General features: G+C 31.9%; 5 protein-coding genes and 2 long non-coding RNA genes across 8 annotated transcripts; 4 read left to right on the top strand and 3 right to left on the bottom strand.

The window, feature by feature from the left end:
* The first annotated feature begins 9053 nt into the window (after nucleotides 1-9053).
* Nucleotides 9054-10426, top strand: LOC112784368 (dirigent protein 16-like). The gene is made up of 2 exons (XM_072229815.1): nucleotides 9054-9574; nucleotides 9878-10426. Exons 1-2 carry the CDS (start codon nucleotides 9572-9574, stop codon nucleotides 10256-10258), a joined length of 384 nt encoding a protein of 127 aa, XP_072085916.1. The 5' UTR covers nucleotides 9054-9571; the 3' UTR covers nucleotides 10259-10426.
* An 11673-nt stretch (nucleotides 10427-22099) lies between these two features.
* LOC112785447 (uncharacterized) lies at nucleotides 22100-27011 on the bottom strand. Its single transcript, XM_072230931.1, has 8 exons — nucleotides 26977-27011; nucleotides 26497-26789; nucleotides 26263-26404; nucleotides 25843-25958; nucleotides 25671-25762; nucleotides 25252-25312; nucleotides 23899-24194; nucleotides 22100-23319 (listed from the first exon to the last, which is right to left on the bottom strand). The coding sequence occupies exons 1-8, from the start codon at nucleotides 27009-27011 to the stop codon at nucleotides 23251-23253; spliced, it is 1104 nt and encodes a 367-aa protein (XP_072087032.1). The 3' UTR covers nucleotides 22100-23250.
* Nucleotides 22379-23846, top strand: LOC112782777 (dirigent protein 16). Its single transcript, XM_025825356.3, has one exon. It carries the CDS (start codon nucleotides 22379-22381, stop codon nucleotides 23141-23143), a length of 765 nt encoding a protein of 254 aa, XP_025681141.1. The 3' UTR covers nucleotides 23144-23846.
* Nucleotides 27012-31749: 4738 nt separating the features above from the next.
* LOC112783823 (uncharacterized) lies at nucleotides 31750-35603 on the bottom strand. Of its 2 annotated transcripts, none has more exons than XR_003193612.3 (4): nucleotides 34849-35603; nucleotides 34688-34756; nucleotides 34368-34572; nucleotides 31750-32049 (listed from the first exon to the last, which is right to left on the bottom strand). It is a non-coding gene; the product is annotated as an uncharacterized lncRNA (long non-coding RNA). The 2 variants fall into 2 exon arrangements; XR_003193614.3 differs by lacking the exon at nucleotides 31750-32049 and adding an exon at nucleotides 32442-32895.
* A 9919-nt stretch (nucleotides 35604-45522) lies between these two features.
* LOC112783643 (DNA N(6)-methyladenine demethylase ALKBH1A) lies at nucleotides 45523-48351 on the bottom strand. The gene is made up of 7 exons (XM_025826677.3): nucleotides 48156-48351; nucleotides 47883-48034; nucleotides 47112-47458; nucleotides 46423-46561; nucleotides 46239-46305; nucleotides 46013-46134; nucleotides 45523-45782 (listed from the first exon to the last, which is right to left on the bottom strand). The coding sequence occupies exons 1-7, from the start codon at nucleotides 48260-48262 to the stop codon at nucleotides 45643-45645; spliced, it is 1074 nt and encodes a 357-aa protein (XP_025682462.1). The 5' UTR covers nucleotides 48263-48351; the 3' UTR covers nucleotides 45523-45642.
* Nucleotides 48352-48449: 98 nt separating this feature from the next.
* LOC112783644 (uncharacterized) lies at nucleotides 48450-51874 on the top strand. Its single transcript, XM_025826678.3, has 5 exons — nucleotides 48450-48830; nucleotides 48945-49048; nucleotides 49299-49412; nucleotides 51078-51161; nucleotides 51583-51874. The coding sequence occupies exons 1-5, from the start codon at nucleotides 48602-48604 to the stop codon at nucleotides 51637-51639; spliced, it is 588 nt and encodes a 195-aa protein (XP_025682463.1). The 5' UTR covers nucleotides 48450-48601; the 3' UTR covers nucleotides 51640-51874.
* A 10634-nt stretch (nucleotides 51875-62508) lies between these two features.
* On the top strand, nucleotides 62509-63991 carry LOC140182594 (uncharacterized). The gene is made up of 2 exons (XR_011878507.1): nucleotides 62509-62631; nucleotides 63091-63991. It is a non-coding gene; the product is annotated as an uncharacterized lncRNA (long non-coding RNA).
* The last annotated feature ends 8098 nt before the right edge of the window (nucleotides 63992-72089 follow it).

Here is a 72089-nt window from a genome sequence, read left to right as displayed (position 1 = left end):
TTTTAATGTTCTGATTTCTTAGGTATATTATTAATTTTTTATGGTATTCTTATTATTTCTTATTTATATGAATTCTATTTTTTCTTTCATTTACTACAAAACAATATGATAAAACTCAATTAAAAAATAAGTGGAACAATATTAAGACAAAATGGTCAGTATAGTATAAATTTTTTGGCAAAAAATTGGATTTAAAATGAGATTATACTAAACACACTATTGATGCACCAAATGAATGGTGGAAGAGAAAACAATTGGTACATAGTAATTTATTATTAAGGAAAAAAAATTTAAGTTTATTTTTTATAACGAGTGTTGTGTTGATTAGCTGTACATATACAGAAAAATCTCTTATATAAAAAATTCAAAAATAAAAGACTTTCTTTTAAAGATGAGTTAACTATATTATTCAAAAATGTTATGGCCGATGACAAATTTGCTTGAGCTCCCTCATCTAGAATTTTACCTAGTGGCATAGAAGAATATGGTGATGGATATCGACCATACTTTGAGGAAGGTCATGTTAATATAGAAGAAGGTTCTGGAGATAGTGAAGAAGGTATAGATGCTAGTATAAGAATTAGTACTTAATTTCAACAAGTAAATCTTAGTTCTTTTAAAAAATAATAATAATCAAAAGAGTACGAAAAAAGAAAAGAGAGCTGTGGTTTGTGAAACAACAGAAAAGAAGAAGAAAAATTTTAAAACCCCTCCCTCAAAGCGATGCAATAAGTAGAATTGTTTCTGCATCTGAATCATACTCAACTATTATGTCCACATTTTTAGTACCTGGTGTATCTATTGGAGAAGTAATGGCTGAGATTCAGAAGATAGAAACTATCACTAGTGATCTCGATTTTTATAATCGTTGTTGTCAACTAATGATATTTAAGCTTGCTAGAAAAATGTTTGTATCCTTAAAATGATATTGTGTAAGGATTGTTGGATTGGCTCAAATATGCAGCTTATAATCTACTACCATTCATGCAAAATTAATTAAGTTATTATTGTACTTTATTTTAATTGGACCATGAATTTCTTGTTATGTTAGGATTAGCCAATAGAAAATTTTTGTGTTGCTTATGTGTTATTTTATAATAAATTGCTTGTGGTACTTAATTATTGTTCTTATTATATATAATTTATTTCTTATCTTGGTATTGTTATGTTCATAATAATTTATTTATATCTCTATCTAGGACTAAATTTTTGTTAATTAATTTGGAATGAACATGGAGTATTTGTTTGAAGATTATGAAAAAGAACAAAATGAAGAATCAAAATTACTTTTCATTATAGAAAAAGATACACATGAGATTAAAAATGTTATTGCGTTGATTGGTCAATATGCAGTCAATTATTTATGCAAAGAACCATGCAGGACTAGTGAACAAACGAATTATTTATGGGTACAAAAAATTCTATGTGACAATGGCATTCGTTGTTATGAAATATTTTGGATGGAAAAATATATTTTTTTTTTTAATTTTGTGCTGAATTAGTTGAACATGGATTAAAATACACAAGGCGGATGGGAGTTCAGAAAATGGTTGTAATGTTCTTAAATATGGTTGGTCATGGATTGGATAATAAGATGATACAAAGAAAGATTTTAATATTCTAAAGAGATAGTAAATAGACATTTTCATGAGATATTGGTTTCTTGCTTGAGATTGTTTATAAAATATATTAAGCTATTGGATCCTAAGTTTCAGAATATTCATAGCAAAATAAAAACGACCAACTGTATTGCCATTTTTTTAAAAATGCTATATGAGTAATTGATGGTACTCATATCTCATGTGCAATTAGCTCAAGTGATCGATCCAAATTTATTAGAAGAAAAGAATATCTAACACAAAATATAATAGTTATATGTGATTGGACATGTGCTTTATTTTTGCTTTACTTGGATGGAAAGACACTGTGCATGATGCTTGTATATTTGACAATGCTATTACAATTCCTACCATAAATTTTTCATATCCTCCTCCAGATTAATTTTTATCATATTCTTACAAATAAGCTATATTTACTTGGTTATCATATGATATGTAACTAATTTTATTGTTCATTACGTAAATATTATTTGGTAGATACCGGTTATCCAATACCAAAGGGATATATTGGTTCATCTAAAAGTGAGCACTATCATCTTGCATATTTTAGCCATTTTTCTGGATTTATAAATCATAAGAAGTGTTTAATTATTATCACTAAAGCTTAAGATGCACAATAGAAAGGACTTTTAGAGTGTAAAATAAAAGATTTGCTATCATGCGATACATACCTAAGTTCAAAATTGAAATTCAAGTGCACATAGTGTGTGTAACTATAGCTATTCATAATTTTATTAGAAGACACTTTGAAACAGATACTGAATTTAATCAATATGACACATGCAAATATTCTTGATGTGGAAGATAATAGTCATGTTGATGAAAATTCTGATAAACTTTAACTATTAGCTCTTTTGTAGAAATAGATCGTATTCGAGACTCAATTAAGGATCAAATTATTAATTACATGCAGTAGAAATAATGGTATTGTTATGTACTAATTTTGCATAAGATATTATTTTTTATGTATTTTATTAGTGTTTTATCTTTTAATTTAATATTTATTTACATTAACATATTAAACTATTAGTTTATTCATATATTTTTTATTTTTAGTATAAAATATATTTTACTAATTCTTATATATTACTTTAATTTAGTAAGTAAATATTAATTTTATTATAAAATTAATTAGCAAGATCTATTTAAATATCTAAATTAAAATGATAGAATAATATAAAAAAATTATTTAAGTTGATGTCTCTTTTAGTAATTTTTCATCTAAAAGTAATTTTAAGTAGTATAATTTAAACAATATTTATTTTATTATAATCCATTTTAATATAAAGATTGCCAAACATAAATCACGTCAACACAAACTTACTTTTCATCAAAATCAAATTTGTAAAATCAATTTTATGTAAACTCCCGTTTATAAAAGGAGAGTCTACAGTATTTGAATTCTCACTAGTATGGCTGAAACAGAAGAACATAATGACTGTAATGAGAATAATAGTAAGGAGGAGGTGGTGCTATTGGAGAAAGGGAATATCTCAAAGGGGGTTAACGCTTGTGCTAATGGTCTCATTGGCAAACTCTTTGCTAACAAACCTTTCTCTATAGGAACTATGGAGAATGCTCTACGGGCCATATAGAGTAAACTTGAAGTTTTTCATGTGAGTGATAAGGGTAGCAATAGATTCCAGTTCCTTTACTCTAAAGACCTAGATGTCATAAGGATTGAATGTAGATCTCCATGGTTGTTCAAAAATTATGTCCTCCATGTCAAGAGGTGGACTGAAGATTGTAGCCTTTATAAGAATCAAATTGTTAATTTCCCACTTTGGGTAGATCTTTGGCCTTATCGTGTTACTATTCAGAGAATGTCTATTCCTATTCCTCCTCTTACTTAAGGGGTATAAGAAAGTTTAGTCAAGGCGACCAACTAGGGTAAAGTGTTCATCCATATTTTCAACAGCACCGAGATATTGGCCTATGACCATGTTTACTTCATCTTCAAAAACAAGCATCCTGGCTCTCAAAGCCTTAGGCAACTCTGGATCCTTTCCTACCTCCTTACAAGAAAGAAACCAATGTATTCACTTAAGGTTGATCCCTCACATACGTTGACCCATAAATATGGCTTAGTGTAAAATTTCTTATTAGTCCTATCAAATAGATAAAACCTACATAACATAATAGCATGTCATCACGAGAACTACAAGCTAAAACCACTACTATCTTATTTCAGGAGGGACTAGGTTGTTAAGAATCGAGAAGAAGATCGGTTCTATTAAGGACATGTCATATTGATGAACATCCCAAATTAATTAGAAAACTATCAAACCCTATCATTACTAAAGATAAAGTCTAGATTTTCAAGTTAATCTGAAGAGATCGCTTCAATTAGAGATGAAATTGCCCGATCTTGCTTTTCTTTAATCCTAGGGGGCAATTTGTTGATCAAGATATTCTTTCGAAAGAATAAGCTAACTCGAAATGTTGGAGAGATATTAAGAAGGGAGCAGAAATCGAAGACACATGTACCAGTGTTAAATGGAAGTTGTCTGACGTGTACTTGATTTTGATACCTTGGTGAATCGGGAAGATAATTCGAATAGAGGATCGAATGGCGCTTTCGAAATGGGAAATCGAGCGGTTATACAAAGAAGGAAGTTGAAAGCTTTTCTCTGAGTTGGGAATTTATTGGTAACGTTCATTAGCAAAAGAGAAAACGGTTACCAAAGAATGCACATACAAGGCAGCACCATGCAATTAATGGTCGGTTATAGAAAGTAGATAATAAATACTAGCAAGTTCTAAGAAATAGGGGTTGGAACTTTTCTTCAAAAATACACTCAAGCACACTCACATCCCCAACGAATTTCTGAGTCTGCATTCGAGTTCGATTTCTGTAGGGTTCCTTCCATTGTCTTTAATTTCCATTTACACTTTCTGTAAAACTTTACTTTTCCTGTCCAATTTATCTTTCAAGCAATGTTTAATTTCTTTGTCCAATTTACATTTTAGTGTCTTTAATTTCTATGTCAAAAGTCCTTTGATTCAGTCGAAGGCATTTTACTGCTTTGTTTAAATTCAATCCAAACTATTTCGATTTCAGTCAATTTACTTTTCGAATCTTTTCTTTTACGCTTCTTTTATCCTTTTTGGCATTTTTTCGAACTTATTTTCTATTTTAATACTCGTCTAATTCGAGAACCTTTGATGCACTTATAGAACTGGTACCTGCAAAAAAAGAAGTAAATTTCGCTCCCAGACCATTATAATCGAACCACTATCGATTTGCTAAAAATTGACAAAACAGATATAATCAAATTTTAATGCACCATGATGACTAAGATTAATTTAGATTTATTACTAAACACGATCATTTTTGTTATAAAGTTATGTCATCTATTCTTACAAATGCAATTAATAACTTATCAACGTCTCATAAAGCTAAGTCTTTGCTAATCAAATCGGCCGCAACATTGAGGTTTATGTTGAGGACATAGTCACCAAAACAATGATGGGGGAGTAGTCATGTTATTGACCTTTTAATTAAAAATATTTGCATAGTTAAGAGAGTATCATATTCGACAAAGAAGTATGCATAAGGGACTAGGGAGAAAAGTTCCTAAGTTTTATGTTGACCAACCGAGGCATTAAAGCAAATCCTAACATGTGGCATGCTATATATGCTAAACATAAAAAGTCCTCCGCCCTTGAAGGATGTCTGACAATAGTTAACTGGACAACTAGCATCTTTGTCCCACTTTTACATCGGCTCACGCATTGCCTAGATAAGTTTTCTAGACTTCAAATAAGCAAAAAGAATTCTGTTGGAATCCGGATTGCAAGCATGCTTTTGCTGAGTTAATAGACATATTATCTACACCTACTATATATCCTCCTGCATCGTCTAGTGGTTGGGAGGCTTCTATATCTATATTTATCTGTCAATAATTATGTTGCTAGTTTCGTTTTAGTTAGAGAGGTAAATCGCATTCAACACCAGTATATTTCTTTAGCATGTCGAGCTTCGATATCTAAAACTGGAGAAGTTGGCACTTGCTTTAGTTTCAACATCCACTACAAGAAAAATACCCATTCAGCCACACTTTTTTTAGGCTATATTTGAAAAGCGTAGCTTATTCCTAAAAACTATTAACTAATGAATCATCATCATTCATATTTGTTTCTTCTTTTATTAGGAGAAAGTGACAAATATATGAGTTGTTGGATAATAATGCAGGTCATCAAAGGCACCTGATGTATCAAAGCTAGTTTTCGGAAGCAAATTGCCTATTCTAAGTGATGAAAAACTATCATTGAAGATATTGGTAAGTAGTGTCAATTAACCTATTTGGTCTTACGTGACTTGATTCACGAGATAATATTTAAATTGGATTATCAAAAATCACACATAAGTCGATATGGTTCATTAAACTGATTAAAAATTCAATACTTTCAATTTAGTTCTTGAAAGATATCACTATGAGTCAAGTTGGTAGGTTAATTTTACTACTATGTCACTAATGATCGCTGACACGTGCACTCTTTTCTTTAAAGGCATGTTAAGCATATCATCTAATTCACTTGTGGCAATGACTTCTCAGCTTTTCGAGGCAAAAAACGAGAGCGGGCCTTTACGAATAGAGGACGCCGGAATCAGTTGCGCTCAATGGGAGAAGCTAAGAATTTGCTTCAATATGTGTTCAATTCAGTCGCAGATGTTAGGTGCTCTATTTGACATCAATTTATTTTTTTCTCTTCTATCAGAAGATTAATAACTTTTATTAGAAGATACTTATGTAGGATACAGTATTTTGGTTTTTATAGTTTATTAGTAGTAAATTCTAAGTGGTCTAATGTATATTTTGATATGGGTATGCTTAATTTAGTGTGAGATGTATGAATACTCATTTATGATCATCCCAATATTTTTAGTTCATTATAAATATATTTTGTTAAAGGATAATTTTTATTATTTAAAGAATATTGTATGGTATTATTATGTATTTATTTTTATTTTATAATTTTTGATTAATTTAATTAAAAAAATAAGATTATATATAATCATATTACTAAATATTAGGTTTTAAAAAAAAGATTATTAGAATATATATATATATATAGAAAATAAAAAAAAACAATGAGAGACTTAAGGCTACACTTATATACAGTAGCTATAGTATACAAAAAAAAAAAAAAAAAAAAACGAGGGACCTAAGGCTATACTTATAAAAGTAGCCATGGTATACAATGTGGCTACGCTTTACAGGTGATGCAATAGCGTTGAAAAGCGTAGCCTATTCTGGTAAAAATGGAAACTGAAAAGCGTAGCCTTTGCTCCTGGACAGCATCACTTGAAAAGCGCACCATATTCTCAAACGCCAAAAACGTAGCCCTTGGTGCAGAAAAGCGTAGCCTTTGAGAATAGGCAACGGCCGAATAGGAATCACCCCAAAAAGCGTAGCCGTAGTCCAAAAAGCGTAGCCGTAGTCTAAGGCATCATTTTTTTTCACTTTTGGCTACACTTTTCAAGTGTACCTGAATGGGTGTTTTTCTTGTAGTGATCTAAAAATGTTAGAAATTTTTTTCTTAAGTCTTCTTAAGAATAAATATCATTATAGGATTAAGTTACAGAAAATATTTTGTAAAATACAAAGACCCATAATGTTTACACAGTAATAGTGTTGAGAAGTCTGTAAACTTAATAACTTAGCTCAAAATGCTATCTTGGTTTTGAGTTATTTCAAAAGATGTTATCAATTCAACATATATTATCCTCAAATTTACAAGAATGCAATCTAAACTATAGATGTACAAGAAAGCCCTAGATAAAAAACTATAAGTATAGACTTATGCAGTGAAGAGACAAATGAAAAGATATATAAGTAGATGCATATTTTCTGTTCATTATGGATTTGTTTGGAATAAGTACTGTTTTGATTCATATGGTTTAGTGTGAAAATTAAAATTATTTCTAATTTTTTTTAAAATCATCCTTAATATTAAAATTATTTTTAAAATTATCTCTTAAACAAAATCATCCTTAATGTTACAGCTTGTTAGAGAAAACATAGAGCAATATAATTTCTTTGTTGCTCTTCTTTAAATTTTTTCTTTTCTACAGCAGAAAATGTTGCTTGATTTTCTAGCATGATAAACTCTTCGTGAACAACATTCCACAAGTCTTGTAATTGTAGAAAGGTTTTTATTTGAGAATGCCAATTTTCATAATTATCTTCTGACAATATGGACATGGGAATATTGATGGTTGAGATAGTCATGTTATGGAAAAAATTTTATTTTTTGAGTGGGTTATAATGTGGTAGATATGTATAGTTGATAAGTTAGAAAGAAAGATTTTACGCCCAATAGATGATCGAATGTAGCTCTGATGCTACTGTTAGTTTTATGAAATAGTTTGATATTAGTTTAGTGTATTATGGACTTGAATATTGTAGTAAGGATAGTTTTGGTGAATAAGTAGTTTAAATAAATGGTTTGAGAAATTTAATAGTTATATTTTTTTATTGAGTTAAAAAGAGAGTACAAATGCTAGTGGAATTTGATATGTTTATTAGTTAATTACAATAAATTCTATGATGGCCTATTTATAAGCTCTATAAGTTGATTCTAGATAATTTCAAATTTTAAATATTTCTAGTACTTGATTTATTTAGTTAACTTCTAAACTTCTCTATCATAATATTTAGATATTTATTTTTATAGAACTAGATCATGAAAATTCTAAAAAGTTCTACAAATATATAGCATCGTTAATATCAACACTAATGCGATATTATTTAAACCTAGGATTGGCCTCTGTTTGACTCACTTAATCCTTCCAAAATCTAAGTTATGCCATTTTGAATCATTTAAATCCAAATAATGCATTAGTTAAAATAATATGATGAAAACACAAGTAGTGGCTAGTAGTTGATAGGATTTTATTTAGTGCAGGTCAGCGCCAATACTCAAATTCAAATAGCAACAAGATTTCCCTTCTGTAAGGTCCATGAAGTAATAAAGGAAAGAGTTAGAGATGACCCCTACAATTACTTTAATTTTCAAAAAAATATGTAAAGTTTTTTTAAGAATTTTTTTATTTCACAAGTATCCTATGTTGAATCAGAATTTGAGAAAAAAAATTGTAGTTCAAAGATATAAAATATACCGTCTAATCTAATAATTATATTAGTAATTATTTTTATGATTTGAATTTGTAATCTTGAAGTCATATAGAGATATTCTAAAACACTTTTCAGACATATAAATATATAATTTTATTCCTCAATATTTAACTATATGATATCAGCATTTAAAAGAAAAGAAAAGTTGATGATAGAGTTCACTATTCCTGAAAATTGAGTCTCGTTCAATTTGGTCAAGCTACAACTAATCTACTACTTAATTTAATATTAATTTCAAAACAACTTCATTACACCGATCCCATGTCTCACAAGTCAACTACTTTCGGCCCATGCACTCTTATGTCTTTATTTCCATACTATATAACTCCAAGCTAAGGAATCGAATTTTATTTCAATCATCCAGTCCAACATAATCCATTCTTCAATAACATAGAAAACATCTATATAGAATTATAGATCAGAGCCTCTTCATCCAAGGCAATATGTCCATGGGAGCATTATCTACACTATTATCCCTTGTAATGATGCTTATTTCTTTAACAATCATGGCAAGAATGCCAAATGCCAAATGCCACGGCTGCAGTTAACCCTGTTCAAGCCACAGGAAAAGAACCAATCCTCGAGTTGTTCATGCATGACATTCTTGGTGGAAGCAACCCAACAGCTAGACCAGTTACTGGGTTACTTGGGAACATTTACAGTGGCCAAGTTCCTTTTGCAACCCCAATAGGATTCAAAACCCCATAAGGTGGGACTCCCATTCCCAACGCCAACGGTGCTCTTCCCACTGTTAATGGCGTTTTTGGTACTCCCTCGGCACCGGCTTGGCTGGCACCACCTTTGCGGCAAATGGTAATGTTAGAGAGATAATAACTAAGTTAATTTATTTAACTTAATATCTATAATTTCATGCTTATAATATAAACGCAGCAAGTTTTGATCCGGAAATGAATATGCGCAATACGCTATATGTAAAGTATTAGGTGAAAAAAATTTACTCCGGTACGTAGATGAATTAATACACTAGTTACGTAGCTATGCTTATTACATCTAAAATTACATAATTATTCTAATGGAACAGTATTTATTAAATGCTAAATAAGATAATTTTAGATTGTTTAAATTTATTTGAGTCTTCCAAACGTTATCGGACAGTTACAGTTAGGACCTGATGGGTTGGGACTTGGTTTCGGCACAATAACTGTGATCGATGACGTTTTGACGGTGCAACCAGAGTTGGGATCGCAGATAGTTGGGAAGGCTCAGGGGGTTTATGTTGCAAGTTCAGCAGATGGGAGCCGGCAAATGATGGCATTCACAGCACTGTTTGAAGGAGGGGAGTACGGTGACAGCTTAAACTTGTACGGACTGTTCAAGATTGGGAGCGCCATGTCGAAGTTATCGGTGATCAGTGGGACTGGGAAGTTCAAGAATGCTAAGGGCTTTGCGGAGGTTAGGAGTCTCATACCACCAGGGCAGATTGCCACTAATGGTGCTGAGACATTGCTGAGGATCACTGTCCATTTGAAATACTAACAAAACTCATGTGGAATAAAGGGCAAAGTTGGCATTTTGTTATTTATTGATGATGATAGTAAGATTTAGTCATGTGTTTTTGTCAAATTCGAATGCAGATTGTATTATTTGAGTTGTTTCTTCTGAGATTGAATTAACGATCAATAAACATACATTCTTGGCTTTTAACCTTTTTGCTATCTTTAATTAAAACTTGTATGTAGGCCTTTCTCTAAGAATAAGATGTCACTCAATAATATATTAACAAGCAAAAACGAAGAGTAAATATATGCATCTATTTATAATAGATAAAACTTGACATAGTCATTATTCTAAAATGAGGTTTGGACATGTTCCAAGCCTATAATATAAGGAAAAGTATAGAGGAACAATATATATAGTGAACAATGTAAACAACTATCTAAAAAAAATAAAATTGACTTAAAATTTAAATTTTTAATTAATTAAATAATTATTATCAAATTTTAAAATTTAAAATATTAGAATTAGCAATTAAACACATTCACACTACATACGGTTATTCCAAATTCTACCATAATCGTAATTTCAACGTCCGCGCCAATCCCTCTCAGGTCCACAACCATATTCCACCGTCGTTGTCGGAGATAGTCGTTTAGATGTAGAAGAACACTGCCGCCCCCACCCCCGCCGCCGCACCAGCTTCTCTTCCATCTCCTCTTAGTACTGCCGTTTTGCATTCCACCAGCTTCTTTACCAGCATCGATCTCTCCATCAACGGTTATCATTGTCGTCGTCGAGCTCTTGACGCCGTCACTGCGTCGACCACCAGCCCCGCTTGGCGTCGTCATTCAGGTTGCCGCTGCCGGCTGCTGCCGCACGAGTGATGCCGTCGTGCGCATTTCCCATGTGCCACTGCGACTATCTCACGTTCCATGGGTGCCGTTGCTGTTGCTTCGCTATTCGTGGGCGGCGCTGCTGCTGTCTTGTCGCCATCCTCCCTCTGCCGCCGTGGTTCTCCTGCTCCTCTTCTTTCTCTTCTTCCTCTTCTTCTCCTTTTTCGGATGTGATTCACATTAAGAACAAATATCCTATTTGTATGAAAAATAAACATCTTGTTTGCAGGAGAAATAAATATCTGGATTGGATTTAAATAGATACAATGATATTTGCTGGATATTTATTTTACTAGGTATGTGGATGGTTATTTTTATTCTAAACTAACGTTCTTGATGGAGAAGAAGCTCGACGTCACTGAGGCTGGCTAGGGAGGGAGGGATCGACAGCGTAATGAGAGTTTGGGAAGGGATATGTGGCGGTAAAAGGGTTAGAAGGTGAATGATTAAAATATAAAAGGTGAAAGTAGAATTTTTAGAAGGGTAATTTGTGATGGACCTTTTTTTTTTTTTTTGCCTTTCTATGAGTCAAGAATACAGCCCATTGTTCACGTTGTTCATAATTTTCGTTATCTAACTAGCAGAGCCGATAATATATAACTTTGTTATCTTAGGGATAAGTATTGTTTTGGTCCCTCACGTTGAGGGTCAGAATCGAAACCGTCCCCAATGTAATTTCCGATTTAGAATCATACTTAACGTTTTTTTCGTATTAAAATCGTCCTTTTAATTTTTTTGGACAAAAATACCCTCACCACTACCAGCACAATTACCTCCTCCACCACCACTACCACCACCAACACCAACACCACCACCACAACCAGCACCACAACCAGCAGCACCACCACAACCACCACCACCACCAAGAACACCAAACAACAGCAACAACACCAAACAACACCAAACCATACCAAACCAAGAAGCAGAAATAGAAAGCAAGGCCACCACCAACACCAACACCAACACCAACACCACCAACACCACCACCACCACCACCACAAAGAACACCAAACAACAGCAACAACACCAAACCAAGAAGCAAAAACAGAAAGCAAGAAAATAGAAAGCAAGAAAGCAGAATGGCGAGGCGGCGAGGCAGAGGCGACGAGGCGGAGGCGGCGAGGTTGCGAGGTGGCGAGGCGGCGAGGCGGCAGTGGCTCGCGTCTCCTCTCTCCCTTGCGATCCCCAACGGCAATGGCCACGACTACGGAGACGGCAGGCCGCCGTCGCCGTCGTCCCCCTCCCCCCTCCCCCTCTGATCTCTCCTTCCCCCCACCCCCACCTCCACCCCGCGTCCTTTCCCCTTCCCCCCACCCCGAACCCGCGTCCCCTTCATTTTCTTCCTCTTCTTCTCCGGCTTCTTCCACTTCCCATCCTCCCTCTCTTCGCCGCCGGCGCCGTCCCCCCTCCCCCTTCCCCTTCCCCCTTCTCCTTCCCCGCTTCCCCCTTCCCCCCCCCCCCCTCGAATACCCTTTTCTTCTCCCCCTCCCCCCAACGCATTTTTTTTATTTTTTTTAAATTTTATAATTTTTTTATTATAGGGGTAGTTTAGGAATAAATTAAAAAAATTATTAGAAAGGACAATTTTAAATTTAAATACGACTTTAAGGATGATTTTAAATCAAAATATACACCAGGAACGGGTTCGATTCCGACTCTCAACGTAAGGAACCAAAACAATACTTATCCCGTTATCTTAAGAAGATTTAATTATTAATAGAGATTTATTTTTATCAAAATTATTAAAGAAATTAATTAATAAAATATTTAAAAAGAAGAAATAAATTTTTGATAAAATATTAAAGAGTCATTAAAATTTATTTTTTTATTATTAAATTAGCCATTAATATTTAAAAATATAAACTAAAGTATATTGTTAGATTATTAAATTAAAAAAATTAAATAATTGATAACTAAAAATGATGACAAAAACAATAAATTATGATAATTATATAACATACATTTCTCTTTTTTTTATTAAAGACATTTTTTTTATTTTTTCATTTATTTCTCTCCTAAAGACATTTTTCTTTATTTGATTTCTTTCATCTTTTTTCTTCTTCTTTCTTTTCTAATGAACTATGTTTTTCTCCATCAAATCAATTTTTAAGTCTTACTTTATTTTCTAACTTTGTCATTTTACTTTATACCTTCACTATTCACTCTCCCAAGCCCAACACAATAATAGCAAAATAAGAACTAAGAGAGGAAGAAAGAGAGAATATATATTTTTTATTTTTATTTGCATTATTTTTTAAAAACTATGAAAAGAACTCAATTCAATTATATATAATGTATCGATTCTGTAAGGTTTTTATACCGATTGTCATTGTTAAATCCTATAATAAAATTTAATTTTACAAAGCTAATAATGAAGATAAAATTCACACTATCTAATAACATAATTAACTTCTTAAAAAAAGAAACGACAAAATCAACTTAAAAATATATATAAATAATTATAACAGCAAAATAATAATAATAATAATAATAATAATAATAATAATAATAATAATAATAATAATAATAATAATAATAATATATTTTATGTTCATAATAAAGTGAGTTATAGTTTACAAGTGTGTTTTCAGTTTAAAAAAAATAATAAAAATAAAAAATATAGTTTTTCTTATTATTATTATTATTATTATTATTATTATATTCTTATGTTTTTGCTATGTTGGATTTTGCGAGTGCAATAAAACAAAGGAATTATTTACTAACGGTGAATTGGTGGTTTATAGTAATAGCTTTTTATTATAGATAAAAATATATTAATAAAAATTTGAATATAATAGATAATTAAAAAATATATTTATAAAAAGAAATAAATAAAAAAATAATTTTAAAATATATTTATGTTTTTTAAAAAAGATTTGTCGTTCTTCTTAAACTAAACAAAATTAATTCTCTTCAATAGTTTTGGTATTAAATACTTTTTTTAACAATTAGATCTCTCCCAAATGTTCATCATTTAGACAATTTTTTCCTAGTGTTTTTCTACTCAATCTATAACCCTTTATAGTATGTCGAGGTTTAAAATTTTATAACAAACACATAATTTACTAGACAGTGTAATAGATACTATTTTTTTCCCGATAATCCTGGTTGAATTCTATGTATCTAGATTTTATAAAATCTCAACTAATAAATTCTCTAACAATCGTGAAGATATTATCATCCATAAATTGGTCACTATGATTTGAATTTTTTTGGCAAAAGGTGACACTACCAAATTAGTGAAACCGTGCCGCTTGAATTACATTCTTTTGATTTGTGTTGGTATAGACAGAGTTCGTTGCATCATAAGTGAGTAATAAATTACCAACTCGGCCCTGTTTTTATTCTCGAAAAATAATGTGATCCCTAATGGAAAAACAAAAAATTATTTTAGTTTCTGTTCTTAATTTTTGTGAGACAATGCAATTTTTTTGTGAATTTTATCTTAATAGTAGTTGTTGATTTGGTATCTTTATTTGGAGAGTTGGAAGTTAAATTTGAACGTAAATTATTAAAAAAGATAAAGACTTATTTATCTTTAAATTCAAATTAATGAGGACATATTTATCTCTATTCACTCAAACAAAACAATGTTATTTTAACGTTAAATTAGTCAGAAGACTATTTATTAAGGGACTAATTTCTCCTAAAAAATTTTGATTTAATATTTTTTTAAATTAATTTTTATTTATTATATTAATATTTTTTTAATAAATTATTAAATATATGGTATAATAAATATTAAGTATTTAATAAATTACTTAAATTTTAAAATATCATTTATAATAATAATAATAATAATAATAATAATAATAATAATAATAATAATAATGATGATTTATAACAATATATAATGTCAAGTAATAGAGTTTTATGTCCAAATTTAAGTTATAATACTATCCTCAATGAGAGGGATTTATTGTTAAAAAAAACTTCTTCTGTCTATCAATTACATTAAATAAAAAAGCTTTCACACAACTCAAATTCTCCTATCTCATTTTCATCTGTATTTCACCAATTACTTCAAATAAAAAATTCCAACATCATTGTTAATCTCCATTAACAACTCATCTACTCCTACTTCCTTTTCATCTATCCAATAAAATATTTTATAAATCATACATAACATTGTAGAAATCGACACAATTGATAAAAGAATCCCGCTAGAGAGTTAATGGAATATTTGTACAATGTGTACAATGGACTATTTATTTGACCTAATATGAGTTAAAAAATGAACATCCAGGGTAAAATACTACTAATTTTTCAAACACAATACACCCATACTATCCAGAATAACCATCCAGGTACCAGGGATAATAAACATCTGATATCCTACTGAATCGAACATCCCTAAACCCCATTGTACACATTGTACAGATACTCCATTAGCTCCCTATACTTCCTCTTGACAAAAATACATCTGAAAAAGAAAACAAAATATTAACCGTAACACCCTATTTCACAGAGATTTACTCTTAAGTCGTAAATCAAAGGTGATGAGGTATTACGACAGCTAAAAAAAATAGATACATAATATACTAATATCTGAAGAATAATAATATAACTAAGATCCTGTAAAAAAAAATTAAACAAAATCAATAGCCATTATTCAAATACGATATGTTAACGTAAGATGTGTTGTAGACAGGAGCAACACACAAGTTCTGGAATAGGATACATAAAAGTTACTAGTCTCGACCCATGAAGAAAAGACTAGCTAGAATATTATAAAACCAAAAAGTATACAAAATAAAAATCCCGTTTCTCCAAATAAAAACCTCTAAGAGAAAAATACAATAAAATTTTCAAAAGTTGAGAAAGTTTTAAATAAACTAAAATAAACTTCAAAAGAGTCTCCTTCGTTGTGCCAACGGAATCCTGCACACTCAGCGAGATGCATCACACCCTGCATCTGAAAAAAAAAATCCACGACAAGTGAGAACTCAAAAGTTTTCAGTAGGATAATAGTTCCAAATAAACACTATATAAAGAAGCATGAACCCACTAAGCAATCCTAATCCCCAACTTCACAAAAGTTCCAGCCTAGGGTTTAACTAATCCTAATAGGGTTAAGTCACTAAGTCTCAGCTCCATAATTGCCTCTAGTCTTAATCATATTCAATTCAGTAATTTCAATTACAAAGATAGCAATACAAGACAAACACAAGTAAAGAGCAAGTATGGCAAGTATTTCAATTAGCAATTAAATAGGAATATACAGTTAGACAAATCAAAACAAATATTTATACTTAAATAATAGCAAACAAATGCACATGATGCATACCTGTCCTACTGGCCATGAGCCCACTTGTCGGTTAAAAATGTTAAAATCTGACACATCCGATAGCTAACCCAGACATTGTCTCATTATTGAGCATCCCCAGGAGGAATATAAACGAAGGAGAGTGTCTTTCTACCTTCTCCGCGAGGAATTAGGAAGGAGTGTGTCTTTTCACATTTGAAGGAGTGTGCATTTTCACCTTGCAACCAGAGAAAAATGTAGAAAAACAATACGAAAGAGAGTGTCTTTCTACCTTCCTCACATCCACACCACAACAAGAGAGAGAATTTTTTATCCTCAACTTGTCTATTCGTGAGTGGGCAAAGCCACTCTCCTCACCGTGGGTGGACAAATCACCATCCCCACAATATTAATAACGCAAGTGGGACAAAACCCATAACCTTGCCAATCAATAATCATTATCAATCACAAACTCGCTATCATCACCAAATTTATGAAAATCATAATCTTAACCAATCCTAACCCCATTCCTTTATTGAATAATCAATTTCGTTACTCTGTGAGTGGAAATAAGCCACCGTCCTCACTGTGGGCGAAACGAACCATCATCCCCACATCACACCACAACCACGGACAAGTGGGACAAGGCCACCATCCTGTGCTGTTTAAGCATCTCTGCTTGATTTGGACAGCAGGGATGTGAATGATGCAACACGGCCTTCGAAATTATCCAAACACCAATGTCCTTCAGTATGTGTATATAACTTCTTGCAGGACAATTTAATCCGGCTGAAGGATTTTTCTTCTCGGTTGGAGATATTTTCGATTTTTATTTTTTCTCTCTACTACATGTAATCAATTGGTTCTTAATTTCATTTTCCTTCTTGTTTGTGCTCTGAATTCTTGTAGAAAAACCAGCAACTTTTGAATAATCTTTCTCGAATTTATAGCGTCTTCAAGCTTGTTAAAAGTCATCCCAACCTTCGAAACAAGCTGCTCATCAATATAACAGAAAAGCTACAAAATACACTGAAAATAGCACACAATACACCGTGTTAAAAGCTATCCTACACCAAAGTGCATCATCAAGAATAATAAAATCAAATTCAGAACTCATCATCAAACAAAAACTATAGAATCATAAACTACAAACAAACTATATTATCTAGATTCAAACCACACCTCACTACTTGATTCGATTCAAAACAACAATACAATTCACCCTCGTTCAATTGAAAAAGTCAGAATCTGTAGATACACTGAAAAGTTACCCTAATACACCAAAATATTTCTGATTTACGCCGAAAAATCTTATTTAAAATGGAACAGATTCATCAGAACTACTACATTACATTCAATTCAACAATCAACAATGAACAGAAATTTTCACAACTAAGGTTCACAACATTATTCACCTACATAATCATAAACTACTAAGGAAAACATTAACGGGAATTGAACCACACCTCAGGCACTTCATTGGATTCAAAATAATAATCCACTTTGCGCTGGCTCAGTTGACAATCTGAGCTTGAATCATTCATTATCTTTAAAATAATTTCAGAGCTTGATTTAAAAAACGAAGGCAGATAACAAACAAAATTGAGAAAAACAAAGAAGGAGAATGCAGAGAGAATGCACGAAAATGACGAAAGAGAACACAGAGAGAATGCACAAAAATGAAGGAAGAAAAAATGTAGAGAACGCAAAAAACGCTGACGAAATTTCGAAAAGGAAACGAAATCCTTTCGAAAAAAGAAGTTATATATTCGCGCGTAAATTGAAAAATTAGTTATATTAAGAGGCGCATGAGCTGAATTAAGTTAAAATAACTTGTATGGATTTGTATGGACAAATCACTTGTATATGGAGAATATTTGTATACGGTAATGTTAGGGAGACAAAAAAAAAGTCAAAATTTGCCTTATTTAGCATTCATTAATTATCGCAACAATTAATGCATGCTAAATAAGGCAATTTATGGTTGTTTTTGTCTGATTTTTTTTAGTTACCAAATATTTCTGATTTGTATATATATAGTCATGTCGTGGAAGGTCTAAGAACAATTAAGGAGAGTCGAGGGTGTAGGAGGAGGGATAAAAATGAGGAGAAAAAGGAAAGAAATAATATTTTTGGTTTTATTCACACCACATTATTTGGTCATTTATGTTATAGGGACCAAAGCACTAAATTGAGTTCCAGAATTAGAAACTAGATTATGTCAATTGAAAACTAAAGAGTGAACACCCAACCGGTCCTTGTCCTTTTTTTCGATGGACATCGCGACCTTTGTCCAAAAAAAAGGGACAAATCGGTCCCTGTCCCATACTTTCGTGAGACGTCGCGGTCCTTCCGTCATCTCTCCTGACCAAAACAGATGAAAATTGCTTACGCGTCAATTAATGTTGCTGATGTGAAGGTTAACACTCTATTAAGTTCCACGTTGGCCATTAGGAAATGGACAGGGGTCGATCTGTCCCACTTTAGAAACCTAAAACTATGTCATTTTTTGGGTCTAAGATGTGTTTCGATTGGGGTTTCCATATAAGCCCCCAGTGTTGCTCCGGTAATTACTAGAAAACCCTATTAGAGCAAGAGTCCTCCCCTTGAAGTGATCGTTGACCTCTCGAAGTTGGAGCAACGTGTTGACATTATTGCTGACAAGGTTGCTGACTAACCTCCACATATTATTGTTGATGGTGGTTGGATAGTATGGTTGACAGAGCTTGGTTGCAGCTTGGACGGAGATTGCACGGAGTTTGCGACGTGCCAGGTTAGTGTGATCCTTCCCTTATCTTTTCAAATATGTGTTGTCATTTTCAATAATTCTAATATGCTTTGGCATGTACATTGTGTGTGTGGTCCAAGAAGAAGAGAAATAATAAACAATGTGACTGTGGGATAATAATTTTCTAAAAATCTAAGCATTATTTTGGTTTTTGGTGTAGGTCTAGAAAGTCAACCACAAGAGATTCCTTTGTCACAGAATGCCCCACAATCAGAGGAGGTAAAGTTATCCTATATAACTTTAAAGCTAGTTACTTTAACTTCATAAATTTTCTAAGACATCATAAAAAATTCTTTGTAGGTCCAGCATGCTACAAATTCCAGCAACATTCAAGAAGGTCCATCTGATGTAGCATTCACAACTCAATCCAATCCAACCCGAAAGTTAAAGAACCCTATTGTCAGGCCCCCACCTCCACCAACCTAGTATGTGCAATTGAGTCAAGCACCTACAACAGATCAATCTAACCCAACTGCCAACATGCCAAGTTTCATGCCCACACCCCCACTAGCACCAAGGCTAACACTATGGTTCAAATCTCAACCAGGACAAGGTCCAGCTCTGAGGTCCCATACTTCGGCAAATTCTACTCATGGCCCAATATCTCCTCCAACAAATCCAACAAGTGGAGATGGTGCAATATCAGCAGAAACAACAGTTGCTGCAAGCTCGGGAACTGCTTCAAGGCATTTCAAATTTGTGCCCACTTCCGGCTTCAGGCGCCCAGGACTTAGGCCACCTAAGAAGACATGAAATTGGACTATCTTTCGTTGCTAATTTGTATCTTGGCTACAAGCCTTTAGGACACATGTTTTGGTTCAAAAACTACTATATTTTGCTACTTAATACTACTGATTTTAGGTTTAGAGCTTTTGGTTGAGATCCCTATATTTTGGTTATCTGACTCAAGGCCATGTTGCTGCCCATATTTTGAATGGACATATTATGTGTTAAGTTATTTCAACAACTGGATTGCTCCTTTATTATCAATATATGAACATGCATCTTTCTTTGAGTTTAGATACTTACTGCTACACATCTATTGCTTAGCTAGCATGCATATTTGTTAAGTTTATTTCATGACATATATGCTATTATTTATCAATACAAGGATGAAATTTAACATATTCATCGTCATAGTTCAAATTTTACAAATTCACCACAATAATTCTTATTTCATTCATCATCAAAAGTGTTGTTCAAAATTCAACTCTAGAAAATAACAAAATTCAGCTATCAAAATCCTACACACTTGCTCTGAACAAGCTTGCAATTACAACCCCACCAAAAAATGCTAACAAATTAAACCCATACCTAATACATTTACTTTTACCCATTTTCAATCTACACTTATCTAACTGATCTTTCAAACTAATTAATCTTTCCTCCAACTCATTAACTTTGTTATCCACCACATAACCATGGCCTTCCAATCGATTATGCTTCTGCTTTGATGCCCCAACTGAGACTGCCTTGTTAGCATCCTCACCACATAAAGAAACATAATCATCTAATCATGCAAAGAAGTTGCAATGCCATTTTTTCAGTCTACAAAAATGTTTAACAGTTGTTAGCATCTATGGAATAGAAATTGAAAACAAAAAATTAGCTAAATCCTAAACAACTACCTTGAAGTATGGGCAGCGAAAGAATAATCTGTCTGGATTCTTCACCGTCCCTGACATGAACAAAATTGCATGAGAACCACAATAACAAATTGGGGCAACCTATTTTTTCTTCCTCGGAGCTCCAACACTCCCACTAGAATTCAAGCTCCAGCCTGAATTGTCTCCACTTCGTCGATTTGATGATGAACAACGCTCTCCACTACCAATCATGGTCTCCTAGGGTTTGTATTTGGGTTGGGAGAAGAGTGAGAGATTAGCTGCATGAAATCACTTTCAAACTATTCTATTTCAGTGAAGACCAAAAACAATGTAGTTTTTGGTTTCTAAAGCGGGACAGATCGACCCCTGTCCATTCCCTAATGGAACGTGGAGTGAAACCTAAAAAAGACATAGTTTTAGGTTTCTAAAGTGGGACAGATCGATCTTTATCCATTTTCTAATGGCCAACGTGAAACTTAACAAAGTGTTAACCTCCACATCAACAACGTTAACTGACACGTAGAATTTTTGCCTGTTTTGGTCGGGACAGATGACGGAAAGACCGCGACGTCTCACGAAAGTATGGGACAGGGACCGATTTGTCCTTTTTTTTTTTTGGACAAAGGTCGCAATATCTATAAAAAAAAAAGATAGAGACCGAATTGGGTGTTTATTCCAAACTAAATGACCAAAATGAATTATTATAGAGTTAAGTTCTAAGTACCATTTTAAGTCAATTAAAATTTGAAGATTTTAATGGAGACAAATATGGAATTTGAGAGGCCAAATTAAATTTTTATTACAAAAACATAATTACATTATTTTTAATTATATCCTTAGTAAATAGGATTATTTCAAAAGAATAACAAGTTTTGAGTAATTCAAAGAAAATTTAAATAAAATAAAATTTAATATAATTTGGAAACATTAACCGTTCACATGAAAATACTATACTAATATTGTAATTTCAATAATTGAAAGAGAGATGTCAGAAAGTAAATACTTTTTATTAATATTAGTTAATATTTTAGATATTTTATTTTTATATTATTAAAATTTATGCTTTAAGATTTAAAATTTTGAATTAGTACAAAAATATCTCTTGGTTATTGATCAAGTATTAACAAAAAATAATAAATTTTATTAATAATGTGATATTGCTCTTAATTGAAAATACCATTATCGTACTTTTCTCTTTAGATTTTCAACGATGATAGTGTCACTCTAGACTTTGGTTTAGTTGTACCTCACCATCTAAATCCATTTTCTGAATCGTAGAACATCTAGAAATAGAAAAACATTAAGGGATTGAGTGGTTAAATCAAATTACTTTTTTTTCGCTATGCATTTTCACGAAGAACCTGATTTCATTTCATCACAAATATTCTTTCATAAACACCTCAAAAATGCCACTAGATAAGGATGTGGCTCATTTCAACTAATCAACGTTCTTACTAAATTCAACCACTTCATGAAATCCCCTTTCTCACAACCACTCCAAAACTCACCCATGCATTCTCTACTATATAATACCAAGGTTTTGTATTCAATTGCACTCAACAAAAAAGGACTCTCTACTAAATAGAAGAAGTAGCAAAATCTACATCTGAAATACTTGGAAACAAGATGTTGATAAGATCATTATTTACAGCTTCAATGGCAATGTTAATGACCGTTGCTCAATGGGAAGTGATTGGTGTATCCGCAATTGACCCGATTGCAGCCACAGGAAAAGAAGCAATGATTGAGTTGTACATGCATGACATTCAAGGAGGAAGCAGCCCAACAGCTAGGCCGGTTACCGGCTTGCTGGGCAACATTTACAGCGGGCAAGTGCCTTTTGCGATGCCAATAGGATTCAACATCCCGCAAGGTCAGACTGCTGTCCCCAATGCCAATGGTGCTCTTCCAACTGTCAACGGAGTATTCGGGATCCCACTTGGAACCGGCTTGGCTGGTACGAGCTTTGCAGGAGACTCAGGCAACAATAACAACCAGAATAATGCCCAGTTGCAGTTAGGACCTGATGGTTTGGGACTTGGTTTCGGCACAATCACTGTAATTGATGATGTTTTAACGGCTCAACCAGAGCTGGGGTCACAAATAGTTGGGAAAGCTCAAGGAGTGTACGTGGCGAGTTCGGCAGATGGGAGTAGACAAATGATGACATTTACCGCCTTGTTCGAAGGAGGGGAGTATGGAGACAGCCTTAACTTCTATGGCCTGTACAAGATAGGGAGCGCCATGTCGCAGTTATCAGTGATCGGGGGCACAGGGAAGTTCAAGAATGCAAGCGGTTTTGCAGAGCTCAGAGCTCTTATCCCCCCAGGACAGGTTTCCACTGATGGAGCAGAGACATTGCTAAGGATCACTGTCCATTTGAACTACTAAAACTATGATGTCAAGAATATAAGAACAACTGGGTGCTGTTTGATTGTAGATGACTGTAAGATTGGTCTTGTATTTTGTCAGTTTGTTGCAGAATGTATCAGAAATCTTCATTGTAACCCCAAGAACCATATGGTGATTTGTTTTCTTTTCTTCTTTTTCAATTTGGCAACCTCTGACTTGGAAAGAACATAGTCACAATAATCAACATAATCACAATCTAGGTACAATTAAATTACAAAACAAAACAGAGGCAATTTAAACTGTGGTTGCAGATAGCAATTTAAAACATAAAACCATGTGGAATCATTTTCTTTACCCTTTCTTATACCCTGAAAACAGAGGCACTATTTCCTACTTTATTCAAAAAGGTTCCCCGTAATTCAGTGTATTCTCACAAAGGTTACTTTACTTTCACTGCCTTATATCCTCAGTGATACAATTAACATCAGGATATTCTTTTGAGGAAATTATCACATACTCCATGAACACTACCACCTCTACTCAAATACATAGGGTACTCCTTTTTCACTCGGTATTAATGGGACTATGGAGTCAGTTTGTATTCTAATAGCATTATAGCAAGTAGATGATATTGACTGATATTGTGGTCTACACATAACATCATTGAATTGAACTAAATTAAATTATGTTATTAAAAAAGGAAACAATTAAGAGAGACAATTATGCTTAACAACCAAGAAACCTTTTCAGTTTTCACTTCTAATTGGAACGAAAAAGAGTAGACCATTTCTTACCTTGGAGGGTTGAGTGAAAGCCATGGAGAGAGCAATGATCTCAGAACCATTCCCTCTTATGACAGCAGGTTTCAACTCCACAAGCTCCATGCAAGCCTTCAAACGAAAACCAGAGGCGGAGATGGCAACAGGGTCGAGCACCCACGGTATGTCCAGTTGGGAGCAGAGTTGTGCAGCAGACTTCATGGAGGGAAGCCAGGAAGGCGTGAGCGTGCCAACATTGATGCAGAGTGCCTGGCAGCAAGGTGTGAAGTCATTGAGCTCCTCGAGGGAGTGAAGCATGGCAGGGGACGCACCTGCAGACAAGAGGGTGTTGGCCATGAGATCCATAGAGACAAAGTTGGTGATGCACTGGATCAGTGGGGACTGAACTCGAACATCAGAGAGGAGGCGCCATGCCTTTTTGGCCCATGATGATGGTTGATTGTGGTTGTTGGTGGCTTTCGGGTTGATGTTGGTGGCTGGGTTGGGTTGGGTTTGTTGTTCCATGAATAAGGATGGGGTGTTAGCAATCTCTTAAAATATATGGCCTGAGTTAGTCTGTCAACAAATGGATATAGAAGGATAGGAGGTTATTAATAAGGAACAATTAAGGGGAGAACCATTTGACCTATGAGTCTATGACACAATTACTCTTATGACAGCACCCTATTTTAAATACCCTGTTTATGTTACCTGTGCTACAAAACATTTTAGAGTCCAGCTGCTGTCTGAAACATAGGCACAGTTCTCAGGCATGCATTACCGTCTAATTTTCTACCTGTTCAAACCCATTTATACAAATTGATTAATAGTTTTAACAAAATATTATAATTAACTACTCAGATTTGGGTGATATTAAGCATTGGTCAGGTAACTTTGCCTATCTTGATGTTTAAACAAGAGCTTTGAAACCTTCTACAAAAACCATTCATTTTAACCACAAAATCATGAAGTCATTAAATTCAAATTTGAGCATTTTAATTTCATTGATTGTCTAACTCTGCTAACAGATGATAGTGCATAAAGAACTATTTGGTAATTGATTTGTCTATAGTACGTTGACATCTCAATTTACTTTTTGTGTCCACATTGAAACGGGGGTGGCTGAAACTGTGATGGACACCTGCTTTTCTGAGATTACAGCTGAGATAAGATTGTTGATAGTAACAATTAGTATCTTGATTTATATGTATAATCACATATGATTAATGGAAGATTTGTTTAAAGAACATCAAGTAATATATACTGGACTGTGGTTAATGGTTCGATATAGTCATTTGAGAGTTATCGTAATGCAAACCATTGATAATTCTAAGAGTATTATCTATTGAAAAAAAAAAGGAAAAATCGTCGATGTATAAAGGAACTCACAATTTAGACTATATCTCAGAACAAAAGCTCCAACCAAAATAACTTTGCAACAGAACTTCTGCTGAAAGGGATATTAGTCAAGTACCAGCCAAATCAGTGTTATAACAGTCAAACTAAACCTACAATCAGCCAAGTTACATCGAAATCAGCGTCAAAAATTACAAAACATAAACCCTAAAATCACAGAATCACGTATGGGAAGATAAAAAAAGGCACAGCAGGTAAAGACAGGCAAGATATCATGCGGATTATATAACATTCTTGCTCTTGCATAGAATAGATGCAGTGGAAAAGAAAATAGAAACAGCATGATGAGGCTCTTAACACAAGCAAATGCATACACATTAGCTTTCTAAGAATAAATGATCCTTCCACTAAACATAGTGGAATAGAAATGCCAAGTAGGGAAACTTAATTACCAAGATGAAATCATAATGTTCTTTGGAGTCAAATCTAGGACTTAAACATGGTGAAAAGTCCCCCACCCCTCTCTGATTGTTGTTGCTGCTGTCTCCCAGATACATCAATATGAATAATATTAATTGAGGAATAGCTAGATATAGGTCAACAAAAGAGATGATATCAACTTACTTGTCAGGGATTTTTCCCTTCTTCTTGTAGGGCTTGACAGGTACGCATGAATCACAGATAAAATGAGCCTCACTAAAGGTGATTTAAGGCTTCTCCTAAAAGGTGTTTCACTAAATCTAAGATCAAGCAAGTACTCAGTAAAAAAAAGTGCAACAATTGCCATCAAATAATCAACATAGTCACAATCTAGGTACAATTAAATTACAAAACAAAACAGTAAAACATAACACACAAAATCAGTAAAGAACCAGAGCTAATCATTAATCAGTAAAGAACTAGAGCTAATCACAAGACATTCATTAATCAATAAAATCACAACACACAAAACCATAACTAATCACAGAAACAGAGCACAAAAAAGTAAAAAAAATGAAGAAGAACTGAACAAGTGAAGAACAAGTGATCAAGACATTCACTGACCTTCGAAGATGACGCCGACAGACCCTTGATTGACGGAAGATGCCGACCTGACGATAGCGAGAAGATGAAGATGACGGCGAGAAGATGAAGAGAGCAGGGGATGCACCGAGAGCTCGCGGAAGAAGAGAGCAGGGGTTGGAGGCTTAAGGGCAGTGGCTACATGGACAAACGGTGACCGAGCTCGACGGATGGATGGTGACAGTGGATCGACGGACCGGTGGTGGCAGCAGCTACGGTTAGAGAAGGGGGAATGATATGGTTCAAAGTTCTGCTGCTTGAGAGAGCAGTGGTTTACACAGACGGACGGTGGCAGTCGCTCGATGGACAGGCGGCGGCAGTGGCTCGAAGAGAGGCTAGGGTTGGAGAAGGGGGATTTAGAGTCCTGCACTTCTGGTGGAGGCCGAGAGGAGTGAGAGTGAGAGTGAGAGACATTAGGCTCAGTAAGCCAAATGCCCAAATTTGCCCAAAACGACAACGTTTTCTTCAAACCTACCGGAAAGTTCTCTATTCTCTTCTGATTTTCCAGCCTTTTACCACATTAAATTAAGTCAAACTTCAGCATTTTATTTATAGATTATTAAATAAAAATTTGACAAAATATTAAGCAAAAAGAGAGAGATAACTGTGTTTTAGAAAGAGAAAGAGAGAATTTTCTGCATTTTTTCTCTGCACTTCCAGCCCACATCCTCAACCCACATTCAAGTTGTTCTTCACTTGTTCTTCAAGTGTTCTTCAAGAATCCAAGCCATTTAAGCACAATTTCTTGTTCATTCTTTGCTAATTCTTGTACTTTCACCAAAATTCTAGCAAGATAAGTCCTTGTTCTTCACTTCTTCTTTTTGGTTTTTTCAACTAATTTTAAGGTGAATTATTGCTCTCTTCCATGTCTAAAAAATTCCTCTCGAAGCACATATAAAAAACACCTAAGGAGTCAAGAAAATTTAAGCTCAAAGTGATTGAAGTTCATAATTTTTTGTGACACTATTTCGGCCAAAAAGCACTAAAAATTTATTAATTGTCTTCCTCCATTTGTTTGAGTAATTTATAAAGTTTAAAGTGTTTAAGGGTTGAATTAAACAAGAGGTAAGGGTTAGGATTAGTTAGAATATGTTTGTGCTTGATTTGGTATTCATAAGAGCTATTTTCTAGTGAATTTGTGCTTGTTTTGTAATTTTAGAAACTATATCATGTAACTCTATTTGGCTTGTTGTTTAAGTAAAATATAAAGTTTATTTGCCTTTGAATTTTGTATGAAACAATCAAAAATTTTAGAACACTTGGGGGTTAAAATTTTGAGCCTTAAATATCACTAAAAGTGGATAAAATTACAAAATTGCACCTCTCAAAATTTTAGTCACTAAAAACATGAAAAGTAATGTGTAAAAAATTTAAAAAGAGGTTAGAAAAATAATTTTAATCCTATGAAACTAGTGTGGTAAAGTAAAAAGGGTGTTATGGTTAAAATTATGATCTTAGAGGTTTTAGAAGTAAAATTGTAATTATATAAATTAGTTGAGTCAAAATTATAATTAGAATAAAATTTTAGACCTAAATAAAAGCATTAATAAAAGTATAAAATATAGTAACTAAACAAGTAAGAAAATTAATCAAGGGTAAAATAGTTTTTTAGGTCTCTAGGGGTAAATTGGTATTAATTAAAAGTATTACAGATAATTTGGTCATAAAATAAATTTTAGGATTAATTTAGTAAAGTTTTGACATTAAATAAGGCTAAAGTAAAACCTTAGAATACTTAATGGTAAATGATAACAAATGTAATAGCACGAGTCATGCACGTGATAAGATTGAAATTATAATTTTAAATTCTTTTGTTAAGATTAATTTGAATTATAATAATTTGATTAATAAAAATGTTGTTTATTTTTTCTAAATTTAGTATTAAATGTATTAACTCTAAAATAGTTATTAATTAGTTTTAGTAATTTACTTTTTTCAATAAATCAAACATATATACTCAATGTGACCAGGCTTAGGATTCGATGGTCTCAGAACGTTTGGACCATTAAATGGTCTCATAACAAAACATGTTTTTTTAAGTTTTTTAATAATTACTAAACAGTCATTTTCTAATTTTAATTACAAATTAACCCAGTATATTTTATTTAATTTAATTATAAAAACTATTTTTTCTTTTATAAATTATTATTTTATGAATCAACTATTATGTTTATTAACAATAAAAAACAAAAACAATAACAAATTAGATCTTTTATTGATCGTAATAAAGTTTTTGGCCATTCCAATGGATTAAAAATTTATAGTTGACCCGTGACATTCGCCCAGGGCCGTGAAATCGTGTTTTCTTGAAAACCAATCGATTGGATTACAATTTATCACAAAACAATCGATTGAAAATTATAAGGCAGCATGGTTTTCGCATTCAATCGATTGAATTGTGAACCTCAAGTTATTTTGAAGCATTCAATAGATTGGAAGATATAAACAATCGATTGAATTAAAAATCCACATGTTATTCATCATCCAATCGATTGACAATCATCGACCGTATTTACTATACGTGACTCTTTCTTAAAAGTTATTCTACATATGTGTGCAGTCGAAAGATAAATTACTGGACTTTATTTTATTTTTCTAAATTACTATAATTATGCATTATTCATTAAATGCTACTTGTAATATAATTGTAATATTGTAATATAATTATAATAAAGATATTTTTCTAAAATAAATTTAGAAGAGAGAATAGTGCTTTCATTTTGGAGGGAAAATGAATTCATGAGAAATTGACACTTCACTTTTATTAGTTGATAATGTATTAAATATTGATTTTATATAATTATAATAAAGATATTTTTCTAAATTAGTATAATCATACATTATTCGTTAAATGTTAATTGTAATATAATTATAATAAAGATATTTTTCTAAAATAAATTTAGAAGAGAAAATAGTGATTTCATTTTAGAGGAAAAATGAATTCATGAGAAATTGACACCTCACTTTTATTAGTTGGAGGAAAAGTCCAGTTTTAGTATATTTCTCGTTATTATATATTTTTCTCTAATCATATATCCACTGTTTTCTTTCCTTCGTTTCAGCATTTTGAATTTGGGTTTAACTTGTCGTGGTTCTCACTTCTCAGTCATTCTATTAGATGTAGTTGATAACTATTGAAATTCTTTGATTAACAAAGGAGAAAAATATATTATTATATGATAGAATTAATATGAGTATATTTTGTTATTAAATACACAAAGTTAATGTAAAATAAAATTACACATAAAAAAAGCAAAGAAAATAAAATTAAAATAGCAAAAACGATAAAAAGATTATTTTTACAATTTTGTTTTATCATTTTTATGTATAGAAGATTAGAAAATAATAAACTTTTGACTAAATTAATTTTGTATTTGTTGTATTCAAATTAAATAAGTAATAAGTTATATTATTTTAATTTATTCCTTAAATTTATATATCATAAAAATCAAATCAATATACATAATTTTAAATTGTGTGATACTTAAATATCTAATCAAATCAATTAGTTGATATAATTAATGCATCATAATGAATTGTATTTAATGAGTTAAACAAAATAAATTAAGAAACACTCTCAGAAACATGCTACGTTGACTCTATCATTAAATGTAAAAAATTGATTTTTATATAATAGAATCGATAATATAATAGACGGCGAGAAAGAGAAAGATAAACATTTTAGATCTTAGGTTGTTTCATTTGGATGTTGTAATGTGGGTATCACATTATTTTACTTATTCTACCCTATGGACCTTTTTGCAACTTTATTTTAGTATTAATAGAATTTCACTACCTTTTAGTAATAAATTAAAATCCAAAATAAAATTAAGAAAAAGTAAAGAATATAAAATTATTGAAATTTTATTTTATTTTTTGTTATTATAACAGGTATTTTTATTTAATATACCAGCACCGTACAAAATTAATCGTAAAAAAAGTATAAAATATAAATAAATATACTGAATTAAGAGATAAAATTATATTTGTTATCTCATTTTTACTTTTAGCAGCTCAATAGAATATCATGTACTCAACATAATTTAAGATGCAAATTATAATTAATTATACTTTCTATTTTAAAATATTTAAAATTAATCTTAATATAAATAAAAATAATTTAATATATTAAATAAATTAATAGAATAATATAAGTTAACTATTTTTTTTATTAATTTTTTTATTTTTTCTGACTACCTTTAAAATTACGACTTTTTTTTTAAATTTGACCGTGAAATAAAATTAAAGTTGTTGGTCTACACCATTAAAAAAAAATAATAGATACTATGCAATTACATTTGTACATATAACATGTTCTTAAATTTTTATATGCTAAACTTAAGATTCTGTATTTCTTTGTTTATGCAATAAATAAGTATTATTTACAATGATTTGTATTGATTTAAAAGTTTAAAAATTTTTGTACGTATTAATTTTATATTTAATATTAAAACATAAAAATTTACTATGTTATTTTACTATTAATGTATGTAGTATTACATTATAAAATATAAAAATTAAAATGATTATTATATAGCTTAGATGAATTGAACTAAATATAAAAATATAAAACAGAATTGTATTATTAAATTTTAGTAATTTTAATTAGTTAATAATATAAAATAAGATAGAAGTGACTATTTATAATTGAATATTTTTGGTTGATTAGACTAAAAAAATCAAAAAATACTTTAAATAAAAAGCCAAATTAACTTTAATATTAAATTCATTAATACGATTTTAATTTTATATAATAGTTAGATAATAAATTAGTAAAAGCAAATGGAAGGATGACTTTAATTAGTATTTGATAAAATATTCATTTAGAATAATTAAAAAAGTAAAAGTATGATATTATTAAAAATAATACATTTTTATGTTTAAAATACATTTAAATAAAATATTTATAAAATATAAAATTTAGAATAACATAGCTTCATGAATATTAATCATTAATCAATTATGAACTAACATAAAATTATAATACAATTTATTAACAAAAAATAATCAACAATTAATATTAATAAATATAAAAATCATCTAAACACTTTGATTAAAAGTATGAGTGGTTAATTATCATTTATTATTAATAATATTTTGTTCATAACTAAAACTAAAAATATAATTATTCAGACTTAGATTTTAGAAAAATAAACGTATAAGTAACAAATAATCTATTTTATCATGCATATTATAAATTAATGAATTAAACTAACTGATATAATGAATTATAATTAATTAATTGGTATAAATTATAATAAATTATATGATATTTAAAGAAAAATAAAATGAATAAGAAAAAAATAAAAAGAAATAGAAGAGATAAAAGACTACAATAAAATAAATTGAGTGTGAGAGTTTTATTTTTTTTTTTTACAAATTTTATATCACATCCGTTTCAATAATAATAAATAAAAATACATCAATTTGATATCTAAGAAAAAATGATGAGATAAAATCATAACACAGTTCTAAAACAAAAGCTTAAATCAAACCATGATATCATTGCACAACACAAATTGAAAATAATTTCACAATATAATATACCACACAAACAGGTAAATGACTTAAACTTAATTACGAATTTTTTTTTTTTATTTATGCATACATGATAACACCATGGTCTATAAATGATTCATGGATAACATATCATATATTGCTCTGAATGATGAGCACGAGAGTTGAAGAGTGTGTGGTGGTTTTTGTCCACGATAGTTGACTTCTTGCGACGACGCCTCATAGGAAGAAAAAAATTGTTGTAAAAGTTACCTAATGAAAAAGTAATTGGTAAATGAATGATATTTTCTTCTAGCATATATGGTCTTTTATACTAGTAAAATAAAAATAGAAGAAATAAAATTTTATATTTTTATATTCATAATAGAATTTGATATTTATCGTAATAAAATTAAATAACTAATCAGTTATAATTCATGTATTTAAAAAAATAAAATAAATTAAATAAAAATATTTTTAAGAATTAATTAAATCAGTTAGTTGATACAAATAATTAGTATAATTGATTTTATTTGATTTATTGAATTCAAAAAATTAAATTAGAAAATAATTAATTAAATTAATTAGTTGATATAATTAATTTATTATAATTGATTGGATTTAATAAATTAAAAAAATAAATAGGAAAACATATGAGACAATAATTTTTTTAACTAAATTAATCTGTATTTATTGTATTTAATCATTATAAGTAACAAATCATCTATGCTGTAACACCCTCACTATCAGAAGTCACGCTTCCGGCTGCGCTACTCTGATAGCAAGGAGTATTACGACTACTTTACATACTAAATACTAAAATAGGAGCCTGTGACTCGACACTGTATCACTGATTTCCTTGAAAACCAGAAATAAACACTTTATCTTAAGAAAAATACAAACAGGCATAGATTCATATACAAGACTCCTTACATAATAACTCATAATATAATATACATATAAAACATACAATTCCTATCCCTCTTACAAACTTGTAATAACAAAGACGAGGGAAGAAAATAATCTAATTAATACAACATATCAACTAAACGCAGTATAACTCTTCTTAACACTTCTTCATCCGGTTCTTGAAAAGGTAAAGCTGTAGGGGGTGAGAACCTAACCACACGGTCTCACCACGGAGTTTCAAAGTTGTCATAAGAAGATATTCAATAAGAAAACTGTTTTCAAGCTTAGTGATTATCTTTGCCTTATGAATCTTTTAAAACCAATAGGAAATCGTTCAAAACCCTTTTTAAAGAAACAATGTTTAATCTTTCAGAAATCCGAAATCTTTCCTTTCTTATAAGAAAAATCTCAATCAGAAATCAACCACGCAATCAAACAACACAATCATTAATTCAGCATCCAAGTTCATTCTCAAATGTAGCACGCCAGGACAAACACAGGCAAGACAGACAAGGAAAGCACAGGTAGGTAGCAGTTACAGCAAATAGTTCAAGTAGCAGTTAAGAACAGTTTAGCAATTAGGCAAACCAAAACAAGTTCAAACCCAAGCAAAACATACAAATGCATATGATGCATGCCTGTCCTATGGCTGATGAGGCTCATCTGTTGGTTATCCAGCCAACCCGACAAGTCTGAATTGTCCTTAGACTGTCCCCCGACGTGCATCCCCAAGAGTCTATGCATAGCTTTTTCTCAAATAATCAATATTGCTCAATGGGGGTAACATTCCCGGGAATTTATATAGTGCCCGGTCACACTTACGTCGTAGAGTCAACAGAGTATCGAGTTTTCAACCTGGTACACGTGGTGGCAAGCCACGGCACTTAATCCAGGGAACCTCGTTTCCCAGATATTTCAAATTCATAAGCCATATAAATAATTCATTCATCATTTATCAATATCTAAGCCATTCTCAATATCATCATCATTCGTCAATCCATATCCATTTCCAAATTCATTCAAAAATCATATTTCAAATCAATCTTCATCATCCTTCTTTCCGTTTCGTTCACTAACAATTCTCAATCTAAAACATAACTTTTTCTTTGATAAATGAAGTATTTTTAAATCATATAATGCTTAAAATTAAACCTTTTAAAATAACTACTTCAAATGAAACTTCTAATTTTATAAAATTTCGCCAGCATCTCCTCTAAAATTCGGATTCTGCCACCTTTTTCGGGTCCCATCCAAACATTTCTCAAACCTTTCCAAAACCTCAATCATTTTCCAAGATTCGGCTAGTTCCAATATCAAATAATTTTCAAAGTGAATCAGCGTCCATAATAAATTTCTTTTAAAATCAAACCAGCTCAAATACTAAATCATTTATAAAGTCACTAACTCAAAATTAAACCATTTCCAAAGCCAATTCCTTTACATCATCAAAAATAGCTTCAAAACCAAGAAAAGCCATTTTTCATAATAATCAACTAAATTACCTTTCAAACTAATTTCTTTTCAGCAATCACAAACTACTCAAGCAGTCAAGCAATCAGTCATTCAGTCCAGCAAACAACCACATTTAGAAGACAATTATAATCACAGGTATATGTTCTCTCACATTAATATCTATTTATCACAACTCTATAATATAAATTAGATTTTAAGAAAAACCCTACCTCGATTAACCGAGTTTGCACAAATTTATCGTGATAATTCTCTCTCTTTTTAGTTCATGGCAGCAGATGCGACTCTCACGCAATTAGAACGGCAATGGCAGCAACCAAAACAGCGATAGCGGTAATGTTAATCTTCACCGCAGTGGCCATGGTTGCAGCAAAATAAAAGATTCAGATTGGATAGGAATTAATAGCAATTACAACCCTGGGGATTCAAGACAAGGAAAGGACTATAATTAAAATCAGAATATGAAAACCACAGCAGTGATAAAACAGAACATACAGATGGACCAAACCTAAGGGAAAGATCAGACCAGTACCAGGATAACAAAATCAGAACTAGTAACAGCTTCAACAGTCCCGCGACAACACTAGCATCAATATTCAACCTAATTGTAGCAGAAAATAGAGTAAAAGTAGAGAAGTAGAACGAGTTTAAGGAGGCGAAGGACCTAAAGCAAAGTATAGGTAGCATGTATACCTCTATCAGTGACTAACGCCAGCGTAGAGTTCAGTGGTGGTCACGGCGGCGTCCGACGGCGGCGCACCACAGAGAAACTCGCGGTGACAAGCAGACCTAGGCTTCAGTGGCAGTTTTTGGGCGGCAGCGGCGTTCTCCGGGAGCAAAGGCGCGGCCAGAAGCTTCGGAGGTGGCGGATCTGACGAGGATGGCGCCGGCGACATCAGCGGTGACTGTGCGCGGCGGCTGGACGGTTCGCGGTCCTCCCTCCTCGCGGATCTCTCCCCTCTGCCTGTGGCTCTGCTTGACGGTGACGGACTCAGAGGCGGCAGCGGCGGACACGAAGGCAGGGCTTCTCCTTCCTCGCGTACGCACTCTGCTCTCTGACGATAGCACAGCGACCCAACAGCGGCGGCGGCACGACGGCTCCTCTCCTTGCACCGGCGATGATGGCGATTCGGGATGAGGGCGACGACGACAGTAAGATGTAAGGTAGCTCCTCTCTCCTCTTCCAGTCGCGGCCTCTCTCTCTTTCTCAATGACTCGACAGCGACGGAGGCTTCCAGCCCCGCCGACGCCGCCCCCTTCCTTTCCCCCTCATCCTCTCAGCTCTCCCTTCCTCTCGTGCTCCCTCTTCTTTCTTTTATTTTTTTTTCTCTTTTTTTTTTCTGTTGAGGTATGTGGGTTCTGTTGTGTGTGGGTGTTGTTGGGGAAAGGAGGGTGTGGCGGTGGGTAAGGAGGTGGCTAGGTTAGGTTAGGGCTAGTGGGTTCAATTTGAGAATTTTTGGGTAGTTTAACTAATTTTAATAAAATTATGGGTATAATGTATAAATTTAAAATATAATTTAATTCTTTAAAATTACTTTTTTTAAAAAATATTATTTTAATTATCAATTTGCTAATTGGCATTTAATTAGGTATTCTAATTTAAAATTAGAAATAATATAATTAATTTTCTTTGTTATAAAATTAAAGTATTAAATTCTAAAATCTCAATTATTTAAAACTAAATCATATAAAATTTCTATTCTTTTATAACTGTTAAATTTTATAATTTAAGTATAAAAAATTATTCATTTATAATGAAATTGAGTAAAATTTATATTTTTATTATCAAAACCTAATTTAATTATTTTCAATGAAATAATTTATGAAAATAAAATGTCTAATAAATAAATAAATTTGAAATTGGCTCATAATAAAATTTTTTAAAACTTCTGGGTCTTACATATGCTATTATGTACCTTATAAATTAATGAATTAAAATAATTGATATAATAAATTATAATTATTTGATTGATATGAAATAAATCGTGTGATATTTAAATATCTAACCAAATCAATTAGTTGATATAATTAATTTACTGTAATAAATTATATTCAATGAATTATAAAAAATAAATTAAGAAACACGCTCAAAAGTAGTGACGGATCCAGAAACTTTAAATAGTGGAGGTAAACATATAGCATATAAAAATAATAAAAAATATTTATAAATATATCAAAATATATAAAAAATAAATAATATAAAAATATTAAATATTAAATAATTTTTATGTAATCATTATCAATATTAATATATTGATAAATTATAATATGGTTATTAATTTATCTTTTTGTAAATTAAATATAATAATAATAATAATAATAATAATAATAATAATAATAATAATAATAAAATTAATCAAAATATAAATAGGTTATCTTCTAATCAATAATAAAAGTGAAATATATTTTTTTATGAATTATATACAATAAATGATATTTTAAATAAATGATATTTTTTATGTTATATTTTTTTCTAATAAATGATATCACGGGTAATTATCATTATCATATATTATTATTATTATTATTATTATTATTATTATTATTATTATTATTATTATTATTATTATTATTATTATTATTAAAATAATTAAAAATATTTTTAATTGATAATTGATAAGTAGTTTAATAATGCATTAAATATTGATTTGATATAATTATAATAAAGATATATTTCTAAATTATTATAATTATGTATTATTCATTAAATATTAATTATAATATAATTATAATAAAGATATTCTTTAAAAAATAATTTAGAATAGAGAATAGAAAAGCTCATTTTGAAGGAAAAATGGAGTCACGAGAGATCGACACCTCACCTTCATTAGTTGGGGGAAAATCCAGTTTTAGTATATTAAATAGATATTTTTTCATAACTAAAACTAAAAATATAATTATTCAGATTTAAATTTTAGAAGAATAAACGTATAAGTAACAAATAATCTATTTTATTATGCAAATTATAAATTAATGAATTAAACTAACTGATATAATGAATTATAATTAATTAATTGGTATAAATTATAATAAATTATATGATATTTAAAGAAAAATAAAATGAATAAGAAGAAAATAAAAAGAAATATAAGAGATAAAAGACTACAATAAAATAAATTGAGTGTGGGAGTTTTATTTTTTTTTTACAAATTTTATATCACATCCGTTTCAATAATAAGAAATAAAAATACATCAATTTGATATCTAAGAAAAAATGATGAGATAAAATCATAACACAGTTCTAAAACAAAAGCTTAAATTAAACCATGATATCATTGCACAACACAAATTGAAAATAATTTCACAATATAATATACCACACAAACAGGTAAATGACTTAAGCTTAATTACAAATTTTTTTTATTTATGCATACATGATAACACCATGGTCTATAAATGATTCATGGATAACATATCATATATTGCTCTGAATGATGAGCACGGGAGTTGAAGAGTGTGTGGTGGTTTGTGTCCACGATAGTTGACTTCTTGCGACGACGCCTCATAGGAAGAAAAAAATTGTTGTAAAAGCTACCTAATGAAAGAGTAATTGGTAAATGAATGATATTTTCTTCTAGCATATATGATCTTTTGTAGTGGTAAAATAAAAATAGAAGGAATAAAATTTTATATTTTTATATTCATAATAGAATTTGATATTTATCGTAATAAAATTAAATAACTAATCAGTTATAATTCATGTATTTGAATAAATAAAATAAATTATATAAAAATATTTTTAAGAATTAATCAAATCAGTTAGTTGATACAAATAATTAGTATAATTGATTTTATTTGATTTATTGAATTCAAAAAAATAAATTAGAAAATAATTGATTAAACTAATTAGTTGATATAATTAATTTATTATAATTGATTGGATTTAATAAATTAAAAAAATAAATAGGAAAACATATGAGATAATGATTTTTTTAACTAAATTAATCTGTATTTATTGTATTTAATCATTATAAGTAACAAATCATCTATACTATTATGTACCTTATAAATTAATGAATTAAAATAATTGATATAATAAATTACAATTATTTGATTGATATGAATTATAATAAATCGTGTGATATTTAAATATCTAATCAAATCAATTAGTTGATATAATTAATTTACTGTAATAAATTGTATTCAATGAATTATAAAAAATAAATTAAGAAACATGCTCAAAAGTAGTGACGGATCCAGAAATTTTAAATAGTGGAGGTAAACATATAGCATATAAAAATAATAAAAAATATTTATAAATATATCAAAATATATAAAAAATAAATAATAGAAAAATATTAAATATTAAATAATTTTTATGTAATCATTATCAATATTAATATATTGATAAATTATAATATGGTTATTAATTTATCTTTTTGTAAATTAAATATTATAATAATAATAATAATAATAATAATAATAATAATAATAATAAATAAAATTAATCAAAATATAAATAGGTTATCTTCTAATCAATAATAAAAGTGAAATATATTTTTTTAAGAATTATATACAATAAATGATATTTTAAATAAATGATATTTTTTTATGTTATATTTTTTTCAATAAATGATATCACGGGTAATTATCATTATCATATATTATTATTATTATTATTATTATTATTACTATTATTATTATTACTATTATTATTATTAAAATAATTAAAAGTATTTTTAATTGATAATTGATAAGTAGTTTAATAATGCATTAAATATTGATTTGATATAATTATAATAAAGATATATTTCTAAATTATTATAATTATGTATTATTCATTAAATATTAATTATAATATAATTATAATAAAGATATTCTTTAAAAAATAATTTAGAATAGAGAATAAGAAAGTTCATTTTGAAGGAAAAATGGAGTCACGAGAGATCGACACCTCATCTTCATTAGTTGGGGGAAAATCCAGTTTTAGTATATTAAATAGATATTTTGTTCATAACTAAAAATAAAAATATAATTATTCAGATTTAAATTTTAGAAGAATAAACGTATAAGTAACAAATAATCTATTTTATTATGCATATTATAAATTAATGAATTAAACTAACTGATATAATGAATTATAATTAATTAATTGGTATAAATTATAATAAATTATATGATATTTAAAGAAAAATAAAATGAATAAGAAGAAAATAAAAAGAAATAGAAGAGATAAAAGACTATAATAAAATAAATTGAGTGTGAGAGTTTTATTTTTTTTTTACAAATTTTATATCACATTTGTTTCAATAATAATAAATAAAAATACATCAATTTGATATCTAAGAAAAAATGATGAGATAAAATCATAACACAGTTCTACAACAAAAGCTTAAATTAAACCATGATATCATTGCACAACACAAATTGAAAATAATTTCACAATATAATATACCACACAAATAGGTAAATGACTTAAGCTTAATTACGAATTTTTTTTATTTATGCATACATGATAACACCATGGTCTATAAATGATTCATGGATAACATATCATATATTGCTCTGAATGATGAGCACGAGATTTGAAGAGTGTGTGGTGGTTTTTGTCCACGATAGTTGACTTCTTGCGACGACGCCTCATAGGAAGAAAAAAATTGTTGTAAAAGCTACCTAATGAAAGAGTAATTGGTAAATGAATGATATTTTCTTCTAGCATATATGGTCTTTTGTAGTGGTAAAATAAAAATAGAAGGAATAAAATTTTATATTTTTATATTCATAATAGAATTTGATATTTATCGTAATAAAATTAAATAACTAATCAGTTATAATTCCTGTATTTAAATAAATAAAATAAATTAAATAAAAATATTTTTAAGAATTAATCAAATCAGTTAGTTGATACAAATAATTAGTATAATTGATTTTATTTGATTTATTGAATTCAAAAAAATAAATTAGAAAATAATTGATTAAATTAATTAGTTGATATAATTTCCACGATGTTTCTCAAGTCAGGAGTCGGTTTTACATTGTATTCGGGATTGTCCAAAAGCCCAACTTGTTTGGCAAGCTTTAGGGATCTCCGATCAACCAGTAGATTTGATGAGTTGGTTCTTACATAATAGCAAACATCGCCCCTTTAGATTCTTTTCTGATCTCTGGTGGATTTGGTGTTCGAGAAATAACGAGATCTTTCATCCTCACGAGCATTGGACCACAGACAAGGTGATTGGTATGGCTTTGTCCTTAGAAAAGGAGCTCCGAAATATTTTTGAGTTGCAACGACTATCTATCCCCTCAACCATTAGTGGCTCTTGGATTCCCCCCTCAGTGGCTACCTTTAAGATTAATTGTGATGCTAGCTATCCTGGCAGTGGTGCTCGAGTTGGTTTTGCTTGTGTTAGCAGAGATTGGAAGGGAAGGTGGCAACGAGGCTGTCTGGGAACAATTGAGAGTCGTAGCATTTTGCAAGGAGAGTTGTTTGCTATTTGGAGAGGCTTTCTTTTAGCATGGGACTCGGGACAAAGAGACATTATATGTGAGACAGACTGTGTGGAGGCTTTTACTATTGTCAATAATTTACAAGATTGCTCTAGGTTTATTGATCCTTTGGTGTTAAAAATTTGAGATATCATGTCTTGGAAATGGCGTGCTGATCTTCGGTTGATCTTGAGAGATGCAAATACAGTAGCAGACATCATGGCAAAGACTGCAATGAGGACTATTTCTCCCCAAGTGTAGCTTCCATTGCCTTGGAAGGAGTTTGAGAGTAGTATTCAGCGGGATTACCTTTCTTAAGCAGTTTCTTGTTTTTTTTTCTTTCTTAGTTTTTGTTTATTTTCTTTTAAGTCACCAAAAAAAAAAAAAAAAATACCACACAAACAGGTAAATGACTTAAGTTTAATTACAAAATTTTTTTTATTTATGCATACATGATAACACCATGGTCGATAAATGCTTCACGGATAATATATCATATATTGCTCTGAATGATGAGCACGGGAGTTGAAGAGTGTGTGGTGGTTTGTGTCAACGATAGTTGACTTCTTGCGATGATGCCTCATAGGAAGAAAAAAATTGTTGTAAAAGCTACATAATGAAAAAGTAATTGGTAAATGAATGATATTTTCTTTTAGCATATATGGTCTTTTATAGTGGTAAAATAAAAATGGAAGGAATAAAATTTTATATTTTTCTATTCAGAATAGAATTTGATATTTATCGTAATAAAATTAAATAACTAATCAGTTATAATTCATGTATTTAAATAAATAAAACAAATTAAATAAAAATATTTTTAAGAATTAATCAAATCAGTTAGTTGATACAAATAATTAGTATAATTGATTGAATTAATTAGTTGATATAATTAATTTATTATAATTGATTGGATTTAATAAATTAAAAAATAATAGGAAAACATATGAGACAATGATTTTTTTAACTAAATTAATTTGCATTTATTGTATTTAATCATTATAAGTAACAAATCATGTATGCTATTATGTACCTTATAAATTAATGAATTTAAATAATTGAGATAATAAATTACAATTATTTGATTGATATGAATTATAATAAATCGTGTGATATTTAAATATCTAATCAAATCAATTAGTTGATATAATTAATTTACTGTAATAAATTGTATTCAATGAATTATAAAAAATAAATTAAGAAACACGCTCAAAAGTAGTGACGGATCCAGAAACTTTAAATAGTGGAGGTAAACATATAGCATATAAAAATAATAAAAATATTTATAAATATATCAAAATATATAAAAAATAAATAATATAAAAATATTAAATATTAAATAATTTGTATGTAATCATTATCAATATTAATATATTGATAAATAATAGTATGATTATTAATTTATCTTTCTGTAAATTAATAATAATAATAATAATAATAATAATAATCAAAATATAAATAGGTTATCTTCTAATCAATAATAAAAGTGAAATATATTTTTTTATGAATTATATACAATAAATGATATTTTAAATAAATAATTTTTTATGTTATATTTTTTTCAATAAATGATATCACAGGTAATTATTATTATTATTATTATTATTATTATTATTATTATTATTATTATTATTAAAATGATTAAAAGTATTTTTAATTGATAATTGATAAGTAGTTTAATAATGCATTAAATATTGATTTGATATAATTATAATAAAGATATGTTTCTAAATTAATATAATTATGTATTATTCATTAAATATTAATTATAATATAACTATAATAAAGATATTTTTTATAAAATAATTTAGAATAGAGAATAAGAAAGTTCATTTTGGAGGGAAAACGGAGTCACGAGAGATCGACACCTCACCTTCATTAGTTGGGGGAAAACCCAATTTTAATATATTAAGTAGATTTTGGACATAAAATAAAATATAAAAATGGTTAATTAACTTAATAAAGGGTAAAAAAGTATTTTAACAAAAATTTGAAGGTAAAATGGTAAAATAGCAACATTTCATATCTTATATACTTATAAATCTAAGGATAGTTTGTGTTCTTAACTTTTTGAACTTCTTAACATTCCTATGTAATCATTGTGAGTCTTTGAACTTTATATATCTTTCTATAAATTAACCTAGTAGTGATTTCTAGTTCTAAAAAAATTTAAGAAAAGAATATGTAAATCTATTAGATTGGTAGAGTATCCAACTTGAGTGTTATTTGAGAATGTCAATTGAATATCTAAAATTTTTAAGTTGGTGGGATATTTCAATATGAGTCATTGCTTAGTCACGAGAAAGCTTGAAAAAAGAATATCTAAGATTTTTAGGTTAGTAAAAAGTTAATTTGAGTAACTTTCTAAATCTGAGAATGTTTGAGAAAAGAACGTCTAACGTTCTTAAGTTAGTAGAGGCATCCAACTTAAATCTTTTATGAGAAGTTCAAGAGAATATCTAAAGTTCTTAGGTTATTATGAATAAGAGTCAAATTTTAGCCCGAGAAGACTTGAAAAAAAGAATATCTTTTGCACACTCATTCATATAGTAGAACTCTCATGTTACTTGAGAACTAGCCATGGGGAGTTTAGGTTGAATGAGTATACATTACGCGTGTGCACCTTTTGAACTCTTATCTCTTTGTTTTAAAGCTTTAGTTTATTTTGTGGGTTTTAGCTTTGCTTAAGATATCTCAAAAAATCTTTCAAAACCTTTCTGAAGTCACTCTAACTCTCAGAAAGTGTGTCTTTAAATCTAGGTATCTCAAATTTACTTTAAAAAACCTATACCAAGCTTTTGAATGTATGTTCTAATATTTTTTCGCTGCATACGAGTCTTAAGATTTAAAATGCTTTAAGTTCTTGTTTTAGATTTAGAAAAGTTTAGAATCACGATTTAATCTTCCTTTCTCGTGTAATTTTACCAATTTCACTAATAGTTCAGAAATGCTTTATGAGATTATGCATTTGTGATACAGTCCTTCTCATGTATCAGTTTATTCTAATTTGCTTATATAGCGTAGGAAAAGATTTAGTAATTTTTGAAACATTTAAGTAAATAGTTAGATCAAAACTAACAATTTTTAAATTTGTGTTTTTATTAATCATTAAAACTCAAACTGAAATATATAAAGCTATTATAAGAAAGGATAGTTATTGTATTTGGCACCAAAACTGGCAAAAAAGCCAAAAAGGATAAGCAGTATAGTTTGAATTCAAGCAATGACACTTTATCAAATAATACAAAATTTAGAATTCAAATTAGAAAAGGAGAGGTTTTTAGCATCATTCTTCCATCAGTGGAGCATCCTCTTTTTCTCATATCATGATTACATAGAATTTTCATTATGTTCCTTTGATGAGGAAGATAGTCTTAATATTCTTAGCTAGTTGTAGAGTGCTTTTACTTTATTGTTGTCTATCTCTTTCTATAATAGAAAAGAGAAAATATTGATATCAAGTGAGGAACCAATAAAAGCCATGGAAGGATAAAGGCAAGAGAGATATATTTGAAAAGGCTATAATAAATTTATGTTTCTTTGTAATTTGTTTGGTAGTTTGAGCATAGAAATTGAGCTCATACAATCAAATTTATTTAGGGGGTTCAAGCTTAGAGAAAGGCTTTATACTGTCGAATAGGTCTAGGCTCGAGTAGAAGCTTACACTTGTTTTTTCAACTCAAACTCAGAAGGAAGATTCTTATAGTTTAGGGTAAATGAACTAGGACAGAGAGTAATGGCAGCTTTTGTCGGTCAATTAGGTATAACTTGGATTTTGCATTCATTAGAAACTAAGGAGTAAGATTAAAATAGTTTTGGAGAAAGGAACTAGGGAATAGAGTCTTGGTAGTTTTCTACTGGTGAACTTGGGCATAATTTCATTGAAATTGGTGTATATAATCAGTTTTGATTTAATAAAAAATTCTACCATAATTTATAATTTTTTAATAAAGACTGGATGCAGACCTTATTATCTTTCGACGTTAAACCAAGATATATGATTGTGTAATCTTCTTTATGTTTCCTCTATTTTGTTAGCCTTATGCACATTATGCGAGGAAACAGAAAAATCTCCTGCATAATTCTATGTTAAAGGTTAAAAGGGGAAAAAGTCTTAAAGCTATTTTAATTCAACCCCTCTTCTCATGGTTTAACTGACTGATATCAAGAACTCACGTTCAAGGAATCAAGCTTAACATGTTGGAGTAAAAATCTATAGCCAACATAGTCTCCTATACACTAACCCAAATATAGTCCAATGGAAATAACTACTTATATTAAAAGGAGATAATAAGGTTCTTTGTTCAATATACTAATAGTTTCAGAGGAAGATTCAGAAGATAATTGAAGAAAAGAATGTCGAGATAAATGCCAAAATAATCAACATGATGCATTGCACCAAAAACTTTGAAAAGGTCCAGGTCTCGAGATGCAAAACTGCCAGAAAAATGTGGGACAAGCTTCAACCCATACATAAAGTAACAAACAAATCCGAGAAACTAGACCTAACATGTTTACGGGAGAATACGAGCTATTCTTCATAAAAGAAGAAGAAAACATATGATATGTTTGAAAGATTCTCCATAATCATTAACAAGCTAGATGGAAAAGAATTTCCCATGAGAAGAATTGGTGAGAACAATTATCTAAATAATTATTTAAATGTTTCCAAAAAGATTGGATCCAATTATGAAGTCATTCGCAAAATGCACAAGAGCGTCTGTTATGTATAAAGAAAATGTTCTTTTTGTTATTATTTGTCAAATTAATACTACGTTTTTAAAAGATTATAATAGTGTTAAAGCATAAGAAAAAGAATAACTTATTTTCACTGACTATATTTTTTTTGTTGGACCCGCTAACCTGGTCTAATTTTCTTCGTCTAAGGAAACTGGTTAAGACAAAGAATTCCAGAGACTGGGTGGTTTTCTGGACAAGACTTAATTGTCAGAATAAAGATGAAAATTAAGCCATAGTCAAAATAAATTATACAATGATACATCATTTCATTTTTCATCAGCTAATCAACCAAAATTTCACTTTGGAAGAAAAGAAATACACTACTCAAAAAACTTGTCTGATGTTGATATTGATCCTTGAAGTTTGAATGTATTTTAAGAAACAAAGATCATCTTCATGTGAAAGTTGTGCCTGAAGATGGTCTATTTCAGCATTTTTTTCATCTGTGAATATCCGTGGAACACCTGCAACACATCAAAATCAAACTGATTTCCAACTTCTGAGTCCAGAACTTCAAATGATCATACAAATTCATCTTCCACGTTATTTTTTCTAAGGGTATGTTTGGTTTGAAAGTGAAAATAAGCGGAAATTCTCATGGATACGCTTTCCGTATAATTCTACTCAAGAATATTTTCACCACATTTTTACACAAAGCAAACACTCTTAAGTATGTTTTTGCAATAAAACTTACCATGAAAGCATTCCCTTGCTTCTCCGGCCATGAGTACAACATCACCACTTCTAAGAAACATTGCCAAAGGAGGATCCTCTCTAGTTTTTCCACCCAAAAGAAATATAGCTTTGCAGCCCAAACTATGGCAACAAGATAATAAACTAATTATGATCCAAGAACAATTTCAATCCTGCTGTTGGGTTTTCTAAAGCTAAAATTTGAAAAAGAAGCAGGTATATAATACCTTAAGCTAACTATAGGCTTGCTCCAGTCTGCTTCCATGTCATCAAGGTGGCCACCCAGTGTGTCACCTGAAGTAAATATGGTATCAACTATTTTAAAATCTATTATAAAGCTTTACTACCCGCAGCCGGAGGAGTTATCATACATTGATATCTAATATAAATTAAGTTTTGCTATAAGCATACCTAAACCAAAGTAATTCACTATTGCACCTTCAGGCTGGAATTCAACACCAGCAGGCATTGCAGGTTTAGCCAATTCTTTGGCCAGATCACACAGAGCTTCAGGGATTTTGTTATGTGGGAGAGATACATCATAGTTCCGCTGCACACAAAATAATCACTGGATGATTTTCCTGGACATAAGATGTGATGTGCACAAGTTGAAATTATAATTCCCAAAAAAGACTCATTACAAATTCAGGTGATGCAGCCATAAGAAACATAGCCTACATAGTTTGACAACTAAGTAACTCGTTAGAACAGCTTCTACTGGCAACTCAAATATAATATTATTCTAAGCAAACTTTCACCAAAAAAGAATTGAGGCACTGTCAGTAACTCGCAAGCTAGTCTTCACAACCAATTATCTTTTCTCATTCACAACCAGAAAATCAATTCCTTGGTAGTTAAAAACCTATGTATGCTAAGAAGCAGATCAACCATGGCCATTTATCATATAACTATTTCTCAAAATCAAAATCAAAATATTACATTACACTTACTAGGTATGAATATATAGTATTCCAAGCCCAAAATAAGTTAGCACATCAATTCCCATAACTAAGGATCTAGCTGTTCTGGAGAGACATGCAGCTGTGAAACACTTACATAGTCGTATAAGTTTTATTGGTAATTTGTGAATCAAAACGTACTCTGGACCAATTGAATTGTAGGCCAAGGGTGCTCCATCTCAGCTTCCGCAGCAAAGCAGAAGCAGGAACAGATTTTCCCTTCCTTAATAGCTCTTCCTTTTCTGTTACGAACTTCCACCTCTTACCATCTTGATAATCGCAATCAGGACCTAGCTTAGGTGAACCATCGGGAGAGTACTCTTCTACCAGAACCTTCCCTTCTTTTGCTTCATCAAATAGATTGTGTATAGGACCATAGATCGCATTGTGATTTGTTCTATTAGGTGGCTGTGGGAAATCAATCAAACTCTCCCTTATCAAACTGCATTGTTTCTCTATGCTCAACGCCCCAGGAATAAAATAAAAACCTACAAAACACAACAATCACTACCACATTCTGTTTAGCTCATTGCTTAGTTCTTACTTACACAAGTCATCGAGTTAGTTACAAATGCGCCACGATTATTCCCTCCATTTCAAAATACATATCTCTTTGCACAGATTGATACGTCCATAATCAATGTATTCAGAACTTTAGATGCAAGTTGTATCTATACATTGATTTTCTTTAATGTATACGGAAGGAGTAGTTTACTTGGATTACTGCATTTATAATTTTCCAATTGAACACACATTATGCTGAGATGATTGGTTGGTTGGATGGTTAGTTAGTTAGTTAGTTATTTGAGCCACCAAGTTAGTAACAAATTCTGATGCAAGAAGTTTTCAAGTTAGTTACGCATCACCAACCAAAAAAAAAAAAAAAAAAAAACAAAATTGATGAATGAATACCTGGGCGATTTTGCAAGGAGAACACAGGGGAGCTGAACTTGTCGTGAATGACATTAACAAACGGAGGAAGCTCGCCGTTTCGATCGTGGCATTCTAAAATTGAACGGAAGTCAAGAACTTCCGTCAAGTCCACCGGTTTGGGTTTTTTCTTCCTGCGCCAAGAGAGGAAAACGTTCCAGTTATCAACACAACAGTGTAACCAACACTGCAACTAACTAATTGCGTTCAACTAACACAAAAGAAAAATAAAATAAAATAAGATAATTAAGTTACTTTTTGTTCTTGGAAGCATTGGTATCGTAGTAGAGCTTGTAATTCTTCTCCGCTCTTCTGAAAGCGGTCCGCTCCGAATCTTCCCTGTTATTCTCGGATCCGTACATCGGCGGAAAAAAAAAAGGATCCTAATTGCGAGAAATTGTTAGTGTTAGGGTTCTGAACGTAAAGCGAAATTTACAGAAAAATTAAAAAGACAAAAAGTAAGGTAATTACTGTTATTTAACTAGATGTGAAAAGCCGATAATACCCTTGAAAATTTCCATTATTCCATAGTGCCGGTGAACTTGACAAGGGCATTCTCGACCATACAATTTGGTTCTTATCAGTTATCACAAAAATCCTGGTCTCCTTTTTTTTTTTCCAAGGCAAACAGAAAGATAGGCAAGTATAAATTGGAACTGAAGGAAGAAACAAAGGAACAGATATAACAACAGAAAGAGAAAATGGCGTGCAGGTTTATGCTTCGTTCAGCTTTACTTGTGGAACCTTACCAATTGGAACATCTTCGTGGTTTCAATTCCAAGAACAGAGGAACTTTGCGATTCAGAACCGTTAGGGCTCAACGGTTTCACAGAGGAAGAACTCTTTGTTGCTCTCACAACGAAACGTCGTCGTCTTCGTCTCAGGACGATCAGGGTCCGCCTCAAGAAGCTGTTCTAAAAGCCATTTCAGGTAATCTCTCTATTTCTTTTTTTTTTCTTTTAATTTTCTATTTCTCTAAAATTTTATTTTATTGTTTTAAAATAAAAGTTGAAATTAAATTTTTGTGTTTGGTTTTGGTTGTAGAGGTGTCGAAGACAGAAGGGAGGGTTGGTCAAACTACGAACATGGTTATTGGAGGCACTGTGACTGATGATTCTACGAATGAGTGGCTCACTTTGGACCAGAAGGTAAAAAAAAATGGATTTTTTTTTTTTTGTATTTTATAGCTTGTTGTGTTCATCATCATGCAAAAACCGTGTGTCAGTTGGGTTTGTAGTTTGCAAATTGTGGTATGATGCAGTAGCGAAAAGAGATTTTTTTTTTGTTCCAGTGCCATAACTAATGGTTTGAGACTGAATAATTATGTAACTCAACGTGATTAAACTTGTTAGAGTTTCAAAATGTTTGTGTTGTGGGTGATGATTTGCTGCGGCGCAGGTGAACTCGTACCCAACTGTTCGAGGATTTACTGCAATAGGAACCGGAGGGGAGGACTTCGTGCAATCAATGGTTGTTGCCGTGGAATCTGTAATCCAACAGCCCATTCCTGAGGTAAGCAGCACTGTATTTCTCAAAATTTGGAGGTTAAAAAAAAATTTCTAGTTTTATTCATTAATCTATCTTCAATTTTTTAAACCTTTTGCTTCAATTTATTTACTTGTGTAACTTGATGTATTCTTGAACTGTGTATTATTGGTGGAGAACATAGTTTTATTTTCGTTGCTTATAAATTATCATTACAAGGTGAACGATACCTTCTGTTAGATCATCAGCTGAAAGAAATAAATTCCCCGAAAAGAAAAAAATTGAAAAAAAAAAATCACAATGCCCACAATGCAGTAAATTGTCGGTCCTACTTGTGTTCAATGCTGTGAGATTTTGCTAGCTAGCGCTGTACTAATGCTATATAATACATTCCTTCACTTTCTTAGTAGACAATCAACATGTTTGCTAGTAAATTTAGAAGTCCAGTGAATGATGTTTGATTTGCATAGTTTGATAGTGGTGGTTCTAACCCTAGTGGTTCTAACCCTATATAATTTTTTTCCTCTCTTTCTATTTATACTTACCAAACAAGATAAGACAATTTTATTTTATGGGGACATCTGTGAAAATACTTACGTTTGGGAAGAGAAGGATTCAAACAATAGTGCTGTAGTGCTCTTTCTATGGGATTGAAGCCTCAACCACTAGGCTACCTTGGTTTTGTTAAGCAAGATTGCCCATTATCTATATATATGGTTGTTCATAATTCTGTAGCTCCTTCCCAGATAGATAAGGAGGGTCTTGCTGAATTGTTGGTGCAATGGAAGGTTTCCTTCTGTTGTGATGCTGCTGCAACATTTCCCAGACTGTCACCTTGAGCAGAAGGTGAAAGCTGTGGGAGTGGGAGGGAGTAATGGTAGAGGGGTATATTTTTTCGTGTCTCTGTAAGGAAAGGCATCAATAGGAATAGCTGGATGAATAGCTTTGGCCCAGGTTAGACATGTAGCTGTTTGTTACTTGAGTTGAGGTTGAGAAAGTTAGTTCGTTGTGTAGGAGTTCTATAGATAGCAAGAGAAAAAATGTTGAATGTGTCATTTGGTTGTGCCTCAGAATTGCAGAAAACTTGGAGGATCTTTTGAATATTCCCCTGGGTTGCATTGTGGATTGTATTCTGTCTGGTTTATCAAACACATTGGCATAGCAACCCTAATAATAATCCACACATTTTTTGACTCTCTAATTTTCCATCTTCCAAATTAATGTCCGAGGTTCTGCTGTCTCAAGATAAGCAAATTTATAGGCTAGCCTTGAATTCTTTTACAGCTTACTTGTATTTCAAGTTAATTGGGACTAGATTACCAATGGATGATTATTTGCGACCTGCTATGTTTAAAATACGTAATACAGTAATATTCTGAGAATTAGATCTTTGAAAAAATAAAGTTGATAATGTGATATGTGTCACTGGTTTGTGGCGTGCTTGCGATGAATTTGCTTGCTTTTTATATAAACCTAAGTTCCTGCAAAATGGACTGACTCTTGAGGTGTTTACAGCATAATTGTGTAGCGTATTATACCTTAAGCATTTGAATGGATTTGCTTCAAGACTTTCACTACATCAGTAGTCTAGAAGATTTCATGATTTAATTGTGAAATGTCATCAATGCATTACATACACAATTTCACTTGTGGTTGAGGTTCACCTCAAGAATTTCAACATATTTGTGACAGGGACGAGTGAAGCAGAAGTTATCTGCTAGGGGCAAATATGTATCCGTAAATATCGGGCCTATCCAAGTTGTTTCTAGTGAACAGGTATATCCCCTTTTTAGACAAGTCTTTTTGAATTAAACTTTCTAAATTATTTTAACTCAAGGATTCCTTAATTGTTTCTCCATACTAACAATCAAGTAAATCTTTGATTCCCACTGAGGCTTTAGCCAGTGGTATCAAACTCAAGCCGCAATTGGTTTCCACCTACCCCAATCCCAGTACCCACTTTCCCATTCCCGTTATCACAGACGTCCGAGTTTGCAGTTGCGAGTTGGGATCTTCGAAATAAAGGGATGGAAGAAAATGAATTGACAAGTGAAATCCATTTTACTCTTCAAGTCATTCCCTTCTCTTGAAGATCCTGACTCGCAGACATACCCGGCACAATGCCCAACAAATCCCTATCCCTTTTAAAAATGAAAAAAGAGAGGGAAAAACCTTGATCTGTTTGTTGCATTTTCAGGTCCAAGCTGTATATAATGCCATGAGGAGAGATGACAGAATGAAATATTTTTTGTAAGCTGTCATATTCTGTATATAATGCAATGTTTTCAAGGGATGTATGGCGCCTGGCCTGCTTCCTACCACATGGCTGATTTTGTTAGTAGATCCATGGTATCATTGTAATCAGATGTAAATCATGATGAAAATTGGATCTCTTGTGCATTTTTCTGGATCTGTAACTTAGTATATGATGATTTGTTAACCATTAGTCATAAGATAAAAATATTATATGACATTTGTTTCATTTTCTAGTCTTGATTGCTGCTTCTTTGCAAACTAGTTGGGTTTTTTTATTAATGAATTGTTTACCTCATAATGTGCAAGAAAGAATTGGAAAGGGACAGTGATATATGAAAAAATTCAGACTCAATGAGGTGTCAGTGTCTACTTTTAGTAGTGTGAGCCGCCGACGGCATTGTTCTTACTATCTTTACTGTGACCAGTGGCTACTACTAGTAGAAACGTTACTGTAAATTGAAAACTAATTAACATTTGTAAAATTACTTTTATTTGGCTTAAATAGATCTAGGAATTTGCTAATAAGTGTGTTGTTCAGAGTTTTTTTTTTTTTTTTTTTTAATAAAGTTTGTATTGGAAATAGGGCTGGAAGTGAGTCAAGCCGAGCTCATGAGCTAGTTCGAGCTCGACTCGTTAACAGCTCGATAAGCTAAGCTCGTGAGCTGGTGAGCCAAGCTTGAGCCTGAAATTGAGCTCATAAATTAAATGAGCCGAGCTTGAGCTTGGATAAGTTTAACTCATTAGCTCGTGAGCTGGCTCGATTATATATATATAACAATCTTAATTATTTAATATTTATATTTATTTTTTACATATAATTTTAATATAGGACATAAATAATAAATTTATAATTTATTGATAGATAAACAATATATAAAATTGATCTTTTCAAATATTTTTAAAAATATATAAGTTATAATTTATTGATATAAAATTATAGATTATGTATCTATGTTTCTCTTATTTGAGCCAGCTCGTGAGCTCGAGCCAGCTCGTGAGCTTTTGGTGAGCCGAGCTTGAGCTTAAGAAATAAGCTCAATTGTTAATGAGTCGAGCCGTGAGCCAAGCTCAATTTTCGTGAGCCGAGCTTGAGCTTGGTCTAGCTCGGCTCAGCTCAGCTCACTTCCAGCCCTAATTGAAAATTTAAATATTTGGAGATTTTAATGTATTTATTGTATATTTAATGAAGAAAAAGTTTTGAAATTTTCTAAAATAATTTTAACATGCATTCTTAAGGCATTTGTCAGTATTTTTTTTTTATTTTATTAAACTAACATAAGCAAATTACAAGTGTCCAAAATTCATAGATATTTAAGGGTTGAACATTTAAGATTTTTATTTTATTTAATTACCTTTGTATCATATTATTAGTTTTCGCTTTTTCAAATTATAACATGTAAATAGTAATGGTATATAAATAATAGAAATCAGTTATCAATCATTTATGGTATAAGAACATGTAGGGTTTGAAATGAGTCAAGTTAGTTCATAAGCTAATTTAAACTCGATTCGTTAATAGTTCGATAAGTTGAACTCGTGAGCTGGTGAGCCAAACTTGAGTTTGGAATTGAGCTCATAAATTAAATGAGTCAAGCTTGAGTGTGAATAAGCTCAACTCATTAGTTCGTGAGCTGACTTAATTTTATGTTGTATGTATGTATGTATTTAATTTATACTTTTAATATAATATATATGCATATGAAATAGTAACATATAATTATATATATTATTGATCTTAATTATTTAAAATTTTATATTTATTTTTTATATATAATTTTGATGTAGGATATAAATAAAAAAATATATAATTTATTGATAGATAGATAATACATAAAATTAATCTTTTAAAATATTTTAAAAATATATGTTATAATTTATTGATATAGAATTATAGATTATGTTCCTATTATTTGAGCCAGCTCGTAAGCTCGAGTCAGCTCGTGAGCTTTCGGTGAGTCGAACTTGAATTTAAGAAATATGATCGATTGTTAATAAGTCAAGTCGTGAGTCAAGCTCAATTTTATTTAGTCGAGGTTGAGCTTGGTCTAGCTTGACTCAATTCGACTTACTTCCAGCCCTAAGAACATGGTAATAGATTCATATTCTCAACAATTAATTTATAATCAAATTTTATAAATAATATAACCAAATTTGATTCACATTTATAATTATAATCCAAATAAAATAACTACATGGAATGATCTAGTGACTAGCTCACTAATTCACTTAAACAAATATAATATAAAAAACCAAAAAAAATAATATGAATAAAAATATAAAAAAAATATATAAAAGCAACCATCAAACAACAATAAGTATTTTTCTCATATTTATTATTATTATTATTATTATTATTATTATTATTATTATTATTATTATGTCTAAAAACGTATCTCACTGAGAATTATCAAGTGATTTTTTTTCAATTATTTTTATCAACTTATAATAATAATAATTTTTTTAACATAATAAGTAGAACAATTCTATCAATACAGCAAAAAACACTTCTATAAATGTATGTATAAAAATACAATTTAAGCCATGGTCCAATATGATACCATGGTCTGAAATTGTTAACCCAATCTCTTTAGAATCAAGGAGGCCCAACCATGTGAGTTCTGATAGGAGCATCGATTTACCTGAACTACGTAGGACATGGGTTCTATGATCCGTGTCCGACCCGATTTGCATGACAACTAAGACCTTATTAGACACCATTTTATATATAAACCCACAGCTCATCCACAACTATAATGTGGGGGAACTCTCTGAAAATTAGGGGAAATTTTGTCCAATACTGTAAGTAGAGAGACATAAGAATGGTGGCCAAATCATGACCTCCCTGTATGAATATCCCATCAAACTCAACTATCTCTTAATCCTAATTCACGTAAGCCTGCCTAAAACTCTTGCTAACTTAAACATAATAGTCCTTTACAGGTATCCCCCACCGTCATTCAGAGTTCACGCGAAGCCATATTCCAACCACTTTGCCTAATCTCCTACTTCTTTTCCAAGCCCAATCCACTCACAATCTATTTCAAGTATGCCTCCATCCCCATTTATTCGAGGGGCGGGTCTTCGTCCTCGTGGAGATTTTGTGGCTCCTCGTTAGCCTTTCTATTGCAGATAATCCCGGCGGGTATTTGCAGGTGCGAATTTTTTTTCGGTCCCTAAATTCCTCTCCAATACGTTGTATATGTATGAATATTATTCATATCATGGTTTTGAAGTTTCCTGAACTAAGAATTAAACATATGCGAATTGAAGTGAATTTATGATTAATCATGATGGTCATTTTCCAACTTTCAATTATTTTAGACAATACTCATTACTCCATAAGAAGTCTCGAGCTCGAAAATGTATGATGTAACATGTTCCTGCGTGATAGGCCTCAGATGGTGTATAAACTCATCCTGTCCAAGGTTGGGCTTGCCTTCGCCTGATACGGATGAGGTATGCGTCGACTTCAAGAGGATGGTGGGCACCTGTAAAGGTACTCCGACGCTCAAGTTAGTAAGAATAGAAAATGAGTATAATACAATTTAGAGTGAATAGCGTACCTTTTACGTAGTTAAGATTTTGTATTTATAGAATGTTACTTGACATTGGGATTTTTGCCAGTAAAGAATTTTATAAAAACAGTCGCGTTGTAGATATAGTCTCTAAACCAACAGAAATCCCTTCGTACAAACGTTGTGGTTGTCACAAGTAACAAACCCCTAAATAAATTGATAACTGAAGTATTCAAACCTCGGGTCGTCTTCTCAAGGAATTGCAGGGAGGTGTTCTTATTATTGGTTATGAGTTGTAAATTGGGGTTTTGGATCAAGGTAAAAAGTATGTTGAATGACAAGTAAAATAAAATAATAATAACTGTAAAATAAACTCTTAGCAAGGTAGAAGAACTGGAAGTCCTATCTTGGTTATCCTTATCAATTGTGATGAGAATGGATTTTTCTCCCACTTTGTTAACCTCTAACTATGAAGGTAAGTTAAGTGGACGAATTAATTCGAATCCTCAAGTCCCAGTCTTTTCTTGGGAAAAGTTAGAGTTATTGGATCTCGAAGTAATTCTTGAAGAATTCCAATTTTCAATCAACAATGAGTTTGACAACTCAAGAGTTACCAATGACTCAACCAAAGCCAAAAGGGAAAAATCCAAATTATTTATATAAATAAAAGAAAGCAATCATAAGTCTGAAATACCTCAAAATATATTAAATAGAAAATCAATCTAAACATAGAGAGTCATAAACAAAATTGAGAAAAGAAATAAAAGAACATTGAACCTCGGATTGAGAATCACTCCTAAAACTAAGAGAAGTCCTAAATCCTAATCCTAAGAGAGATGAGAGAACCCCTCTCTCTAAAAACTACATCTACTCCTAAAATTGTGAATGTGAAAGCCTCTTTTTTGAATGGATGCATTCCCCCACTTTATAGCCTCTAATCTGTGTTTTCTGGGCCGCAAACTGGGTCAGAAACAGCGCAAAATTCGCTGGTTGCGAATTCAAACACGCTGATTTTCGTCACTGTGACGCGGCCGCATGAAGCACGCGGTCGCGTCACCTAGCGTCAGGGAAACTATGGTATATTATATATCAAATCGAAGCCCCGGACGTTAGCTTTCCAACGCAACTGGAACCGTGTCATTTGGACCTTTGTAGCTAAAGTTATAGCTGTTTGAGTGCGAAGAGGTCAGGCTGGACAGCTTAGCAATTTCTCCAATTTCTTGTATTCCTTCCACTTTTGCATGCTTCCTTTCTATCCTCTGAGTCATTCCTGCCCTGTAATCTCTGAAATCACTTCACACACATATCAAGTCATCTAATGGTAATAAGAGAGGATTTAAACATATGGAACTTAAGGCCAAAGAAGCATGTTTTCAATCAAAGCACATAATTAGGAAGGAAAATGTAAAACCATGCAAATAGTATGAATAAGTGGGTAAATAGTTGATAAAATCTACTCAATTGAGTATAAGATAAACCATAAAATAATGGTTTATCATTACTCTTCAGACTGGTGGAGATCTTTTCTTGATCTTTCAGTAACCAACCTTAGTCTGTTTCTGAGTGGGTTGTTAAGGGCGAGATTTTCTCTAACTGAGGATAGCAAGGTGAACCATGGTTGGAAATGTTCTTGGCTGGATTGGATAGGGTTGCGGAGCAAACTAAGTTTATTGCTCCTGCTGTAGATTTTGTCATTATGGACCCGTGCAGAATTCTTCTGAACGGAGGACTTGTAGATGATGATATAGAATAGGAGGGTGGAGATGAGGATATGGCTACTCTATAATAGTTTATTTGTTTTAAGAATTATATGTTTTTTGTTTGGACAATGTGGTATGGTCATGTTTTGCTGATGATGAACTGACTACTCAACTTTAAAGAATGAACTTGTTTAAATTATATATTGTGCTTTTGTGTTGATTTGATATGTGTATGTTTATGTGATCATGGTAGGATCGGTTAGGGATGATGATTGAACATTGTGAAATGGATAATTGAGTAAATATCGCTGAATTGTAATTTGTGAATTGAGGATTGTTTTATTGATGAGACCAAGAGCTATGTCTTGGGTGACGTTAGGATTGATGAACAGAGATAGTGAAATTTGTGCTATTTGTGATTTGCATAATAACCATCTTATACATCGGTTAGTGATTTTGAATTTGAATAATTGTAGCAAAGTATCACTTGCGTTAGTCGTATTTGGGTTTGAGTAACCGATTTTAATGGTCAGTTATTAGATATAATGGAAGGTGATAGATAGCTTGGCCTTTTAAATGTTTGAAAACTGGAGTATAGTTCAGTTTTGATTAGTTAATTAAGTCATTTGTTGTGATTTGAATATTGTTTCTAATCGATCACTGGACTAGTAGATGTCTTTAGATATTTGTTTGGATTGTGGAGAATATTTGTTTGTGGATAGTATTTGAAATTGCCAATCAGATAATAAAGAAGCACTAGTTTAGTAAAAGTTGCGGTTTGCTTGAGAGTTGAATTACAATTCGGTGAAGAACACTGAGTTTGAATTATGGATTAGGATATCCCTTGGGTAAGCCTAAGCAGTTGACTTAAAATCGATTGACGGATTATTCATTTTTTGGGATTTGACCATTCAAATTGTAAGTTTGTTTTGGTATAAGAAAAATCGGTTACGAATAACTCAGTAACATGAGCGTTTTATAAGGAAGTATATCTCAACAAAGGGTATGGTGGATTGAATTACATGTATGTGGTTCTTGAATATTCGTGGACGGAATGATTAATTTTGATTGATTGTGTATTGGATGATTTATAAATCAATTGGAGATAGTGATGAATGAGAATAATAGAAAAAACTGAAAGTAAAAGAGTAAAGATATTTCATTAATGAAAAAGAGCACATCACCATGTTTCAACTTATGAACTTAGCTATGATACATCTTTAAAGAAAAGATATTCCATGTACTCATTAGGGTACTATCGCAAAATGTATGCATTTTGTCTGATGAGCTTTGAATGTTATGTTGTAGTTCCATACTATAGCTATTTTCTTAGCTCGTGTGATGTATCTCGGATGTCCTTGAACTTATTTTCATCATCTGTATAAGTTAGTCTTATGTATCTAATTTAGAGTTGAGTTCTATTAGGAGGTTGAAACTTTTCGAGTTATAGTCTACATGGCGGTACTGTTGCTGAGGTTGATTTGGTGGGTTTGTCGTAAAGTGTATGCTATAGCACTACCCAGCTTCCTCTAGTCGGCATGTACTGTTATAACTGTGTTATCTTATATAGAAGACTTGACACAGAAATGTATAGTGAAAACAATACATTAGATGCATTTAAAGAAGGTCAACCTTATTAGAAGCTATGATATATTGAAATTTGAAATAAAAGATTGACATGAGTAAGCTAGATTACACGTACATATTGTTTTATCGTGATAAAAATGAGTTATTAATGTGATATGTTGAGGTTATTTGCCTTTTACTTTTCTTCCAAGTTAATTTAAAATTTTCCTCTTTGTATTGAGCATTGTAAATACGTATTTTGAATTCGTTTGTTAAACCAAAAGCTAGACCCTCTTATTCCAAGAGAAAATAAAAAAAAAATACAAATAGGATAGCATGAACTAGTAGTGAGGAATCAAAATGCAGTTGAAGAACAAAATAGTAATTACAAGCAATAACAACGTAAATAACGAGAGGAATTCATTGTAACTTGACTTAAATTGTTTGGATCATATGTAATTTTATTCTTGATTATATATCAAAAATAATAAAATCAACTTCGTTATTTGATCAAATGTAACGACCCAATTTCTGACAGGTCTGGATCACTGCCAGTCATCAGGTGTCACTTCCTAGTAATCCTATAAAACTCTAGACTCGATAATATTTACTATATATGAGCCTTTCGTACTAACGGAATTGTGTATGTTAGCTTATTTTTATCATATGCTTTTCTCAATAAACCCGTTAGCAGCAACCAAAAAATCATCAGAGATATACAATATAAAATAAATACCAAACTAACAACAAAATTAAATTAGCAATAAGATTACAGAAAACTCTCATGCATATATACATCTCAAGTTAGTTCACACAAACTTGACATACTTATATATATATATATATAGAGAGAGAGAGAGAGAGACGTATATACAATTGAAAACTTCCCAAATACCTGGTTCATATAGAAAACCCCTAAGCTGGTACCCAAATTAACAAAAGAAAAGAAAATATCAAGTCCTATCCCTAAAAAATGCTACAAAGGTGGGGGAAAGAAACATCTAAGGAACAAAGACCATCTATCTTACATTCTTTCTACCTTCGGAGCATAAGTCAGCAAACATCGTCTCAAGACTAGTCTCAAGCATCTCCTGTAGGGTCCGAAAACACATGCTCCTCTGGTACCTCTTTGAATAGAACTCCAGTGGCGGCTCAAGTCGAAATCCTCCATTTATGGGTAAAAGGGAAAAGGAAGGGATGAGAACCTATATGGTTCCCAATAAGGTGACATCGTAAAAACACATCTCTCTTGTGAAATCTAGAGTTCTGGATCTATCGTAACAACTCGCTTGCTAAGTCTCTCGGCTACTTTCGTATCGCGGGCTCTAACATAACTCTTTCTTGGCATCTTCCTTTGGGGTTAATGCCGCTCTTTATGCTATTCTCTATGACTGTTATTCCTAGTTTTACTATCTTATTCTAAGCTTTGGAGAAATTTTAAATCATATAATTTTAAAAATACAGACAAGAATCAGAAAATAGAAAATTAACAAGAAATAGATAGCACATAACAGAAAGAATGAACAGTAAATAATCACAATCAAATGTGCAAACAATTTATGATGCATGCCTATTCCTAGTGCAGGCCATGAGCTCATGCGTCGGTTGTCCGAATATGGTTTCTTTACTGTGTCAGTCAGGCACATTGATATCATCATGGGCGAACCCATGTCAGTTAGGATACCTTGGCATCACGGTTACCATGTCAGTTAGGCCAAATCACAATAATGTTGCTCACATTTCTATGTGCATCACAGTAAGAAACGGGTTATCAGTTAGGCGAACATTTCCGCATTAACAACCTTAGACTATCAGTCAGGCGGGCACTTCCGCATTAGCAGTTTGCACAAAGGCCTAGTCAAACAAATAATTCTCAATTATCTTTTTCATTCAGGCTATCAGTTAGGTGGACATTCTCGCATTAGCAATCTTAGGCTATCAGTCAGGCGGGCACTTCTACATTAGTAATTTGGCACACAGGTTCAATCAAACAATTGATTCTTATAAATAATTATCCGTTTTTAATTATCTCATTGATTCTTGGTTTCTTATTTTCTTTCTTTCATCATGCCATTGCATCACCTTATAAATACACATACCTCCGCATCACCACATAACTAAGCATACATCCGCATCACCATATTACTAAACATACATCTGCATCACCTTTTAACTGTAAACCTTTCTAGGGACAACTTATATTCTTACTCATTTTTATGACTTGTCTATTTAATAATTAATATAACAAACGGACTCAGATTTATGAAAACTTTATGTCCACATATTCGTATCTAACTTAAGTTTCATTTGGTTTAAGTTTCAGAGCATTCTTATTTCCAAAATAAAAGTTATGCATATTCTATTTTGAGAGGATTCTATTAGGTTAACCGGTGAATCGGTTAACTTCCAAAGTGATGAAGGTGTTTAGCTAGAGGCTTAAGGAATAATGTGAAAGTGGTGGTGAAGATTGGAAGAACTCTCTTCTCTTTCTCGGTTTACTCTAACTCTCAGACTCCTCTCTTTCTCTATCTCCCTTCTCATTTTTTCTTCTTTTTTTGTTCTCACTTAATAATAGCATGGCTTATATGAAGAATGATCTGATGATAAAGGGTTGGGTGGTCAAAAAGAGGTGTGGTTCGGTGACAATAATCAAGGGAAGGCACACTTGTCTAATTGCATGTGTTCCTTCATTAATTGCTTTCTAATGATTCATCATTCTTGGCTAATATGTGGAGGAGGTTCAGCCAGCAAGAAGAGAAGAGAGAGTGTGGTTAATTGTGGTTAAGTGGCTAATCTAGAGAGAGTGATTTAGTTAAAGAAAAATTGGTTCGATTTAAGTTCGGTTAGATTTTAATTAAGCTAGGTATTTTGGTTCTTTATTTTTCTTCTAGATAATCTTTCTAGTGGCTTCATGAATTTAGATTGAAGATAGCTTTCTTGAAGGTTTAGCCAAATTTCCAAAGAGAGGAAAGAAAATGGTTCAATAATTAAACCGTAAGATTATCATTTTCAAATTGTATCGGTTTAAACAACCGGCAACTGAGAAATCATCAGCAGAGAGTATCTTATTCTGAATAAAATTTAGAATGTTTTACTAAGCTAATTCGGTCAAGATAAGCTAGTAGTAAAGATTCCATAGATGAATTTAACTCGACGGTTAAATTCATCGTTATCGATACGGTTTTTGGCTTAAGACACATTTTTATCTCTCACGGTATATCTTTTCTTTTCACTTATCAAGTCTAAATCCGCCTTATTATTTTATGATGAGATGATTCTCAGATATTTATCGAACTTCTCATCACAGAATTTCTGAAAATAACTCTGTGGAGAATCGGAATGTTACATCAAACGCTTGTATAATTATGCTAATTTAGAATTTCAAATGAAAACATGGAAGTCGGGTATGCATTATATGCAACTAAAATTGTATACCATAAGATGATGTTACTAGAGAATTTGTAAGGACTTGTTCTCTTTGTTGATAACCTTGGAGTAACTACTACCGCGGTCATTATTTTTGAGGTGTGATCGTCATCGCTGTCACCATTACCAGGACCATAGTTATCAAATCTGGCCGGACCAACCGGTTCGATCGGAAAACCGGTGAACTGGACCTTAGACCGGTCCGGATTGACATTTTAATCGGGCAAGCATACGAACCGGTCAAACTTGGAAAATATAATCAAACCCGGCCTAAACCTAGGATCGAACCGGACCGGTTGGCCCGCTGATGTCAGCACGCGCATCACTCAAATTTCAAAAAATTGGAGGATATGCTAAGCGCTGGGTTCAAACTTGAGTCCTTGAAGTTATAAAGGACCCTGCAACCACTAGACCCATGGTTCTGAAAACCAGACCGGACCGATCGGTCAAACCGGTTCAACTGGAAACTGGCAATGCAAGCGGTTCGGTCCTCCTTCTATAACCGCTCGAGAGAAAACTGGCAAAAAACTTTCGAATCAGCCAAGAACCGGCCGGTTGGGCCGGACCGATAACCGGCCGGTTCCCCCAAAACGACGCCGTTTTTTAACTTGTTTAAAAAAAAAAAAAAGAAAACCCGATCCAGAGACCAGAACCCCCCCTCCCATTCAGCCATTCATTCATCTGAAGCGAAGGAACCCTATCCCTCTGAAGTAAAGGAACCCCGAACCCTAGCCCTCATCGTCGCCGCCGTCCTCAGCACCGCCGCTTCTTCCTTGAACCCAGGTGAGTGCTCCTCATCTTCATCTTCTTTGAATTTCTTCTTCAATTTTTGTTCCATATTTCTTCAATTCTTCTAGGGTCTTGGCTTGAAGTTTGGTTCTTTAATTCTTCTTCTTCGGTCTTCCGTCTTCGTTCTCGTTCTTTGGTCTTCTTTGTATGTATGGTTCTGATTACTGTGGAAATTCCGAAATTTGTATGTATGGATTGGTTGCTAATGCTGGAAAGTGGAAACTGTTACTCTGTTTTAGTGTTTTGTTGTTTTTGTATGTATATATGGATTGCTAATGCTGGAAATTTGTTTTAGTGTTTTGCTATTTTTGTAACTGTTACTCTGTTTTAGTCCAGAACACCTAATATGCTGGAAACTTACTATGTTATGTAACTGTTACTCTGTTTTAGTGTTTTGTTATTTTATTAATGCTGGAAACTTACTCTGTTTTACGATATTGTTGAATACTGTAGGCTGAATTTGGGTTCTGGCTCTACTGTGCTATTGCTGCTTTGTGTTTTTGTAAAATTTGTAGATGATTATTTGATTATTCAGCTCAGGGTTGTGTGTTTTGTGTTTTTTGTGTTTTAGATTACATAGAAAAAAACCAATTACTTGAAACACTTGTACACAAACATGCCTAGAAAAAACAATTGCAATATTGAACAAATTGTTGTTGTGTTATGTAATTTTGTGACTTAATTATGCTCAGATTTTGTGACAAAATCTCTCCTACTCACCCCTTTTGTCCTCATCAGAATGCATAACATGTTGCCTGTACATAGTGTTTTTAGTCCTCTAACCTGAGTGCCTAGCTTTGGAACTGGTTCCCTAAATAGAGTATTTGGTGATTAATTTGTATGTGTGGAATTCGAGCCACCTTGTACCACTCCTTCCCACTATTTGGTTTAAAAGTCTTGGAGTCAGCAAAGGGCATTCTTGGACACAAAGTTGATTAAGGGTGGAAGGAAGTTCTTCATCAGGCAAGGAATAAAGGACATCACAGCAATGAATTTCAAGTGTATGAAGAGCATTCAGATATTGGAACCTCTGTAGTTTAGCTTCTTGAGACACTTCAATGTGCTTATGCGCAGTGAGCTTATATTGGGAGGAAGTATCATGTCCTCTGAAAATGAATCCACCATCGGCATGATTTCTGAATCAAAATCCCAACTCTCTCAGCGAATTGAATTGAATCAACCAGGCTTTCCTCTTCTTTTTCTTTTAGTTGATTCTTAATTTTTCTAATAGATGTAACTTTCTGAATCAAGTGGATCAGATCATGTACCTTTTTTATTTGGGATATTTTAGGAGATGCATTAGAAGAGCTATTTTGTTATTATGTTTGCTATAATAATATTCACATGTTGTGTATGCTTGTGATTGTTCGGTGTTTACATTTTCTTTCCAAATCACTTGCTGTGGTTGTTCTTTGATGTAAGGCTTTGTATTTGTGTTTGTATTTGTGTGTGTGAGAATATGTGATAATGTTGAATGCTATTGCATCTAATAGGAGTTCTTGGAATGTCCTCATCTTTGGTCCTTTATAATTTATTTATTATTTTATTTTAAAACGATTTTTCTGGTTGGACCACCGGTTAAACCGATTGACCAATGAACCAGTGAACCAGTGACTAGAGCGGTTTGATGACCGGTCCGATTTTCAGAACCTTGACTAGACCAAGTTTGTTCTTTGTAATATATTGTCTTTTTTATAAATATATTACTAACTATTAGACATATTCTAATTAATAACTTTATGTATTAACTCTTTTGGTCATGCAAATTTAAGATATTTTTTATCTCTTTATTCTAATAAATAGCATTCATATTAATTTAATTTATGTTTTATTTTATATTTACTCTTTCTTAAATTAATTATTTTTTAATGATATATAATTATTAAAATAAACATTAAACTTTGTTAAATATCTATAAATTAAAAAAGATAAGCAAAAACTTTTCATTAATCATAACATATTTTTGTTATTGATAATTATATGACATCTATTAGTATTAATATTTTTTAACATATATTTGAATAATGTAATAGATACTAATTGATTAATGAATTAGAAAAAAAGTTAATTTAATATAGAAAATTAAATTTTATACAATTATTTAATTATGACCGGGTCAACCGGTTTAACCTGTGATGCACCGGTTGAACCAGCGACCCAATGATCTAGTAATTTGGCCGGGTTGATTGTTGGTTCGGTTCTGATAACTATGACTAGGACTCTTCTGGCCCTGCTAATCATCTCATCTGTTTTGGTTCAAAAGTTCAGTTATCTTCTAAATTTTTGCTTTCAACAATTCATTGATAACTAATAGTTCGGTTGTAGTGGGAGGAGGAGAAGGTGAATTGCTTTGCTTTTTCGCCATTGATTATAACCTGCAAAAAAGGATAAATAATCAGATCGAAAAAATGATAGTGGACTTAAGTAAACTCAGTCCCACGGTGGGTGCCAAATATTCTTGCGTGGTAGACCTTGAATGGTATATAGCTCGTTCTGTCCAAGGTTGGGCTTGCCTTCGCCTCAGACAGATGAGGTATACGTCGACTTCAAGAGGAACGGGAGTGGCAGACACTTGCAAAGGCACTCCGACACTCAAGTTAGTAAGAGTAAAAAATGAGTATAATGTAATTTAGAGTGAATAGTAATACCTTTTAAATAGTTAGAGTTTTATATTTATAAAGTGTTACTCTTCAGAATGGTTGAGATCTTTTTCTGGTCTTTTGGTAACCAACCTTCGTCTGCTTTTGAGTGGGTTATTAAGGACGAGATTCTCTCTAGTTGAAGATAAATCATGTTTATTATTATATTTGAATTCTGATTGATAGGCATAAATGGGCCGGTTTATGACTACCGGATCATAACCAATAGGGTTGGCAGGAGTTTCTCACTGAGTTTTCTAACATGTCCAAACTGATGGTGCAATCTTACAAGGCCGCTCGAAAGCAAGCATACGAAAATAAAAAAGCTTGGACAAAGTGCCAAGAAAGAGGGGGTATGATGCTTCAGAATCTCGAAGAAGATATGGGGTTGCCGATAAGGATGATGAATCTGGATTTGAGTAAAACATTTCTGATGATTGACTTATTTGAATTCTGGTTCTGTTTGGTTCATTTTGGTACTTTGTAGGCTGTTTGGATACTCTAGACCTCTGTTTTGTTAAACTCTTGGATATTTTGGTTTTGGTTATATTTGTGTGTGTTCCATTGTCACTTTTTGCAGGTTCCCCTTTGATGACAAAAGGGGGAGGAAAGCTGGAAAAATTGAAAAGTTGAAAGAAACAGGGGCTGAAATCTTTTGTGATTCATGATCACCCCTGTACACAAACTATTTGTTCCAATAATTATGATCTGTTTTGTTGAAATGGTTGCTGTATTTGGAACTTAGTTGTTGATAATCCCTTTATGTTCTGAAATGTGAATGAATGATGGATAATTTTTTTTGATTTGATATGATTATGTTTGATTAAAAATGTTTTTCTTGCTGTAAACTTATAATTATTTTGCTCTGATATGATGGCTGGAAAATGTTGTTTATTTAATCAAATGATTTGGCAGCAAATTCTTGGGAATTATCAAATGTGTCTTTTGTTTTTATGTACTCTGTACTCAAAACATTTTTTATTGATATTGAGCAGAAAATCATTTATATGATAACAAGTCAAGTTGTGTTTATCATGTTATTTCTGCTCATAAATCAATCCATTCAACATCTCAAAATACCATATGTTGAAAACATGGTGGCTATAGGCTTGATAAAATATGTTACAAGTATTGCATCCCTTGGTAAAGTGCCATATATTTAGGGGGAGCTATGTAACATTTGAAAAGAGGGAGGATTCTAAATCTTCAAAAGGGAGTATTCTAAACTCTACTCTTTTCATTTCAATTTTTAATAATGTTTGTCATCAAGGGGGAGATTGATGAGTTTGGAAAACTCAAAATTAAATTGATGATGATCAAACATTATTAACTTAATTAGTTACAAAATTATTAAATTGAATTTTAATTCATATTTGCTAATTAATAATTTTGTTACTTGCAGATCTCATTATTGGGCCGAAAGAAAGAAAAATTAGCAAGCCCAATATATTGAAGAAATTCAGTCTTGGTTACAAAAATGATTTAAAGATTGTGGCTGAATTATTATTTCATTAGTTGGGCCAGATTTTGGTTAACAAAGCCCAAATTAAAATTCTGTACTAGACCAACAAGGGATTGGCCCGAATTGAAAAGAAAGAAGCGAAATATGCATGCTTTGTTCGGTTACCTCTCTCCCTCTTTTGATGGAATTCAAATTTTATGAAATATCTTTAAATGCCTTGGTAAATAAAACTCTGAAATTGATTTGATGGCATTTAATGAAGCTTTGCACGTTGCAAGGCAAAAGCATGGGAAGTTGATTTTTAATTGATTATAATTGATAACACTCATTACTTCCAAAGTTTTTCTTCTCTCTTCTCTCTCATCTCTCTTCTTGCTTTCGGTCACTTCACAGAGAAAACATGGAAGCTATCACAAGCTATCAGAAGTAAAAAGAAGAAGCTAGAAGCAAGCATGAAGCCGTGATGATGATGGCGGTAAGAAAAAAAAAATCTAAGGTATGGAGTGGCTAAGATCTTTACCACAAAAGGTAAGATGTGGTGAAGTAATTTCAAGCTCTCCATAACCAAAAATGGTGGAGATCCACTTCGGTCAGAGGAAGAAGATCCTTGGAGGGATGGCTTGTCTCAACTTTTGATCAATCACCACAGGAGGTAGCTACTATAGCTACGTGGGGGAAGAGGCAGAAGTTAGAGCAGAAGAAGCTGTCATCATCAAGAACTCATCAAGGGCTAGGAATCCTTCTTGGAGTGCAAGTCAAGATGGAAGGCCCGGATTGATGAAGCTTGGTGTAAAGGAAAGACACAGAGGTAATTGCATGTTGGTTATAGCATTCGGTTTCCTCTCCTCTCTCTCTGGCCGAACTGGTTTGCATAAAGAAGAAGAAGTTGGCTTGGTTCAAGAGCTTCAACCTTGGAGGGTTCCCCTTCTAAAAATAAGGGAGAACAGCCAAGGCTTGAAGTAAGGAAAAGAGTGAAAGCACAGTGTTCCTATAGCTACCCAAGCTAACAAAAGTTCTTCTCCTTCAATGTTTTCTATTTTGTAATTTTCTATTTAGTTTTGTCTGTCTTGAGTCTCATGGAAAAAGGCAAACAATGAAGTTTGTAAGAAAAAGCCATAGAGTGGAAAAATGCAGAGTGCACAAAATTAAAAGAAAAAGCCATAGATGTCCTTAGAGGTCCTTTGTACATCTATGTTGTGTTTCATGATTCTGTGGGAATCCCCTTGTAAGTTGGGTTAGCACTTAGCCGTTGAAAGTTTGGTAGTGACCAAGTCAAGTTCAGGATTGGGGATTAGATTCTGGACTTGTCCCGGATAGGAAGGGTAGTTCCTAGGGAGAATTGATGTATGTAATCATGATGATTATAGTGAAATTCCATCATTGTTGTGATGGAGACTCGATGTAAGCTGCATTGCACTTAGCAGCTGAACCAGGATACATCTTGGTGTGATTTTCTCTCTCTTCTACTCCATTTCTGTTTTCTGCTACGTAGGAGACAAAACTGAAAAATATCTCTTGGCTGGTTACGAGACAAAAAGAAAAAGTCTCTTAACTAGACACAAGACAAAAAACAAGAAATATCTCCTCAAGTGTTCTGAAAGGACAACAAGTGTTATCAAGCGAAAAGGGACTAAGATTCAACCCCCCTTCTCTTAGCCACTGATAAACCATCAATATATATATATATATAATAAATTTAAAATTTTAAAAATCTATAAACTACATTTAAGATTAGGGTTTGTATTACACAGCCTCTCCCTCAATGATCACTGCCTCTGTCCTCAGACCCTCACCCTCACACCTTCACCCTTACCCTCACCGTCACTAATCTCCACTACTTCAAATGTCACTGCATCGCCGTCTGTCACTACTGAGCCCGAGCCAGAGACCCTCACCCTCAGACCCAAAGTCTTCTTCTTCTTCACTTACTACAAGAAAAACATTGAATATCGTCGGACGTTAGCGGCAGGTTTACGGCATCTTTACCGGCGGATATGGCAATAAATTCGTCGGATAAAAAGGTTACTGTCGGATTTGAAATTCCAGTGGTAAATTCTCCGGTAATAATTGGAGGGAAAACATGAAAAATTGGCATCGAAATTACCGTGGGATTTACCATCGGATTTATTCGTCGGTAAATCTCAAATAATGGAATGCTGTATTTTGGTCATATGTAATGCATTACCGTCAGATTTATCCGACGGTAAACTTGATCTAAATTCAAAATGTGTAGGCCTCTCCCCTTACTTTTGATAACACCCTTCTCTCTGCCTCATTCTCTTCTCTCTTCTCTCTCCCCTGCAACATCCTCCGGCAGCACCTGCGACCACCCTCTGCCAGTGCTGCCGACCTCCATTCTCCTCCAAAGTCTACATCAAATTATCTGGATCATGTTTCATTGCCTCAAACAGAGTTGCTCCATCTGCCTCCACCACCATTGGAAGAGCTGCTGCTGCCGCTTCCTCTGTTGTTGGAGCTGTGTCTCTCCTCCATCATCAGGTAGGTTGCTCTCATCCCTCTCCCTATTCCATAATGTTTTCATTTTTTTAATAAAAAAACCCTAACCCTTTTTTTGCCCTAATCCCCTTTTTTCCAAACAGCATCTCGTCGCTGATTGTTCTTTTTCAGCCTCTGTTAGTTGTTCTTCTTGTTGCTGATTCTTCTTGTTAATTGTTATATTGTTGTTACAAAGATGTTTAGTTCTTGTAGTTATTGAATTTATTTGTTATTATTGTTCTTGATTACTTAAATTTTTTGCTAATAATTATTCAGTTCTCATAGTTATTGTTGTTATGGTTCTTGTTGATTTGTTAGTAATTGTTATTGTTGTTGTCATTGTTCTTGTTGATTTGTTAAATTTTTTGCTAATAATTGTTCAGTTCTTCAAGATCTCTGCTTTGAGCCTTTTTTTTGTTTCTCCGTTGTGTTTGGGAACGTGTCGTTGAGGTACCTTCCTGTGTCGTTTAACCAAGCAATTGGTGCCACAACATCTTTTTTCACTGCCGTTTTTCTCTTCAAGAGGCAGGCTTACTCGAGGTTTGATTTCTCTTTTCTTATTTTGTTTTCTTTCTTTATATATGTTTTCGATGAGATAGTCATTTGAGTTGAAGATAAAATGGAGTAAGATTTGTTAGTAGCTGAGAATCTTCTCTCTTAGTAAGTTATGTTGTTGATGAAAAATAGTAGCTCATATCATTGGGGAAAAGAGGGTGTTTGCCATTTCATAAGTAGCTTGTGTTTCTTGTTAGTTGAAATACACGATTTTTATATCATTGTAGTTTATTAACTATTATGGTTGTTGTCGGTGTTTATAGTGTCTGGTTAAGTTATGGTTCTGTTTGTGCACTCTTTTTGTAGGTAAAAATGACATATTTCATAGTTTCCATAGTGTTTTGCGATCCTTTAATTCAAGTTGCAACTCATCCACTTGATTTCCAGTAATTACTGATAGTAGAATGGCAGGAAACGACATCATGGAGAATGATATAATACAAGTCAGTTTTTGCTTTTATTTTACTTTGGTTTTTTCTCTCTTTTTTTTCTTTTGTTTTTGTGCTTTTATTCCCTAATGGTGATTTACTTCATTATCAAACGGTATTTGATGACATTATGTGATACTGAGTTACGTTAAATTACTTCACTAAATTTGGTTTTGCAATTTTGTTACATGTAGAATCTGAGAACAAGGAGAAAAACATAGTAATGGTTTTTATTTATGTTATCGGTGTGTGCATGTTTTATAAGAAAAGTAATTGGTTTTTCTCTTCTCATGACATTTGATTGTGTACTGCCTGTACAAATGAACAGTTATGTCTTTTTTTATGCTTTGTTACTTTTTGTTTTCAGCTTTCTCATGATTTTGTGATTTGTTTAGGGTGTAGGAGTTTATTCAATTTGATGATCTTGTGATTTGTTGAATTAGAATTGCAAATCATATAGGAATTACTTTTTGGATCTTTAGCTTTTTGATTTGTCATTGTTTAGCTCCAATGTAAGTGGTAGATTCTATTCATGAATGAAGAAGTTTCAAAGTAGAAGAAAAGAGATAAAAAAAAAAACTTGTTTAGTTCATCTTCTATATTCAAGATTTTTGTTTGTGAACTTTCAACTAAAAATTATAGAAAATATTATAAAAATTTTTAAAACTTTAAATTTTTTTAGGTTATAAATTATTAAATTTAAATATTTAAAATTATATGGTGAATTTTTAAAAAAATTTAAAAGAAAAATCAAAATTTAAGTTTATCGTCGAATTTACCGTCAGTTAAATTCACCGGTAACTATTAATTTAATTATTAATAATAAATCATATATTACCATCAGATTTATCGAGAGAAAATCTGACAGTAACAAGCTCCAGAATTTTATAATTAAAAGTTTATATCTGCTGCTAATTCGTCGGTAATTAGCGGCGGACGAAACAATTCACCAGTAGACAGTTACCGGTGAAGTTTATACCATCAGATTTATTCCGCTGCTAAATCCGACGACTTTCTCGTAGTGACTGCTTCATCCATCACCGCATCGCCATCCGTTCTCTAACCGCGTCGCTGTGAGTCTACACTTCGTCGTTTTAAGTTCTTCTCTTCTTCTTCCACAGTTTTGCACTTGGTCGTCATCGCTGTGAGCCTGAGCATTGCCGTTGCAGCTTCCTATGAGACCGTCACCGCAGCCCTTTTCCTTTGATCGCGTCTCTCTCTCTCTCTCTCTCTCTCTCTCTCTCTCTCTCTCTCTCTCTCTCTCTCTCTCTCTCTCTCTCTCTCTCTCTCTCTCTCTCTCATTATGCATGACTGAATCTGCAGTTCATGATTGTTGTGAAATTGTGCTGCAATTTTCTTTATATATGTGCACTGTAGTGGGTCTGATTGCAATTTATATATGTTGATTGAGAATTAAAAAACTTTGTGATTGCAGTTTATATATGTCTAATTGCAGTCTTTTATTTTTTGTTTTAAATCATTATCAGTTTTGTTTTTTTTCCATGATGTTGGCATGTTGCTACGTTGATTGAGAATCAGGGCTTTGTTGATTAAGAATCAGAGACCTTGTGATTACAATTTATATATGTCCAATTGCAGTTTTTTTATTTTTTATTTTAAATCATTATTGGCTTTGGTTGTTTTTTTTTCATGATATTGGCATGTTGCTATATTGATTGAGAATCAGAATTTTGTTGATCGAGAATCAAAGACTTTGTGATTGCAATTTATATATGTCCAATTTTAGTTTTTTATTTATCATTTTAAATCGTTATCGGCTTTAGTTTTTGTTTACATGATGTTGGCAGGTTGCTATGTTGATTGAGAATCACAGACTTTGTGATTGCAGTTTATATATGTCTGATTGCAATT

This window comes from Arachis hypogaea, chromosome 20 (assembly GCF_003086295.3).
Source record: "Arachis hypogaea cultivar Tifrunner chromosome 20, arahy.Tifrunner.gnm2.J5K5, whole genome shotgun sequence".
Classification (NCBI taxonomy): domain Eukaryota; kingdom Viridiplantae; phylum Streptophyta; class Magnoliopsida; order Fabales; family Fabaceae; genus Arachis; species Arachis hypogaea.
Note: the sequence above shows the minus strand (reverse complement) of the source record. Positions and strands in the feature narration are given on the sequence as shown.

Excerpts from the sequence above, each read along its gene's own strand:
- LOC112785447 (XM_072230931.1), bottom strand. The coding sequence starts at position 27,011 with ATGGCTTGGATTCTTGAAGAACACTTGAAGAACAA. Across the intron at positions 26,405-26,496 it reads TCATTCCCCCTTCTCTAACC|CCTCCAACCCCTGCTCTCTT; the intron begins GTAGCTGCTGCC and ends ACTGCCCTTAAG. Across the intron at positions 25,313-25,670 it reads AACATTATGATTTCATCTTG|CAGAAGTTCTGTTGCAAAGT; the intron begins GTAATTAAGTTT and ends TATCCCTTTCAG.
- LOC112783644 (XM_025826678.3), top strand. The coding sequence starts at position 48,602 with ATGGCGTGCAGGTTTATGCTTCGTTCAGCTTTACTTGTGGAACCTTAC. Across the intron at positions 49,049-49,298 it reads GGCTCACTTTGGACCAGAAG|GTGAACTCGTACCCAACTGT; the intron begins GTAAAAAAAAAT and ends GCTGCGGCGCAG. Across the intron at positions 49,413-51,077 it reads TCCAACAGCCCATTCCTGAG|GGACGAGTGAAGCAGAAGTT; the intron begins GTAAGCAGCACT and ends TATTTGTGACAG.
- LOC112782777 (XM_025825356.3), top strand. The coding sequence starts at position 22,379 with ATGTTGATAAGATCATTATTTACAGCTTCAATGGCAATGTTAATGACC.
- LOC112783643 (XM_025826677.3), bottom strand. The coding sequence starts at position 48,262 with ATGTACGGATCCGAGAATAACAGGGAAGATTCGGAGCGGACCGCTTTC. Across the intron at positions 48,035-48,155 it reads AATGCTTCCAAGAACAAAAA|GAAGAAAAAACCCAAACCGG; the intron begins GTAACTTAATTA and ends CTCTTGGCGCAG. Across the intron at positions 46,135-46,238 it reads AAGCCTATAGTTAGCTTAAG|TTTGGGCTGCAAAGCTATAT; the intron begins GTATTATATACC and ends TTGTTGCCATAG.